This window comes from Helicoverpa armigera, chromosome 3, assembly GCF_030705265.1.
Source record: "Helicoverpa armigera isolate CAAS_96S chromosome 3, ASM3070526v1, whole genome shotgun sequence".
Classification (NCBI taxonomy): Eukaryota; Metazoa; Arthropoda; class Insecta; order Lepidoptera; family Noctuidae; genus Helicoverpa; species Helicoverpa armigera.
In genome coordinates this window covers 2,950,853-3,011,800 of record NC_087122.1, presented here as the reverse complement: position 1 = coordinate 3,011,800, position 60,948 = coordinate 2,950,853, and the positions used below count along the sequence as shown (strand labels likewise).

The following is a 60,948-nucleotide window of genomic DNA, read 5'->3' as shown; positions in this document are numbered from 1 at the left end:
TCGTCACGAAAAAAATTGTCAGTTTACTCGAGAAAAAAATACTCGAGAACTCGTCAAAGTTTTAATGAAATTAGTTTTCAAGTTAGAAAATAGCACAGTTTTATAACTTGCAATGAGACCACCCTTTAAGTTGCGTCGTCAGCGAACGATGTTCATAAGGTTGAATTTTGCATGCTCTAGTCTCCGTGTTCTCTTGTCGTACGTTTTGTGAAAGAAAAATGTGGTAAGCAATTCTGAGCTTAGTGTTTTGCTGTCTGACAAATGTTTGTGCATAATGGTGAGACTTTAGCAATTTTAATTTTCTGAGTTACGCGTTGATGACGTCTTGGCCCATTTTCTAGAGACTACAAGATGGATGCCAACGTATCTACCTAGGTATATATCTTAAAGTTTCGTCAAATGCTTGCAGTACTCTACTTCGTTTACCTGTTCTGCAGACATAAAGGAGATTATCAAGTCACACAGAGCTTTAAAACTTTACCGATGTTTTTTTTTTTACTTTAGTCTAAGACGTTCACCGACAATACAATAAAAATTCATAGTTGTTTTAAGAAAACTGATGTTTACCTTGTCAGTGAAAAGGGCATTAGGCATTTACATTCCCATTTCTGGGCCTTCATTATATTTTTCATAACCCATAAGCGATGAAAGAATCTCATTTCAGCATCAAAAAAACTTAACAAAAATGCTCCCGTTGAAAAGCGTGCCAAATTAACAGGATTGCTGCGAAGTGGTATAAAGAGATAATCGTCGGGTTACAACGCTATCTGGACAATCTCAATTTGCTTAAACAGCTCTATTGCGTATAGCGGTTCGCCAGTTACTACCTATGTTTAAGGATACAATGTGCATTATATTTTTTTTTGACACGATTTTCTTATCTGATATGGTGGTAACAAAGTCTTTAATAGTAGATTTGGTTTAGTAGTAGACTAAAAATGGAGCTGTAATTTTAAAAGGAATGTCAATTAAATAATACTAAAAATAATAAAAACATGAAGTGATTGGATTGATGGAGTTTCTGGCCGGTTCTCCAAAAAAAACCACTATTTGAAACCGTGAACATAGGTATTTGTAATAGGTAGTAGTAATGAATAACAAATAAAAACCTTTGACATTAACATGAATCAAAATTAAGCCTCTAAACTCTGAAATTGTTCTAATCATGAAATACCAAACAGTTTCCTACAAATTCATAGACGTTAAATCAACAGAACAAAAACTAAATTAGCATACATTACGTCGAGAATGCACAGTTTTAACTTTTAAAGAACAATGCAGTCTCCGAAGTAATTTCCTTTTCTTTTAAAACTGCGTTTAAATGTATTAAAAGAAACATTACTTGAGAAAAACGGAACTACTTCTTAGAAATGGTACCATTTTTTTTTAACTAACGTTGTTTTGAAGATTGTTTTAAGGCCACCAAGAAATATTTTTGTTTGCACGAAAAAGTTCTCTGGTTGAAAGACCAAGTTCAAGACCATTTCTTTAGTTCATAGGGTATTTCTTGACCTTCATTCTTCTTGATTTTCTTTTTAATTAAACTTGATAACATCCATCTACAAACATTCGTCCAGGCTCATAAAACAATTTCAAAATAAACCGACTACAATACTTTCCTAAAACCTAGGTGTGACAAATACTATGGCGAAAACTACATCAAAATCGGTTTAGCCTAACATGAGATACTTACATACAAACAACATACATACCTACACATAGTCAAACTAAGAACCTTCTTTTTTGAAGTCGGCTAAAAATACAATTCACGTGTGGTTTAATTAACGACATATATTACATTTAACACTGTCATATGGCTTTGATATTAGATCTATTCACATGCTTTGTTATGAAGTCCTAACAGGCGTTATTAGAATTCCAATAACCAATACATGTATTGGAATTCAACAAACATCAGTATTACATTTACACAGTACCGATATAGGCCTGTAATCGATATTCATTCGAATTATATTTAGTAGTGATGGATTCGATTACGTAAATTGTATCGATTAAAGTCGCATATTTATTTACAATACTGATCATTCCGAAATTTGGATATTTTAATCCGCATGTCACAATTAGTAATACTTTCTAAAGCGTTTCACATAACCCATACATATTATAATAGCTTGCACCCACAAAAAGGACCTTGTTTTCATAATATGCTCGATATGTCGGTATTTTCACAACACTAACCTGTCACATACGATTCGAATTGAGACGTTCTATTTTTAAACTCGCAAACACTTCAAATTCAAATAAAGAACTGAAGCACCTTAGAGGCAATATAACGGTGCTACAAGACAACACAAACGATCATCATATCCAGCCATTAACATAAATGAAAGAGCCAGCGAATAATAAAATTACTTTTGTTTTCTTAATGTTGGCAAACTTTCTACTGGATTTGTTTGAGCGGACTCCGTGAATTGTTATTAAAATTCGTACGAAAACGCCGGTGAAGTTTTTGCGCTAAAAGGATTGGATGTGGATGTAAAAAGGTTTGATGTTATGCTCGTTTTGTTTAGTCTATGGTCTGTTTTGAGTGCATATAATTTTTATAAAGAGGTTGGATATCGTAGGTTGTGTAGTGGGTCGCGTTATGTAGTGCTTGAAAAAAGTAGTTTGGTAGTTTGATATGAGTGTGTGACAAAACTACACAATAAGTAAAACATTTTCCTTTCAAATTGTAGTGACCAGTGGCGACATAATTTACTTTTAAACCATACCTCCTATTCCAGTTTATTGCCGACATTTTCAATGACGTGCCAACTAGAATAAGACCTTTTACACAAAAAATAAAAACTGTCCGTTCTTTGACGTGTCTTAAAAAGGTCGTAATATAATACTTTCTGGAATGCAGATTATGTTAGGATGCTCAAAGTGGGTCACGTTTGACTTTTATTAGTTCACGCCTTGATGTCGAGTTTCTCCTGTATTTTAATGGAAAGCTCGCTAATTAGTTGGCCGGTTCTTGAAGTTTGAAGGATCTTGTCTAGGAAGAGAGTTATTATATTTTTGAGTTCTGATGCTAACCTTTTCTACCGTCTTTTGGATAGCTCGTTAATACCTATGTGAGTTACGGTTGACATTTATGAACTTTGGCAATTTTTGCGGGTAGGAAGCTAGAAATTCGGAACCTTTCCATGAGGAATCGAGTTGCTCAGGTAAATGAGTTGAGGTCAAATAGGCGATCACTTCATGTAAATCATTGATACGCAGCTGCTCGTCTCGTTTAGACTGGAAGCCAACCTCTACATAATTAAGAAAAAATGAAGCAGATGATGATGATGCTCACATTACCAGCCATTCCTCTTCATTCAATTTTACAGAACACATTGACCTTAATCACATCCCTCCTTAACACTACTTAACAAAATACCCTTATCTTCACCATCCAAAATCATAATTACTTCAACATTACATGGACCCCAACCGCCAAGTCGCAAACTTGGCAGCTTAAGCCCAAATCTTGGCACGCTGTCAAACGAAGCTATCTTGCCTGTAATTTGAACAGGATTGAAATGTAAATGTAATGGAATGCAAATGAATACAATTAATTGGGTGTTATAGCCCACCATTGGGGTTTGGGCGAGTCCATTAATTAAATAGTGTTCGATGTTCTAGAGTTCGGACCTAGGGTTCGATTGTGATACCTAGATGGATGGCGGAAAATTTTGCGTAGTTTGAACTGTTTTGAAAATGGAATGTGACAAATTCAAAGAGATTCGGTACTGAATAATATATGTTGATAATAAAGACAAAAGACGGCATTACAGTGTGTTAGTCGGCTTATAATTTTTACCTTCACGTAGACACAGATTACAAAATATTTACTACACCTACATAATACCTACTTACAAATGAATAATTTATCCTTACATGGTTTTCATTTCAATACACATATTCACTAAATATATAATTTTATCTCAGTATATAACATCGTATTTTTATAAAATAACGGAATATCTGTTTGGAGTCACACTGTCATACTATTTTTTAAAGCTTTCACTTCTAAAAATTCTTATACGCCATTACAAAATTTATAAAGTAATAAAACTCATTAATGCATCCCCATTACTTCCATGTAGACGTAATTTGCTGACGCTGAAAGACTCGGTGTGTATCAGCAGTTTTCATGCAAATTTCAGGAGAAAGAGTCAACAGGGGGGAATTGATTGATGTCGTAAACAAACAGTTGTGAAATAACCGTAGACTGCAGTGTATGCGATTGAGTAGTTAAAATTATGTAATTATAACATTTTTATGGCAAAAGCAGAAAATATTTTTTTTTTCTTTATTTAAGAATTGACCAACTCCGAATTCACACTGGTATAACAACTTAAACTAGGTGGTTTTAAGCGTGTCTTCAGAGTCTAGGCTTTGCGTTAACACGTCATTCACACATTTATTCATTCTAAAGTCAGAAAGCCATCGGGCAGTTGTTATGTGAGCCACAATATGAAACCACTTAAACCTAAATGCAATTTAACTACCATTTGTACCAAGCGGGAAAATAACTAGGAAAATAAAATATTAAAATAGTACAACAATATTCTAATACTTACAATTTTATTAAACTTTCAAATAAACTAGTTACTCGATATTATTAGTTACTGAAATCCACAACTCAATTAAACTTTAAACGCTCTTAACAGAACACCTTGCTTGATAGTTTCCTTTAGATTAAGTTACATACGAAATTCGACCCTAACTCCTAATCATTAAGGTATAAATTGGATGAAAATCAAAACGTAGATGGAAAATATTTTTATTCCTACTGGCAATAAAGGTAAAAAGTTTACCGACAAACTTGAAGTTTTTGGAATTAGGAATCGAAATCGGATAGTTTAGTAGATACCTGCTCTTAATACGGCTGAATTAAATTCAAGCGTTTAGCTTACCTTGCTAAATCGGATAGCATATAATTTGAGCTTTGAGATTCAAGAGCGTAAAGAAATTTGAAAATAATTCAAAGGATAAACGACTGCGATCGTAGCATATAGTTTGTGATGTTAAATTAAGATATTAAGTATTTAACTAAGGCTTGTATTATCAATGTGTGATAAGATGTGGATAGGTTTTTATCAAAGTGCGCGGTATTATGACCTTTGGAACGCACGTTTTATTACAAAATTTTAGCCGCTTTCCCGCAGTTTCACTCGCACCTATGCAACTCGGGAAGAGTGTACTCTCCAACAATGCAAGAATTTTTCAATTCGGTTCTGTAGTTTCGGATCCTTTTGGGTATGAAAAAACAAAAGATTTTTCCTTTGTATTATTGGACTAGGTTTTGCTATCACACATTATAATGGCGCTTATTAATAAATAGATTGATATAAATGTACCTACGTTTTAGAATAGAGTTAACAGTCATTAACAGAGCTCGCAAAATGTCGGCATACTTCAAATGTAATTAAATATTCTACATATAAGCTGTTGCCTTGGCAGCGGAACTGCTCTTTAAAATAAGGTTGGGGTGCCAGTGTTAGCGAGAAATCAAATAATTGGATAAACTTGAAAATAATTCTGTCATATGTTTGTTGTAAATAAATAAAACTGAAATTAGAGAAAGGTCTGAATTATTTTGAAAGTTTGTTTGTATATGAATGCAAGAATTATTGCAAGTATAAAAAAATGCGGATTGATAAGAACTGACTGTTTTCTATTTGGAATATCAATGTATCAATAATCAAAAAATCATGAGGTTATCGATATCGAGGTTATAAATATTATAGTACATTCTCTCATTCTGGTTCCTATACTGTACTATTTCAATTTTATATTTTATGTACCTATCATACGTAAAACTAAAATTTACATAAGAATTCTGTTCAACCTGCAAGGGAAGACAAGCGTAATAAATAAGATTTATTGTTTAATACGCACGAAGAGTAAACACGCATCTGAACGCGTCCGTTAGATAAATGTATTGGAAACGAATACAATAAAAAAACATTCTATATGTACAATACGTCCTTATATCCAATACTAGCCTCTGCCAGCCGTTTCACTCGCCTTCCGTGAAAAACATGTCCAAGAAACCGGTAAAAAGCAGCTTACAGCCTTCCTCAATAAGTGGGCTATCTAAGACTGAAATAATTTTTCAAAGCGCAGCAGTAGTTCCTGAGATTTCAGAGTTCAAATAAACAAACTCTTTAGCTTTGTAACATTAGTATATATTTTAATTCATTAAGAAAAATACACATTTGGCCTCTGTTAAATTGGAATCTTAACAACATTATCTCTGAAAGTTCTCATTTTAATGTATACGTTTCACGTTTAAGCAATTACGCCTAGTTATTATTAATTAAGATACCCTCTTTAATTGGTACCCGACCCGAACGTCGTCAAATCCATTTCTAGCAATTCATGTAATTTGTCATTAATTTGCGTCGAATTTAATTATTATGTATTACAGTGAGCACGAAATAGTTGTTTGCGTAAATTATTCACATTTCTCATTAATATTGCGTGGAAATTACGTTGGGGCTCGAATCAAAAGGGCTCTGTTAGTGTGATATTTAGTTCAGTGGTACATTGTAATTTGTAATGGTATTTTGTTACTATTAAGTTCCTTGTGTAAAGGAATAATGTCTTCTTCTCCAGAGAAGAAGGATAAATATACCTATATTGTAACTTATACATGATACATATTTAACATTTAAACTCTTGATTAAATTAATGGTTCAGTTGATTAAATAATTTTATTGTTTTTGAAAAGATTTTATTTATAAAATGTGTTGTTGAATAAAAAGTCATAATTGTCTTAAAAGTATATCTTTAGTTGAATACCTACTTTATTTAAAAAGGCTCACTTAATGTTTTTTTTATATTATAGATAGTTGCATGAACATTACATTATGTTCATTAGGTCAGCAACAGGTTTTCTGAACCTGGTTGAATACCTGAACCCAAAATGATACATGATAATGTTAGGCATTTCCCAAAGTAACTGACACCACCATGTGACGACAACATGATATCCTAACGAACATCAGATATGTAATTGAAAGTAGCTGAACACTGTTAATTTCGCGTCGAGTTCGGTTATAAGTTCCAAGAGTAATCTTCAAAAGTCCTGCATTAAAACCTTCCTATGTTCTTTCTCAAGGTCAACTCTATCTCTGTACCAAATTTTATTAAAATCAGTTCAGTGGTTTAGACGTGAAAGCGTAACAGACAGACGGACAGACTTACAGACAGAGTTACTTTCGCATTCATAATATTAGTAGGGATTCAATAATTCAAGTACTTCCTAACTGTCAATGTGTTATAGACTTTGGTTGAGTCTTACCTAGGGATATTGGTTTGACCAGGGAACCGAGATCAGAGGCAGTCACTCCTTGTGAAACACTGTTACTCAGCTGCATCAGATTAGATGGAAGCCGACCCCAATTTAGTTGGGACACGTTATTCACATAGTATGTATGTGTGGGTAGGTATGTAGACTTTTGTTGCTTACTATACATAATAATGTCGAGTAAAACAATTTTAGTTCTGACATCTTATGTTAGCTTTATTTCAAAGTGAATCTCATTTTGAATTTCCAAGACCACAAAAGTAGCTTATATTATCAAAATATACATACATATATACCACATTTTCCAGTATTTCGAAATTAATCTTCAGAGTAAGTTGATATGTGTCTAGACATTCTAGAAACTGTTTAAGATTACTAAAACATCATATAATTCTAGGCTTTGTCATGTTAAGTCTAGATATGTTTATTGTACTACAAAGAACTGTTCTAGGAATTACATCTTCAAGCCCTAAGTTAAAACATAATGTAACAAAGTTAGCAAGTTTAAGGCTAAGGTCTCAATGAAATTAAATACTAAAGTCTTTACTTCTAGGCTTCAAATACAGATACATTTAAACCTGATTAAAAGTATTGGTAAGTTTATTAAGGTTACAGTACCTATGCTTTCGTCAAATAATTTAGCTGATCTGAAGTAAGCTACTTATATTTCACACATTAAGGCGTCGAATCGACTTTGAAAATAAAACTTATTTAACAAAAAACAATAATCGCTTGTCTGCATGTTTAGCTAATATACTTCGATCAAGAATATACCTATCACATAAAAAAGTAGGTAACTCTGGGGAAAGACACACGGACAGTGTTATCCCAGAGTGAAACAGCAAGAAATATAAACTGTGAAATAACCTAAATAGCTCCCTTAGGACCAATAACACCTTATCCCAACATTTACCTGTTGAACAAACCCAAAACTATTATATTACAAGTTATCCTCGTTACAACCCCATACCGCTCATTGTTAACAATATAATCACATAGGGATTCATTTGCTCGAGTTACGAGCTATAAATAATAACACCCTTGTCAAAGTAACCCGGCTCTAAGCCTTAGATTGAGATGGTTTATACAATGTTGTGTTACGGTAAATAATGTTTGTGGTCCGATGATTTTATCGGTAGTCTATACTAAATAGGAGGAAACACAACACAACACGGTTTTGTTTGTTTGAACACATGGCTTCGAAACTACTGTACCGGTTTGAAAGTTCTTTCACTGTTAGAAAGCTGCACTCTACCCGAGTAACATAGGCTATATTTAATTCCGGTACGGGCAGTAGTTCCCACGGGACGCAAGTGAAACAGTGGCAAATTGGGTCAGTAATTTAGCAAAAGGTTTATATGATGAGGATGATGCAAACCTATCACCACTCATATTAAACCCTAAGTTGAAGAATAAACAAAATACATAGAAGTGAAATAATAGCAGCTGTAAGTGCTTAGAAACACAACTTAGAAACACTAAAGACTTAATTACTTGCTTCGGAGAACAATTTATCTAGACAAAGCTATAGTCTTGTGAAAATTTGAGGCGTTTACTGCGAGCAAGAACAATAGTTTAACCACAGAGATGGCGGATTATTGTCCTGACGAATTCTCCTGCTTGGATTACCAAGAAGAATAACAGAAGAAAGCGTTGAACCCAATAAAATTTGTCCTGATAAGATGGGCACCCATCCACGGATCGACCGTGCCAAGCGTTGCTTAACTTTATAGTTGATCGTACTATCCAAAAAAGCCACATTACCAGGGTAGACGGAAGACGCTGGACGCAGGTCGCCTCCAACAGGTATCTGTGGAGATCTAAAGAGAAGGCCTATGTTCAGCAGTGGACGTCCTATGGCTGAGACGATGATGATGATGATGACACAGGCTATATTTTATTTGAGAGTAGCAAGTAGAATCTCGATCCAATCCAATTAAATATGAATGAAGAAAATATTATCTATTAATAGTCTAGAAACTGTTCTACAATAAAGATGTTTTAGGTTTCTTGACTGTCCATTCATAATGGTCAGATTTAAGATAAAAAAATTGTAAAAGTAAGTAATAAGTAGGCGATATTTATAGTTCATATTAAATTAAAACAGATATAAAATTAAGTTAAAGCGCACATTAGTCGGACATAACATTGGAACTCGTTAGTGTCCCGGCACCAAAGAATAAAGTATAAAATCACAAATCTACCCACCCGTGGTACACAATAAAACCGTTTCGGGAATGAGGGAGAATATTCTCAAAAACACTCGTAATTTATATATAACTAGCTTTCGCCCGCGGTTTCACCCGCGTCCCGTAGACGGATGGTGACAAAAACTTGAAACCTTCTCCCGGGTCTAAGTTCCCTCCCCTCTAATTTTCAGCCAAATCGGTCAAGCCGTTTCCATGGTATGTCGCGACAACGGAAAGCGGCTTTCAGTTTTATAAATATATAACCTATATTTCTTGAAGCCTTATTTTACCTATTATCCTTATTTTTACCTTATTTTACCTTTTTGCATAACTTTCACTTAAGTAAAAAACTGATATCTAGGTACCTACTAACTACATTACTATTACCTACTACTACTGATAAAACAACATTTCACTACATAGACCGTAAATAAATTGAAAAACTAGTAATTGAAATTATTTCAAAACAGACAAAAATAGTAGTAAGTATACAAATAAATGGAAACATTTTGTAAATATTCGGCAAAAATGAACCTTACAAAAAAACTGTTGTTACCAATTAAGTAATACTGTAAAACAAGTTTTCATTTACTGGTATTTAATACGTTTCCATCGTAGCATGTCGATATATTTCAACCGTGCGTTCAATTCCATATTTTATATGCAAAATCTCCGATAAAATTGAAATTTTAGAGGTGTGAAATGTTTGCAGAACGCAATGGTATTTATTTAGGTGATTGCAGGGCAAATGAATTTTTATTTTGAGTTTTATTATCATGCAATTTTCGTTGAATATACAAAAAGTAATAGTGACGTAGTTTGATATCATATTTTTCCAATTAGTTACAGCCTATTTATCGTCCCACTGCTGGGCACAGGCCTCCTCTCACACGGAGAAGGATTGAGCATTAATCAGTAGTCGTGGTGGCAGTGTAGTCGTGGTGGCCTAGTGGGCAAAGAACGACCTCTCGAGTATGAGGGCGCGGGTTCGAAACCAGGTCAGGCAAGTACCAATGCAACTTTTCTAAGTTTGTATGTACTTTCTAAGTATATCTTAGACACCAGTGGCTGATAAAAAGGTGAAGGAAAACATCTTGAGGAAACCTGGACTATATTTTTCCAATTATCAGAGAAAATATATAAACGTCTGTATTTTTTTTGTTTTGGTTTCCATTTGGTTACAAAAATGTTAATTAAAAATGTATGGGTATAAACTTATCATAAATACAAATAAATTATTTTCTGTGTTTATTAAAAGTAATTGTTTCATATCGATGCAGTGAAAACAATAATTCTAGTTTCAATTTAAGTTTTCGAATTCATATCGAATTTTAACATTAAATATTGAGTAGTTTAGAATAAGGACCTACCGCAATCTCCGACTGTATTTCCACTTTTATTTGAGGATAAAAGCAAAATTTGGACAGCCTCCAAATTAACTCTTAAGCCAACGACGCTATTATATGCATCAAAACTAATACCCACTGCATTTAGAGATAACTGAATTTCGTGTTTAGTTTTTGGACTAAAATTACACTTCAAGAATTCTTATGGGACGATATTTACTTGTATGTAAAACATATCATTTACTTAGATTACCAAACCTTCAACCAACTTTTCTAAGTTTGTATGTACTTTCTAAGTATATCTTAGACACCATTGGCTGTGTTTCGGATGGCACGTTAAACTGTAGGTCCCGGCTGTCATTGAACATCCTTGGCAGTCGTTACGGGTAGTCAGAAGCCAGTAAGTCTGACACCAGTCTAACCATGGGGTATCGGGTTGCCCGGGTTACTGGGTTGAGGAGGTCAGATAGGCAGTCGCTTCTTGTAAAGCACGGGTACTCAGCTGAATCCGGTTAGACTGGAAGCCGACCCCAACATGATTGGGAAAAGGCTCGGAGGATGATGACCAAACCTTCAACCACAAGCTACAGTGAGTAAAAGTTTTCCAAACATAGTATGCCTTATGAGACATTTTCCAAATTTTTAATAATACCTAAATATTATTTACCTAATAAATTATAAGCAAGAATTTTCGAGCGGTAATTCCTTTGAGCATTACTTTTATTTTATTTACAAATAAAATAACAAAAAATATTGTCATAGATTAAATAATTTTGGATTTTACAGATGAAGTAATTTTTTTTATAACAGCAATAATATTTTGTTAAATAAAATAGGAAGCTAGGTTTTATTCTGTTTTCTCCGCTGAAGTAAGCTGAGTAAAGTGCCAACCACACACGTTTCACCAGTAAACTTTAGGACCCATTTAGCAAAGACGATACATTTCCCGCCAAGTAAATACATGCACACTCAGTTTTTACAGGCAAAGGTATTTCAGGAATAAAACTGTAGCAAATAAAGCCAAACACAAATGATTTTGATTTTAAATTAAATTAATTCTATAGGTATATAATTATTTTGTTGAAATATGAAACTTGTTAAATACAGTATAGAAACATTTACGAAGTAATTTTCCTATAAAACGGGTTTCCCAAATGAAACGTTCGTTTGATCATAAGCTTGCATGCCATATGGACTAATGAAGCGGTCACATAGACTAGCCGTTAACCCCGATACGAGCAATTTACGACCTATAATTATCTAATACAGTGATTCTCAACATTAACTCTCTTAATTCTTAAAAAAGGCCACGAAAACGAATTACAACTATGGAGAAGGTAAATATTCCTCAGTAGAAAGAGCTTTATTTTTTACCCAACTGCGAGAAATTGAAGGTCTTTTACCTATTAATCAAGCTTTCAGTGAGATTGTATTATATAATAAAATCCATTGTGTTTTCTAGATTAACAAGTAAACGTAGAAAAAAAACGTTTAAAAACGTAAAACGTGAACGATTGGGTTTAATAAATTAAATTGGCCCATATGATTCATGAAATAAGCAAATCTAAGAAAGGTTTCGATACTATATAGCTAACTGTTCGTCCTTCGTGGTTACTCCGTAAATTTACATACATGCATTTACATATTTCTTAAAAATAATATTATAAAGATCCATTAGTCAACATAACAGAACACTTATAAATAAGGGTGACCATAAAATTCGGCACCCCACTCCAACTTTAACACATGCAAATTTTAATACACTCTTAACATAAAACTTTGAGTACCTAATCTAATCGATATGATGAACGTAAAATGATTGATTCGGCTATCGCGTGCGCCGATGATTGGGCTAGCCGATTGATGAAACAATGTTCATTGTCCATCGCTTGCATTGTTGGACAAACATAGTAATAAATCAATCAAACTCGCTTTGGACGCTGTAATTGCGTGCAAGTTGTAAGCTTTCGCGGTTATAAGAAGGCGATGGTTAGGGCGTTTTGTTTGCAGTTAGTAACGTATTTTAATGGGTTAAAGAAGGATCAAAAATTGATATTAATGTCTATAATTAATAACACAGGAATAAATATAATTATGTTGTTACATGAAATTTGAAATACATATTTTCAGGGTATATTTTTGATGTGATAAATAACTGTCCATTTACCTTATGTATGTTCGTTGAAAACTGCGGAATATTTTTAGAACATTATTTTTTCAAGTCATTATCAGTTTTTTACCCCTATTTCGAGACTTCGTTAGACTTATGTAAGAAAGCTAAATATTTTGCTTGTTTGTTTGAACGAAGGAAAGAAGGAAGGTCCCACTACGCGGGATGTTTCCCATGGAGAAACTGCTGGCAGAAGCCATTACTGATAAACGTCCTTAAAATGTCTAATCCTTCATTTCTCATCACTTGCACCACACATTAACATCACGTGTCCAGTAATCCCGGCGTGGTGCGACAACCATTGACAGGATTACGTGCATCGGACCGTACTACAGCGGTATTAGGAGACAAATAAGTATTAGCCCAGTCTAGTCTGCGCCCGTCATTATATCGGGGGTTAATGAGCTTTATTGGTTGAAGTTTATCCAATTTAATTTAAGGGATTTGGAAATTTTCATCGTCAAAGGTCGAGATGAGAACTTCATTACAAAATGTGTCTAAACCTACCAGTCTTCAAAAGTGGTATCGGGTTGCCTGGGTTGAGGAGGTCAGATAGGCAGTTGCTCCAGGTAAAATTCTTTCACTCAGCTGCATCTGCAAAACTGGTAGGTAACCTACATAATAGAGAAAAAGCAAGGCAGATGATGATGACTCCAATATAAATCTGACTCCATTGACGTTACGTGCATCGGACCGTACTACAGCGGTATTAGGAGACAAATAAGTATTAGCTCAGTCTAGTCTGCGCCCGTCATTATATCGGGGGGTTAATGAGCTTTACTAACTGCAAAATTGGTTGAAGATTATGCAATTTAATTTAGGGGATTTGGAAATTTTCAACGTCAAAGGTTGAGATGAGAACTTCATTACAAAATGTGTCTAAACCTACCAGTCTTCAAAACTGTTATCGGGTTGCCTAGGTTCAGGAAGTCAGATAGGCAGTCGTTCCAGGTAAATTCTATTACTCAACTACATATGGAAGTCTGGTAGACAGCCCCTACATAATAGGGAAAAGACCAGGCAGATGATGATGACTCCATTATAAGTCTGACTCCATTGACAGGATTACGTGCATCGGACCGTACTACAGCGGTATTAGGAGACAAATAAGTATTAGCTCAGTCTAGTCTGTGCCCGTCATTATATCGAGGGTTAATGAGCTTTATTAGTTGAAGTTTATCCAATTTAATTTAAGGGATTTGGAAATTTTCAACGTCAAAGGTCGAGATAGAGGCATAGTTTTAATAATTTTGATTCATACTTCATTGCAAAATGTGTCTAAAGTTACCGCTCTTACCAAGGGGTATCGGGTTGCTTGGATTGAGGTGGTAAGATAGGCAGTCGCTCCAGGTAAAATTCTTAATTCTTTCGCTCAGCTGCATCTAGAATATTGGTAGGCAACCCCAGTATAATAGGGAAAAGGCTAGGCAGATGATGATGACTCCATTGACGTTACGTGCATCGGACCGTACTACAGCGGTATTAGGAGACAAATAAGTATTAGCTCAGTCTAGTCTGTGCCCGTCATTATATCGGGGGTTAATGAGCTTTACTCAATGAAAATTGGTTAAATTTAATTTAAGGGATTAGCCTGTTCTTGAGCGTTTTGAGAGGTCATTTGAAAGTTTCAACCTCAAAAGTCGTGACGAAAACAGAGTTTTAATAATTCTGGTTCATACTTAATTGCATTTGTCTTTAGTGACCAGTCTTATCAAAGGGTATCGGGTCGCCTGGCCTGAGGAGGTCAAATAAGAAGTTGCTCCAGGTAAAATCCTTTCACTCAGCTGCATCTGGGAGACTGGTAGGCAACCCCAACAAAGGTAAAGGCTGGAAAGATAATGATGAATTAAACAGTATTTATAGGTACTTTTTATTAGTATAAAAAATATATATGAACTATATTTTTAAGTTTATCCGTATTGACAAAAATAATACACGAACGGTACAATAAATCTAAAGTAACACACAAAATACAAGACATCCAAGTTTCCTGACCTGAGCCATACATTTCATACACGAGTAAACTTTTGCTACGCCGTAGTAGCGGCTTGCGTAGTCAGGTGTCCGTAGCACTTGTAGCGCTACGAATGGTTCCCAAGTACGATAAATATGTATGAAATACCATCCTGGTGTAGCTATATACTGTATGGTTTCTACCTTATCGTAAAAGGGTTTACATTATGTCCTGTAACATGATTCAGTTCATATTCATTTCAGAGCAGATATTTTTCAGTAACCTATTAATATACCAAAGCAAAAGTCAAATTATTTGTTGCAGTTATGAAAGCAAAAGCATTAAACAATGTTGAATTTAATTACTTGAAAAATATATTCTATTCTGTCATTGCATGATCGGATTTCTTTAAGGTCACCAAAATTACCATGGTAAGCTTTATATATAATCTCATCTTAACAATAGCAAACACTCGTACAAAACGGCATTCTTGTAGACAAAACCTAAACCTAAAACCAACCCAATTCAATTCTCAAGTCACTACGACAATTCCCCATAATCTTCCTAAGAAAGTCCGTGGTATATTCCCGCAATATTTCAAAAAGCGAACGAGACTTCCAAATCCCTTCTGTCCAGTGTACTATTGGATTATGAGCATGGAGAACAAAATTACTAGCGGAGGTGCCATAACGGAAAATCGCCTAAAAAACTAGCGCCAAATGCGGATGAGCGGGGCACGAGGAACGTTACTGTTTTCAAAGTCAAAAAGTTTTATTGAAAGTAGTCTAGTTTTATCTCACGTCAAAATTACAAAAAGACAGCACTCTCAAAACGCCCCCTTTTCACCACTTCCAAGTGTTATGGCTGGAAAGTGGTGAAGAACAAGCTTCCCAGGACTACAGCTGCCCTTATATGCCTTCTTTTGGATCCGACCATTTCTTGTACCAAAAAGGTTGTAGGTACCAAAAATTGTTGGCATAATGTCTCAAAAATCCGAACGCTTCGTTAGTTCAATCATATTGTTCATTTTAGTCTTACGAATTTGACCTAGAAGAAGGCGCCTGACCCACCTGCATTTTGCTATCTCCACTCATCTTTCCTTACTCCGTGATTTATGAGGAAGTCAGATTGAATGTGATGACCGCGGACAAGGACGCACATAGCTACACAAAAGAGAAAACACATACGTCGGCTATTAAGCCCCGCAGCGTAAAATTTCACGACACCTACTTTAAAACAAGTATGATGTAAGTTGCAATTATATGATCAACTCAAAATTGAGTTCTATAACTTAGGAATAAGGTTGATTATTGTTTGATGATGATATTAAAAAGGCTTAATTTTGAAGGCGTGCCTAGTTGGTCGTCGCTCGGATTTCGAGATTTGTCGTTCATTTTTTTATTGGTGTTGTGGTATTATTATCGCCGTGAGGCACTTGTAGACAAATAGTTTATTTTTTGCTCTTTTTTTCTAAGGGTGTATAAAGCGATTTGTATGGAGTTCTCCATACTGAGTGTGGAAATGGGTTTTTTGTCTTGCAGTGTATTAATAGCGGTATTGCGTTTTGCTACGTAAACTGCTGCCATTAAAGCTGCTTTTTTCTTGAAAGAATGATTCAATTATACTGTTCAATATTCCTGTATAATTCAATGCTTTAAATTATAATTACTTACATTTTATTTTAGTTAGTTTCTCCAATGACATCTATTGCATAGGTACTCTTGCTTATTTTTACCATAAAATTACACTCACATTCTTTTAATAACTGACCAAATTAGGGCAATGTCTAAACAGAACCAAATAAAATTATGACACCGCAATGTCCAAAGTACCCGCAGCTGATTACCAAGTACCGTAAATGGTCACAATTTCCATAAATAAACATGAACTTGCTTTTGAAATTATAATCAACCAACTTTAGGATTCATATTTCGCAAATTGTTATAAGTTATAAACAAAATTGTGCTGAATAAATCATACGTTTATTTTGAAATGTAAAGTTGATACAAATGGCCAAGTTTTGGTGCTTTATTTTGTGTATAATTGAAATATCCTTCCGTCTTTAATGAAGCCGAGGGTAGGAAATGTTTGGCGAAGTTCCTGAATTGTATTGTTTAAAATCGTTGAAATATGTTTGATAATGTTGAGATGAGAGGTGAATTCAATGGATTTTGATGGCATGTGTTTGTAAGGAAGAACGTTTTAATAAATCTGTCGCTTTTCATAAGTTCGAAGGCTATGAATGGATCAACAATTTGTCGTCGAGTAAGAAAAGGTGACTTGTATTTATTTGAATTTGGAGTTTTAGGTGAACATCAATTGAAAAGTTAATCACAACAACGTGCTACTGTTTGTAGAAGATGCTAGATCTTATAAAATAGGATTATATGTATAAAAAGCCAGTGTGTATACAAGCTAGTGAGAAAATTATTTGAGCCATTTCTGTGTTTACAAAGCCAACTATATACACACTTATTATTTTTACAAGCCCTATCATAACAACACCAGAATTTCAAATTCCTTCCAAAAAAAAACTAGGTACCTACAGCAAAAAAGTTTCGTGTCCAAACCGAACCTCGTCCATCATTTCGTCTCATAGAATTGCATCCTTTTCACGACAGGTACCCGCGTTTTTCAATAGGACCCCAACATAGGGGGGGTTCGAACCCGGGACGTTATTAGCACCCATTGAGAGGGGTGCATAATGTGAACTTAATTTGCTTACGGTATGGTGATGGTATGTACATATTTTAGGGTAGTTATGTGTATGTATGTGGAGGCTTCTAATGTGTGGTGGTTGGAGATAATAGTGGGCTGTAAAAGGTACGGGTTGCTTGCATTGTCTTTAACTAATTAAACAGTTGTCACAGGTAAGTCTCTGTTAAGATTTTTTATTTGCTAGAGATGTAGGCACGTAGAACGGAGTCGCCGCTTCAGACCTTTTTTATGGAAAATCATCAAATTCCTCGTCCCCTCCTGCTGTGGGTTAGCAGCTTGAGAGAGTGTCAAACTCTTACTGACTAAAACACATCATGTTCCTTTTTAAGCCTTTTTCGAAAAATCCCGCAGCCCGCGACGCACAGGACATGACCTTATAAAACGTAAACAACAAGATGTAACATTCATAAAAACATATTTGCAAGCACTTCCCCAATTTCACCCTTATCTCAAACCACTAAAATTGCAATTTCCAATTCTGTTTCAGTACCTATTTCCCACAAATTCTCAGCACCATAAGGCTGCAATAAACTCAATTCCTATCTGATAGTTTTAGTGTCGAAACACATGAATATTTGGCACGTCCGTTGGCATGGTAACCAGTTGTTTTGGCACTTAACATTCGAGCTATTGGCGATTTGGCATCTTCGTTCGATACTGTTATGAGGATGCTGATGCGAACAGACAAACGGACAATGTTTGGGTGTTGCTATGATGTTTAAGTGTAGTTTTATTGTTTGTCGTTACGTGTAATGTGTTTTGTGTGCAAATGGAGAGTAAAAAACTGTATTTTGTGCAGTGTACTGTACCTTATCTGCGCTTTTCTTTTCTTTTCATTATCATCTGTTTTTTCACATTTTCGCTACTCCGTTGGCGTTGGCTTGCAGTCTAATCAGATGCAGCCGTTTACTTACTGAGAGACTTCCTACCTGCCGAGAAGCTTCCTACCTGTTTTAAGAAACTTACACACATAATACATAACTGGATAGTTTCATGACTGTTGCCATTAGAAACCTATTTTGTCTCATTTATCATTAACGTAACTTAAAACATAATATATTCGCGTTTTTTTTTCCAAAAAAAAAATAATTAAACCCCGTTCCATTTTCAAAACACACGTAATGGCATAATTAAGGATGTCACATGCATAAAACATAAAGATTAACGTGGAAGAAAATATTAACGTTACAGGAAAATCTTTTGAACTGAAAAATTAAAACGAGCAAAGTATTTAAATAGCTCGCGTAACTCATTTTATGCGTGGCTTAAGTTTACACATGAGAATTTGAATAAATTGAGGAAATGACCCGGTTTTTATTCTTTTGCTAAAAAAGTTATAGTAGATGGGTGTAATTCTGACAAATTATTTGCTTCTTTATACATATTTCTTTAATATCTCAAGTCTAAGCTAAGTCCTTATTTTTTTCTGGCAAGTAGGATCCATAGAAAAAACAAGACATAAATAGATCGATATACATAGACTCAAACATTACAAATTTGTCTGTATAAACAACTACTGCTATATACTTATATACTTTAAACTTACAATATATCACAGCCGGGATTAATATCACAATATACCTACTAATTTATTTTAATAATAGAGTGATTAATTCTTTTGTCTTTACAAGCAAGATAATTTCACTAACGAGGTATTGAACGTAATTGATGGCTTGTCAAAAATATTGCACACATATTTCATCGAGTCACCACATAGGTCCCATGGTGTAATGGTTAGCACTCTGGACTTTGAATCCAGCGATCCGAGTTCAAATCTCGGTGGGACCTTCGGATATTTTTATATAATTCCTTATTTGTAACTAATTATCGCTTACGAGTTAATGACGTGTTTTGCTCAAGATAATAGAGTGATTAAATAAAAATGTAATTAAAATGATAAAAAATTGACAATCGTTTTATTGATTTGTAGTTTACTTCAATATGGATAGATGGCGGTAGTTTCTAAGTCAAAGTATATTGTTACTTAATTCTGTTTTATTTTTTCGCATTTTGCTTCACAAAATTTTGCAACATCACCACAATTTTTTCAGCTGTTTGAGCAATTGTTTTAAGTAAAAAGGTACGAATTTATACATGCTAATATTATAAAGAAAGAGATTTTTTGCCGGAATACGCTATCTCAAGAATGATCTTGTCGAAGAAGGCAGGCGACTTTTTATCCAAGTGCGTGAAGTGGTTCCCACAGGACGGAGATGAAACCATCTCGCAAAAGCTATGTTAACCAATAAGAATTTTGATTAGGAACCTGATTCTAAGATACATTTTTAATTAATAGCTTCAGTACAGTTGTGTTAAATTTAAAACCCGCTGACTCCTACCCCTTGCACCTACCTCGCAACTAAGTAAAAATCTCACCAGTAAATCTTTATTGTCGTGTTATTTGTGCGTGCGAGCAATATTTCGTTTTTCTTTGACGACATCATTTTCTTTCGCCCGAAGTAATTGTTCGTATATGAGCTTCGGTTACTTAGAGTAATGAACCAACAGGAAACGTTACTCTCCTCTGCCGAAGGTAAGGGACCACCTGTATTTATCACTATCTGACCTCCATAACTCAGTTACTTGGGCAACCCGATACCCCTTGCTAAGACTGGTTGTCAGACTTTCTGACTTCTGACTATTGGTAACGTCTGCCAAAGATATTGAAAATGCCAGCCGGGACCCATCAATTTATCGTGCCTTCCGAAACACGGAACGCTACGTTTATGCTTGTGTTTAATTCGTTCTGTGCGTTCATAACGATGTGATCAAAAATGTATGAATGAGCTATTACCATTTGTCACAGTGCTTCGCCGCCCGTGTATAAATTGGGTGGCTTTCTTGTACATAGATTCTGCGACGGCGAGTCCAGCTGGTTAAATGCTCCAAGTCCGTATGAACTTCGGTAGTAATAAAAACGTGTTTTAACGCTACATTTTTTCGCATGTAACAGTAAAAGGAACAGTAATGAAAATTGACAAGGCGACTTGAAAAGTGCTTGCTTGTATTTTGTAGGAGTCGCGTTTTTGTTGTTATTGAAATGTGAGTAATAGGGCATGTAATAAATAATACGTATTCTTACGTAAAATATGAATTCGTACATTATGTATAAGTACTTTGTGAAAATATATGGTGTTGTAATATCGCACCTGTGTCAACTGTTTCTTTTGTTTTTATTCACACTTGTGCTCATAATTACAATGGGTTTTAAAATGCTATCTCGCACAGCAGTGAAATAAATAAAACAACAATAGCATCAGGTATGTATATCAAAAGAAGAAACTGAAATGAATGATGACTGACCTTAATTTTGAAAATATGTTTACTTGGACGTACTTAGTAGCCGTTAAACCAGACATCCAAGACATTATACAGACTGTACGAACTACTTTTCAACTGTAAATTAATCATGAAAATAAGTCCAGATGCATTAGACTTAAAATTGACTCAAAACAAATGCTTTTTAAAACACCGTAGGCACTCGTATCATGTATGTGTGTATAGTAAGTATCTAATACAAAAAAAGGCACCCAATATTTCATCCAACAGAAAATACATTTTATAATCACGTGCCTTAATGAAAGCAGAGCAAGTGACACGCTTGTAATTAGAAAAGTTGAATCCGGCGAGTGTTTGTAAAAATGCCATCTCCGGCGGCTGGCCGATAGGAAAAATTTTAATTGGATACACAATACTGTGGCAAGTTGTTACCATGTTGTTGCCTGTATTCTGTACGATTGTATCCCCTTTTTTTGTCTCGAAGTGTAAAATACATGTGTGTATTGAATTTGTATGTAGGTATTGATAAATTGTGTAGATTTTAAGCTGTGGGTGAGTTTTCTTTGTTGGAAGATCAAGTCGTATGAGAGATTTCTATTGATGACGTGACTAGATAATTCAGTCTTCTTTATTCAAGTATTGTCATACGTCTATATTCGCATTATTTATACTCTGTAAGCAAACAAGAATAATAAAAAAGGCGGATTGCTGGTGTGATTGCTATTATAAAAAATAGGAGTCTAAATACTTCAAGAAGTATCACAAAATTAAATACCTACAAATCAAAAACTCAACCCATTAACCGTCCAAATCGAAGTTCCAAAGAAATTTCATATAAATCGTTTCTCCGTAAGTAACAGTCCAAAATCTGTTCAAATTGGATAGGTAACAAGTCGGATGTGCTGGCGTAATGAACGGGATTCCTCACATTCCACAACGCGAAGACATTGCAGGTACGAGTCGCCTTTTATTGGATTCCTCCCACGGAGCAAGGAAAGATGACTGGAGATGCTATAATGCAGGTAGGTCAGGCGCCTTCTTCTAGCTAGGACAAACACGTACGGTGGGCTTGACCAAAACGATCATTTACTAGTCAAGTAACGGCGTTCGGGTTCTTTGAGACTTCTATCAACGATTATTGGTTTCACAACAAAATAATGATCAGGCTTAAAGTAGGCGTATAAGGGCGAAGACAGTAACGTTCGTTAACTCGTATTTTGGCGCGGTATTTTCTTAAGAGATTTTCCATAATGGCACCTCCGCTAGTCATTTTGTTCTCCATGATTTCTCCACTTCAACAGCAAAAGCTTTGAAGAACGCTATATTGAGTTTTTCGGAGTCAGTGCGAATAGTTTTCGAAATCTTTTTTCGAGTTTGCGTGGTTCTTTTTTTGAAATACGATTGCTGTAACCGATTCTGGGTTACGTTGTAGCGTGAGGGTAGTTTTGACTTTACGTCGAGGTGTCGATTTTTGTACTGTAGTTTTTCGAGTCTGTATTGCAGTTCAATTGAAGGTTGGTTAGTGTTTCTGCAGGGTGATGTTGTGTGGAGTTCTGTTGTGAAGCACAGCACAAGCTATAATAAAAATAAATTGTATATATGACGCTTTTTAGGAGTAATCTAAAGAATTTTATTATCCCAAAACCCATTTCACATAAAAAGAAGGTTGACATAAGTTGACTGCTATAGGTATGCTTCTTCTGTCTATGTCTGTCTAATGAACCGAATTTGGTGCTGTTATTATTGAAAGGAAATCTGTTGTACCCCAGCAGTGGGTCTTAGACTGAGACCTTTCCTGGAAATCAGCTCTTTGGGACTTTATTTCGACAGTTTTAAAAGCAAACTGTTAAAAAAATCAACTGCCCTACAAACCGAATTAACCTCAAAATGAAGCTACTCTCAGGGCGCTCGTTACTTCGATATCGGAAAGTGGATAAAGATGGTCCGACGGAGTAAGGAAACATGGAGAGGAGGTGCCACAAGCAGGTAAGTCGGGCGCCTTAATCTAGGTCAATTTCGCACGGTGGGCACGACCAAAATGATCAGTTACGAGTGCCCTTAACGAGGCCTTCGGGTTTTTTAAGACATTTGTCAACGATTTTTGGTATTACAAAAATGATCGGGTTCAAATAAGACGTATAGGCGCGAAGACAGTAACGTTCCTCGTCCTCCACTCACTCGCATTTTGGCACGCTACTTTCTTTGTCGATTTTCCGTTATGGTACCTCCGCTAGTCATTATGTTCTCCATGTATGGTCACGACATCAACATGACTGCCTTGAGACGAAATTGTAATTGTACCGATAGTGCTGTATTTGTGAACTTCGCTTAATTTGTGTCAGCTAAAACGGTTTCTGATGAGATAAGGTGCAAAGGAGGTAAAATGTTTTCTGACGACTTGATGGGAAGTCAGTAATAGGAGTTTGGGAGAATTTATTGTCGAATAAGCGGTCGTTGGGTTTTAAGGTCTGGGTTGTCGATAGAAGTGTGACCGTGACTTTTTCTTAAGCTAGGCTAGATAGCTTTCTTGAGCGTGAAGTTTTCGTTTTCATGACCAGGCCGAAAAAAACGTACTGTAACTGTACGGGATTTTGTTGTTTCAGTATGTATGTATAATATTTAAGCAGAGTTTAAGCAACAATAAAGTAATGTCACAGTATTTACGGAATATGAATTTACAAACTTTATGTTATAGGCACTGTCCTATCCGCATCCAATGGAAGCTACTTATTTACCGCATTCGAATAAAAAGTAGCCTATATCCTTTCTCAGACTCTAGCTAGACTATCTATGTACCAATTTTAATCCATTCCTTAGTTTTTGCGACGAACAGAAATAATTTACATTTGAAATATTTATAAAGATTCTAGTACCTACACCACATGAAGTAAATAACATCCACATAATATGAGGGAAATAGGTATCATAAAACACATCCGGAAATGTCAGCATTTGTTCTAAAATGTAATAAACTACAGCGGAACTAACTTGCAAAATGTTTAATGTTGAAGCTTAGTTCCGCGTCGCGTTATTGTTTTACAGGTGTAAAATACTATGTTGCTGGACTTGGTTTTGTTACTGAAATTCACTTGACACTGGATTATACAATTCATTGTGGACAAAAACGAGTATCTACTGAATTAAACAATTCTGTTATATAAACTTCACCCTTTTCAGAAGGATACACTGTTACTTGGATTATTTAGCCATTTACAAAAACTTAATCATCTGTTGAACACTTGTCTAAAAAAAAAGTGTAGCTGCAAACCGGACCTTATGTCAACGTCATCATCTGTCTTTTTTTGACAAGTGTTCAACAGACGTTTAATAGAGTTTTGGGGTACGACGGTAAATGTTCAAAATTCAATCAAGTTTTAAAATAACAGCCAATCATATCGATAATTGTAAATAATATGTAAATTCTTAAGATCCGTTTTAGTGAGAGATGCTATTAATGTTATAAAATACCTTTTTTTGATGACCGAAACTAATGTTCTTTCTATTTTTAATTAAATTGATCTAAATATTTACCTGTAAGTTACTTTCTTATTCTCTACCTTTTACCTGCACTTTTAACTCTGCAATAATCAAGTGAAAAATTAAAACAACAAAACACCTTAGTGTTTGTGACGTAACACCTGCAAGCTATGAGTTAAGGCCAGGTTACATAGTTTCAAAAAAAAGAGTTTAATATATTGGAAGGCAAAAATCAAATATTTTGATTTAAATACAGAAGTATAACCGACTGGTAGATGGGCATTGTAGTAATCACAAAACTAATGTGATTTTCTTTTGTTTTAAATTTCATATTTTAACTTTCCACTGTTTCAATATTGCAGCCTGGCAAAGGATTAAGTTTGAGGTTATTTACTCTTTCTTGAATATGCAAAAGTATGTCGACTTCTCTGCCTTTGCATACCTTCCTTAATCATATCACGCTGTAGTCATATTTAGTGAACAACAAAAAAAAGAATAGATTTTACTCATATTTTAAAGCAACTGTGCATACTATTAATATTTCTATTTCTAAAACCAGCCCGTAACAAAAACTCCATATTTATACCTCAGATAGCACCAATGTACACCGATCTTAAAACGCATTTAATCACAGTTTAATCTAGTAGATTGCGGCCAGACTTGCTTTATTCTTGTTTGAAACATTACACCTGTGAACGAGGATTGATCGAGTATTTTAATACGGTTACATGACTCTGTATTTTGTGAAAATGGGTAGGTACTATTCGAATGTACTGTTAAGTAATGGTACTTGTGTTTTTGTTCTTCTTTTCACAAAATTATGGTTGTATATGAACAATGTCAGGTTTCGGCCCATCCAATCAACTTTTAAAACTAAATTCTCACGGACACAAAGTTCTTTACTAAAACAATTTAAATATAAAATACTAACTTCTTATAAAATATTTAATTGTTATCTAGAACTTTTCAAAAAAAAAAAAATCATTTGAATAAGTAATTGTTTTGTTTATCGATTCAGGTTTTTCGTTTTAATAATTTGGAATAATTTGGTTTAGAGAAGTTCAATGCAAAAGTGGAAAACATAGAAAAGCTTCTGACATTAAACTACAGAAAAAACTGTAAGAATTTTCACTGTACATGAAATACTTTTATTGAGCCTAAGTTACTATGGACGTCTGACATTGTTCCATTAAAGAAGGTAGCTTCCGCCAGCAGCGGTTTTACCGACATCCCGTAGTAACTACTCCATGTACCTGGGCATAAAATAGCCTTTCTCAATAAACTGGCTTTCTAACACTGAAAGATTATTCAAATTGGTTGAGTAGTTCTTGAGAATTTCATTTTCAAGAAAAGTATGAAACCTTTTATAATATTCTTAGATACTGAAGCACTATTATTGTTTATCTCAATTATTATATTTTGATGACATAGCATGTAACAGAAATCCTGTTTCCCTAAAAGTACCTATAACATCTTTATCTACCAACGTATATTAAAGAGAATTCCTGATTTACTGTTGTAATGTCGTAATATCTGTAAGTTTGCTGGGCACGTGTATTGTTTCATAGAGGTTACACGAGTGTGTAAGACCGCAGTTATTAATAGTCTTTGTCTATACATGAAGAATACGTTTGTAATCTGTCTGAACAAATGTAATAATGTGGGTAAAGAGAAGGAAGGTCATAAGATTATTTTTAGATATGATATTAATAACTGAATTAATTTGACAGGTGTCTGTCTGTGTGCTTTTGTATATTATTTTTAACGGCCATTTTTGTTCTGAAGTAAGTAATTAAGAATTCTAACTCACGGCGAAAGTAACAACTTGAATAATTATAATTGATTTGGGGAAGACTCAACAGAGTGAAAGTTGTATGTGATGATATTTAGTGACTGATATTTTTATCAGATTCCTTATTTCAATTATAAATGGGAAAGTAACTCTGTATGTCTGTTTGGTGAGCTTGCACCGAAAAGCTCCTCAATCGACCTTTATACAGAAGTTGAGGATGAGGTCATAATTGTAATTATAGTTTATGTTTATGGCACCTTGAAAATTCGGCTCTAAGTAAGTGACTATCCGTGAAAATTAACACCAAACAGCCTCACTAACATTTTAATAATGTAACAAATGGAGATGTTACTCAGATGACATGCAAATGTATTCAATTAATCCACGCACCGTCTGCATCGGGTGTCACTAAGCCGTGATTGGCGTTAAATCGTTCAGCCGAACGAAAGTGGTTTGACGTTTACAGAATAGGGACCCCGGTCGGTAAATTTGAATATGTTTGCTTATTAGTTCTGGGGCCCTGTTGGTTCAGGGAAAGAAATTTTGGAAGCTGAAGCTTTGGTCTTGGGATATCGGCTCTGATTGGATATTGGTAAATCTTTGACGGTAGTTTTGGGTAGTTGCTGTTTTGGTTGTGTTAATTGGTTGGTTTAGATGTGAATGAACTTAAATGGAAACTAGATGCAAAACTGAAAAATGTGTCTATAAAATTCTTGTCGTACAAATATGTAAGGTTCTTTTTAAGTGTTATTGTAATTTTTTGTATTGCTTAATAAGATACCAAAAATAAATTCTCACATAAAACTCATTTGAAAATAAAACACCCTCAGTTTAAGTCCAAAAAATAAAACACACAAACGCGACTCTATAAATTCATAAACTCGTCCAACTAATAACATAGGAAAACGTTAGATGTAGGCGAGACGAAAGCTGTGGAGTCGACAAGTGCTCATCTTTTCGATGACTATTAAATTACTTTATTCACCTCCACGCTAGCTGCTATGAAACAGATGACTTGGTTTAAGATTAAGGATGTAGCGATATTTTGAACGGATCCTTTAACATAAGAAAACTAACCTTTTTATCCAGGAATCCAGGAACTCTAACTACAATTCAAAAATAAATTCTAGAGATTAAAAACTACTTTGAGAATCGATCCGCAAGAGTCAAATTACCCTTATTATAAACCCAACCAAAATACTTTAACTGTACATATTCTTTACAATTAAGTTCCTACACAAAAGCCATTTTTTTAATTACTTCAAGAAAGTAGATTTATTTATCTTTAAACTGCTTTCAGCTGAATATATTTCTGTATTTTTTTTACCATTTAATATTATTTCAAAACCATCGAGCCCGCTGTCATCTTATGCCTTGCACGTCCCCCCAAACTCAGACGTCTGTGCAATTTATGACGTCTAACTGTGAAACGGACCTGTCCTTTTGTGGTGCGTACACAAGTCTGGAATATTCTAGTCTATGCATTATAACCGCTCTTCACGCGAACTTACCTTCGGTTAGCAGATGTTGCTTTTGATTATAAAGAAAATTGAATTTTCAGTATTATTTCAAGTCTCTACAGTGGCAGTTAACGCGTGTGGATTTAATGGACTCGACACTGTGAGCGTTTGTCAAATAAGGGCGATGTCTTAGATTTTGATACATTCTCAAAAACTTTCAATTTTGTGTTCAAATTAAATCATATACAGACAATGATCTCCGTAAATCCGACGTATACGTTATGATATAAGAACCGCGCCAAGCGTTGCTCAATCTTATTAAATCGATTGATCTATCGACTAGACTGCTCTTCCAATAAATTGAAGTTAAGAACGTCACAGACTTATTTGTGAGTTTCACAAACATAACTGTAGACACAGCAAAGCAAGTCCAGCCAAAACGATTGTCCGAAGTTAAATCTATTTGTTCACCGTTCCTCTTCATAACATCGACAGTCTGGAGTGTTCTGTACTATAACGTGGTATCCGAATGCAAATTCGCGTGCATTGTGCGTTTCGGCCGCGTCAATGGCACGGACTGGGGGACACTGGGGGAGTTGGGTAACAATTGTGTTCCCCGTTAAATTGTGTTGTGTACACTGATGTACTTTGATTCGGACGTTGTGTTTTGAAGGTTTTGTCCCTTTACTGCTGATGGTATGGGATTGTGTGTGTGGTGGTTAAAATGGATGGTGGTTGCTATTGATATATGTATAGATTGCTGTGTATAGGCTATCTACTTACTTCTCAATAAGTTGTCTGTACCTACTTACTCTAAACTAAATAATGGAAAATTACAAATTTTGGACCTTAACTTGTGATATAAACAAAAGAAAGTGAGATACTTACTTGATAAAAAAACTTAATATCAGGTTAAGACACGTACCATCGGTAAACAAAACCAAAAACTTTGCAACAAAATTTATCAAAAAAAAAAAAAACAACACGCCGCAAACATATTTTAAATCCACCATCACCAAGTCCGCGTTAACCGAAATACCGCAAAGCAAACGCCAACGAACCGCCGAAATTTGAAAGCCTCGCAAATTATATTTCATTCGCCAACCGCATACACGACATATAACCTGGCAATTTGGCATTACCAGAGGATTTCCCTCAGTTTCTTACTGTCAAATTACCCTGAATGTAACGAAGCGGATTAGGCTTGGAATATCAGGGAAAGAAAGTGATTTTTTTCCCTCCATATTGTACCGTAATTTGAATATATTATGGCTTGATTGTTAGCTTAGAGACTGAGGTTTGTTCGTCTTTTGTTTCGAAAGTTTGGTTCGTGAAGTCTGGTGGCCCATTTTAAGTCGACTTTGCTTAGGTAAGAAAAATCGTCTAGGTATGTAGGTTTTGAATAAATAAAATTGTTATTGCAGTGTGTGTTATGTTTACTCTGTACCTTGGTTTGACATTTGTTTCATGAATGATTTAGATGCATGTTTTAGATATCACAAAATGGATTCTTATACTTACGTGTGAAACGTCGTTGTCAATTTTTATTTTTGGATATTCGTAACAACAGAGAAAAACATCCCATGGAGATGAAATTCTTAGACCAAGTGCATGAAAGTTATTTATTCTATAATGCAGGTGAAATCCTGAGAAATAACTAGTTCCTCTAAACACATTACGTAATAAGACACAAATTAATCACGATTACAACAATCAGTAGACACGTGACAGCTAGTTATAGCCTGAGGCCCAACGGAGATAGTTATTATGGAAGTCAAAACTATGGTTATTGTGTAAACTCAGTTAACCTAATACTGACAATTACTTACCTAATATTATTTCGGATGTAACATAATTTAGCCTCTGAAGAACATGACCTATATAAGATGAAACATTACGATTCACGATTAACAAGAGTTACGGAAATAATATTAATGATTACTACTCAGATCAGATTTCTTTTTTTGCAATGGATTTGCCCATTTAAGTATTACTGATCTTTAAAACGGCAAAAATAGTCTTATATTATCCCATTTTCACCAACAAAATAAACATTCGCTTTTCCGAAAACAACTGTTTTATTTAAAAATTTAACGTGAAAATTCATAATAAATAGTTTAGAAAAAACTTAATTCAATTCAATTCAATGAATTATTTGTGAGCATAGGTATAGAGAAAGGTCTTAGAATTAAACGTTGATATTTTCAGTGTATTTGACCTTATTATGAGAACATAAAATCAAATCCAGCAGGCACAGATCTGCTCTTTGGGTTTATATATTTAGATTAGACTATATACTGTATCAACTAAGTGAGTTTGCAGCCTTCTCAGAAATAAAGCCTTAGTCTGAGTACTTCGTGACGTAATTTGTTTGTTCGTCTGTTTGTTTGACGTCACGTCTCCGTAACGCTAGAGATGTTTAACGAACTTTCAGAAGCAAGCGTGGCAGCGAATACATTATTAGTTTTAATGCGAAAAGCAAAGCTTCGAGCTTTTGTCACTTCTTGTACCTATCTATATTACTATATTCCATGTGTGTATCTGTGTTTCTGGTGATAAGGAATAATAATATTGCAGTATTGAGTTCAAGAGGTCGCATTGAAAATTGAAATGCCCTTTCAGTCTATGAGCGCCTATTTTATTAACTTCTAAAAACCATAGCCATTTGAAAACGCTGTTTTTCTATTTAAGTGTTCGCTTAAAATAACAAATGGAATAGGTACATTTGCCTGCTTCTAATCTGCAAATGAACACCGGTGTTTAGATTGTCACGAGAGCCTTTTTGTCTACTCCTGTTATTAAGACATCTGGTATTACCTACACACATATATTATAGCTTTATTACAGCAATGCTATTTGTAACACACATATGACAAATTCCTAGAATTCATTCATAAAACAAATGTAACACCATTATAATACTGGATTCCATATCTTCATAATGGCTACCGGAGTAATTTGCAGCTGTTAAAATATAGAGAAACGCAAGAATGGCTGCGTGATTATGAATACCGTAGTTTAATTTTCTAGTTCCCGCAAAACGCTTGAGTTCATAATGCAAAAGTTTACAAAGCCTTTTATTAAAATTCAAATGTACCAGTTAAGTTTTAACGGGCCACTAACTTGGACATAATGAAGTAGAACTTAAAATTTTTGATTCAATTACATTTTTCTCTTTTTAGATATTATGTTTTTCTCTTTAATATGTAAAATGATTTCGCTTTCAATTTTGATGTGGAAAATTTTATTTTCCTTCTATAACTGAAATGAGGAAAGAACATAATTTTGCTCTGAAATTGTTTTTAGGAGTAATTCTATTTTACCAAAACGGTAAACGAAAGTATTTTTTTTTACAAAATAATAATTTTAGTTTTGTATCTCTTACGGCTGAAGCCCGAAATGCGACTACTGGTAAACTTAGTTGTATCACATATATTACGATTACTTAATATTTACCCCACCGTGTTGACAAATGAAACTATTAGCATAATTATTAACAGTCATTTGTTTACCTGTTCCACATACCCAGAAGTTAAAACAAAACAATATCTACGAAGGCAATTAACCTAGAACGCCACAAAACGCATCCACTTAAACATACAAAGCGGCCATTTACAAAGATACTCATCTAAAAGAATACGTTAAATAAAATTGAGTTGGTACAACAAAGAATGGAACATAGCAGAAATAAAACGTCCCAAAGCGTAAGAAAGTGCTCATTAAGAGTTTCAGTATATAAACAAAAGATAAATTACTGCACGGGCGACAAAATATTAAAAAAACCATGCAGATTTATATCGCGACTTGCCTTGTGGCCACAGAAATAGCGGTGGTCCAGAGCAATCATATTTAGGTGTAACAATTAATGAGTGAACTGTGTTTAGATCAAGGAGGCTCAATTTAATGTAGTAAAAGTGGCTGTTATGCCTAACTTGCGTCCATTCAAATTAATAACTCGAATGTTTATTATAAAATAACTACCAACAATAATGAGGAGGATACATAACTAAGCTTAAATATTGAGGCATTGAAAATATCAATGGATACGTACCTACACATAAATCTTTTTTTTTTATTTCAGAAATTAAAGAGGCTCACTGTATTTTTCTCTTGTGAAAATGATGCGATCGTCTCTTAAATAAGACTTTCTTTACATTTTAAATAATAAACGCTGTTTCCATGGCCCCAACTGAGAAACATGGCGCAAGCTACAGTGTCAGTTTCACTGGAAAAAATATTGTCGGGAAAAACTGTGATAAGATACGAAAAGCGAATATTTAAATAAAGCATTTTTAACGTTTCGGGGTTGCAACGGTACTGATAAGGGTTTTGGGTTAAATATTATGGGAACTCTTTTGTATTTATTGAATTTTATTTACTACACTTTATTTGAATGTTTTTCAAATTGAAAGATTTGAAATGTGTGTCAAATGTATCTTGATGGAATTATTAAGGTTCATTCATTTACTTACTTACTATTTATGAATAAGAGTCTTTCAACACAATAAGATATAATTACCTACGTTTACTTACTCCCACTGTTAACTTTCCGAGTTTCAATAGTATCAATATAGAATAGAACATAACGACTACCAATTTCTATTTTCGCTACAATATTTTATACCACATGGTTCCTAGGAGTACACTTTTCTTGAAATATTTTCATCATATCGTCATAACTAGTAGCTTGCCAACTTGATGAAATTGAAAAGAAGTAGGTACATATATTTTCTACTGGCCGCTTTCCCGCGGGTTAACTTACCTCTGTGAGAACTACTGCTCTTATCGGGATAAAATTATAGCCTATGTTACTCGGGGAAACACTAGCTTTCCAATACGGTTTTTTTTTTTAATAGGTTCATTATTTTCGGAGCCTTTACGGTACAAACAAATAAACAAAAAAATAATTCTTCTTCATTATATTAGTATTTTATATTTCTAGATTGTAGTCTTTGTTACCAGTGTACACCTAAAAACAAAAAATAAATACCTACATCATTATTTTAGAACACAATAAGTCGATGTCTAACGAAATCCCGGTGGACATGTATTACAGAGAAACTTGGACATATTGACATGTCCTAATAGTTATTATCCTCAATCTAGGTTCTACGGAGACGGAGTTACGATGTTAGGTAATATGGTGGAAATATAGTTGACCTTTTTTTTCTCTTTCAGTTTTGCTATCCAACTGGACTTAGGTTCTTGGGTTGAGTTATTTTGTAGGTATTCACTTACCTTATACACTAATGTTCAAGTAAGTTTTCCATTCTTTGAAAACAAACTGGCAGATTTTTATATCTTCAAAAATTTGTTTTTCATCGACTTTCCAAAAAGAAAGAAGGTCCTCAATCTGACCACTTATATTAATATTTTTGTACATTTTATACATAAAGTCCTTACACATTAAAATAAAATCTTGACCTAATCAGAACCGAAAAAATCAACCCTCTCTCAACTTCTCACGAAATGCAACATTTTCCCAAAATAAGGAAAAACAAAACCTACTCAGAAACTTCGTATTTATTAAAACATGATTACCTCAGACCCTCTATTAGTGGAGATTTCATTTAGTGGCATATCCCCTAAATCGTTTAAGTTAAACCGGGGGATTTTTCCCCGAGGTAAGGCATTAAAGGTGCATTTGCTATACTAATTGAAAAGAGGGGAAAATATTATTGATTGGCTACTTTTTTTTGCTCGAGAGTGTACGAGGTATTGTTCTTTTCTGCTGTGAGTTAATTGGATATCAATGAGGATTTCGGGTTTGTCTATACAACATTCTTGTTTGTTTGAAGATTTTTAAATTATTTTAAAATATTAATTTACATACCTAATTGTCGTGCAAATATTAAGTAGTTTTTACAATTCATTAAAATCGACGTAAAGGACAATCAAACGTTAGGTTAAGCTCTACTTACACTAACTTGACAAAAATTTCGGGGCTCTATGATCTTTAATTAAAGACGCGACCTTTAATATTATTTTTTTCATCCTGTACATGCAAGTATTAAAAAATAGCTGAATTGTAACTTGGGAAGTGGGTAAGAAATAAATATTTCCGAAACGTGTTTAATTTTAAACAGGACTATCTTGTATATTACTACTATAAACTCACATAGTACATTTTAAACTATCCCTAATCACAGAAATAACACGTAAAACCGATCACAGATTTCACCTGACCCAAAAAGGCCCCAATATAAACACCTCAAGCCTTAATTTAGCTTGTCTGAAAAAACAAATGGCCTTCATCAGGCACTTGGAACAGGGTAGGTGTGACAAAACAAACAAAATTTACATAATTAATCCGGGGATCAGTGGAAAACATGGACTAAGGGGATTACGTTGAGACAAATTGGTCGTGGCCACTCTATTACTTGTCATACAGATTTTGTACCTGAGTTTTTTTTTGTGGGACCCTGAAAGGACAGTAGAAGATACTTACCTATTTGGAGTTTGGCGTGAAAACTGGAGTCATAATTTATTGGAGTAGTTTCTAGTTTAGCTTGGGTTCTTGGATAAATATGAAGTTTGGTCGTCCGTTCTGATAAAAGTAAGTACCAATGTTTTTGAGTCTTCAAAATTATAAGCATCTGCTCTCTTTATACTAAATTAAATAAACTTATCAGGAGTTACACAGCGGATATATTATGTATTGGGTATTTAGCAATTTGCCCCGAAGTTACTTTACAGTAAACATTATGTAGGTAGGTATATAACTGGGCAATCAATCAGATATACATAATATCCTATCTACAGTAGTCAAAATACGAACTCGAAAAAGAATCGAGAACATAAACTACATAGTTTCCGATCCATCCTTGCAAATCGATTTGGCGATTTGATTTTATGCCTTTTATATAGGATTCCTCTTTTATATTTATGCTTGAGCTATCAGTAATTTTGAGAACATATTTTTTATGCATATTTTGTATCAGCTAGCGTTTTCACCGGCGTCCCGGGGCATCAGAGTACTTCCATCATCTGAATAAAATATCCTATGTGTTAAGTTGTATATTATTATTCTTTATGTAGGACGAAATGCAGCTCATTTTTCTTAGCCGTTTATGTAGTAGTAGTAGAATACTTAAAATTGCTCGACCTTTATCTTATTTATTCATTGCATATTTCTCAACAACCAAAAGTGTCTTTACTACTATTGTTTATTTCCTTTACAAATACAATTCGACTTCGCAACTTAACTCTCAAAAAATCCGCCTTCCATTTAACATAATTCCGAACAATAAAGCATCTTCAACGCTCAGTATAAATATAAATAATAACCAGAGGCGAGAGACGACCGTCATAAGCCGATTACAGTGGCATTGGGCGTTCCAATTTGCCAGGGTTTGTCAGGGTTTGCCAGGCAAATCTCTTGGCACCTCGAACTCAATGACAGTCTTACTGTGGCGAAAATTACATAGGATTGACACCGAGTTTGTGAACGGATTTTGTTACCTTTTTTTGGCTGTATGTGTACTTGTATGAGTATATTTAGTTATGATGTTCTGTGTGTATGAAGGGGTGGAAAAAAAAGAAATGGCGGTACATAAGATGGGTTTCTTCTGTTATTTTAGTAATGTGGAGGCCGATTCGTATAGGTAGGTATGCTATTTCCAGCCTACGTAGGATTAGCTAATTGAAAGAAAAAAAAATTGTCTGAAAAAAATCTGTATTTACCACGTAAGGTATAATGTAGTACAAAAGTTGTTATTGCGCCATTTCGTAGGTTCATACTTTACCTCAAGTTTACTTTACTTCAGCAATAAGTGTTCCTAAGTGGAATTTATTATTTTCTCGCCTTTATTTAATCATGGAACGTCTGGCTTGTATCACTCGCAAACATTCAAAATACTTAGGACTTAAAGGTACTTACCTAAAATAATCTTAAGTTAGGTCTTAAAAGACGGCATATTAAATATTTTTTTTCTCAATTGAGTTTTTTTCTTTCTTAGATACTCTTTACCCTTTTCACTTCGCTAATTATCAATTTCCGATACAAATATCTAATTTTAAACTTCTATTTTCATCGTAAATTCCGAACGTCATTCTAAACTTCAGATACGCTTTCGCCAACGTCCATACCATGTTGAAAGCACCGGTTCTCGTCCGATCACCGAAGTTAAGCAACATCGGGCGCGGTTAGTACTTGGATGGGTGACCGCCTGGGAATACCGCGTGACGTTAGCTTTTTTTTTATTTTTGACTCGGTCATCATCATTATCAATAGTCTGCTTATATATCAATTATTACTTGAGGTCGTATTGCAGCATTCCCGTTTATTTACTCTCTGTCTGAGACCATCTCACATATCTATGACTAGCTTCTGCCAGCGGTTTCACCCGCATCCCGTGGGAACTACTTCCCGTACCGGGATAAAAAGTAGCTTATGACCTTTCTCGATAAATGGGCTATCTAACACTGAAAGAAATTTTCAAATCGGACCAGTAGTTCCTGAGATTTGCGCGTTCAAACAAACAAACTCCAGCTTTATAATATAAGTATAGATATTCTTTACAAATATATCTTTAGGCCCCTTTTCTATTATTCATTCATATTCAAGCTAGGAATCCTGTTCATAATTATCAAAATTACGTGTTTAATGTCTAGCCTCAATCGAAAACACTTCTTGCATGTATGTAGGTACCTATTATTTGAATGGAATTCTTCACATTAGTCCAGTCGTTCCCAGTATGGTCAACGACATACAAACATACAACATCATAGAGTTGACTAATTAATCTCAAGAACACTCTTAAGTGTCTCCACTCAGATTAATCTTGTCTCAAGATTAATTGATGCATTCTGAGTCATATCATTTATTACGGAGTGCATTTTAGACTTACTCACTATACGACTCCGTGGCGCAACGGTAGCGCGTCTGACTCCAGATCAGAAGGTTGCGTGTTCAAATCACGTCGGGGTCAAAATGTGATTTTTGTTGCCATTCAACGTGGTAATGTAGTCAGCCTTTTGGGTGCATTGCCGAGTGACAGCGATGAGGACCAATTTTTTGATGCCCTTTATTAGTTTTAAGTTTCTTTGTATGTAAATATAAATTTAGTTTATTTAAAATATTATGTACAGTTTATCTTTTTAAATAAAAAATTTGCGTACTACAAACACTCACTTTTTGTTGAAGCTTGCATTATTATGATACTATACGTTCAAGGGCGTCGCCAAGCAGGAGGCAGCTGCCCCCTAGAGATTCTAAAAATCATTTGCTTTATCTAAATTACACCCCGCGCAAATGCAAACGATGTCAGTCGAAAATCTCACAGAAACTTGTGAAACTATCGCTCAGTTTTATAATTTACCAAACATAAAAATTTAAGTCGAGCTTTGGCAGCAATTCTGGCATAATAAACCAAACCCAACAGACCGAACCTTTGTTGATATGCTAAAAGAGGCAAAAACTTTCTTTCCCGATACAGAAAAAGAGTTGAAAATTTTGATCGCTCTTCCGTGCACAACGTGTACGGTAGAGCGATCACTTAGCTTAGCAGCCTCAGGAGACTAAAAACCTGCTAAGAAGCACTATGGGTGAAAATCGCCTCAATGGTCTGGCCATGATGAGTGTGCACAGAAAACTAATTCATGGAAACTTACAAGATTTTCATAATAAAGTGGTCGAAAAGTTTTCAAAAAACCCTCGAAGATTATGTTTTAATTAACCTAATCAGAAAAAGAATCTTTGTCGACCATTATAATATTAAAATCGGGTAATTACAAAAAATTACACTGTATTATCTAAATTCAAACTCCCAAATTATTTTTATTCTATTTTTCTAATAAATGTAATAACTTATTTAGAAGTTTTATTTACTGTACAGTCAAGAACTCGTGAAGCTTTACACGCTGGACTCTGTACCGTTATTATTACAATTGCTGTAGATGTAAGGCTTGTACTACAAGTGAAAAGCTTCATGTGAACTCGGCTTTACCTACAATTCATACTTTTGTCATTCTCCATATCAACTTGGCCCCCCCTGAACCATCGCCTGGCGACGCCCTTGTATACGTTCCTTTCAATCTTTCAGCAAGTAGGTACGCCAGCTTTTATGTTACATTCGTGACCATCACAGACCCGCACACTGCCGTCCACCAGTAGATTTTTTTAAGCCTTACCAAAATTAAAAAAAAAGCTCATTTTGACCCCGACGTCATTTGAACACGCAACCTTCTGATCTGGAGTCAGACGCGCTACCGTTGCGCCACGGAGTCTTGTGAGATAGATACTAATATCGAGAGATAGCTGAAACAATAATGAACCTTATCAGATAATTATGCACTATGATATCGCTAATTAATCTATTATCAACAAGCCTATTAATTACTTATTATACGCTCACTTATGATTATTATCAAAAGGTATTTCCCAAAATACTTCAAGAAAGAAAACGGGTCTCTGATAAGAAACAATTTTATTGAACTCACCAGGATTACAACGTAAAGGATTGACATAGCAAATGAAAAAATTTAATTGAAAAAATTAATAATTATATAATTTAAATCTCTTCTCTCCCAGACAAATTAATAACAGCGGAGATACAGCACGATTGAATTTTGAGTTACGTCAATTTTGGGTACACATAAATGTGATGTGGCGAGCTCCCTCTCAATCTTTGTTGCGTTAATAAATATTTACAGCCTTTCTACAAAAACTTTTAAACGTCTATTGAACACTTGTCTAAAAAATGACATACTATGACGTTGAAATAAGGTCCGCTTTGCTGTTTTTAGACAAGTATTCAACAGATGTTTAAGTTTTTTAGTAAGGGTGTTAATGTTTTGTTTAAATAAAAAATACGTGTCCAATATTTTTTACCAATTCAGTCTAATTGGAATTAAGTACTATTTTCTATACCTGTCTTCATGCCTGTACCTAAAGACGTCTTCATCAGTACCTACTACCAAATGTCCCCATACAAACAAAAAAGCCTTAATAGCTGAAACAAAGGTAGTAAAACAAACACTGGAACAAAATGCGGTCATTAAGCTCCATTACGGCTGTCTCCATTAACTTATTTAATCTGTTCTTTGGTGGACACGCGATCGAACGTATCTGGTTTATTGACTTACGTTACGGAAAGCTAATTAAAAGTCTTAACTCGAAATAGTCAAACGTTACTTAACTTTAAGTTCAACTTATTATTAATAACAATGTAAGTAGGTCTAGAGCTAAGCTAAACCCCACAAAACCGTTTTAGTGGTGCTTTTTACTTTAAAGTTTATCCATCACAGAAAGTAAATGTTACAGAGATAGAATAATGTTTGATCAGTCCTTAATTGAGTGGGTTTGGCTGTTACTCACACGAAGTTTGATTAGAATTGCAATTGAAAATAGACTGCACCTGTTGTTATTCAATAATGACGTTGAGATTTTGGGACACGACGGCTATTGAAAAGAATTGAAGAAGATTTTAGGAGAAGGGTACATGACTGTGATAATATATTATTATTCTGCACAGTACACACAAACACAGGTGCTTTCTCCTATGCTCTCGCTATTATAGTCCATTGCGTACCTAAGCTACGTAAACTATGGAAATAAGGATCCTATGAAAATTGATCTCAGTGGCGTGCACTTGGAGAGGCCTATGTCCAGCAGTGGACTGCGATAGGCTGATGATGAATGATGAGAAAGGATCCTATGACCTTATTTTAATTCAGGAGTCAGTAATTCAACAGTCGATAGTATTTTCGCATTCCCTATCCAAAAATATAGCTACGTAATCAGTTCTTATGTGTCTCGTTTCAGAGCTTACAGATTTACCACACCACCAAAACGTAACCTAATTTCCCCGAACGAGTAACTGTGTACTAAATTACGTGATAGTATGTAGAACTAGGGGTTTCCGCAGTTATGTTAATTACATAATATTTGGAACTAAATTAACTGAAGCAAACGCGTGGTAGTTAATTAGACATCTCATAGCATATAACTGACTTTAATTATGTGATAACTTTGCATTTGATGCCATGGGATTTTGAACTCTATAGCTGAAACTTCAAGGTTGAAATTGATAGTTTGTTGTACACACAGGTTGGTATTCCGTTATTTAAATTGGTGCACTTGTTTCATACTTCTGTTTGTGATGTTATTGAAAAATATTTTAACATGTACATATTTTGTAGTGGATTCGCTGACGTGGATTATAACTGAATATGGAGTGGTTGGGTTAAGTTGGGATTAAAAATAACAGATTTTAAATGCACAGTTGTACAAGGATGAAAATAGGCTTGCATTTTTTCCCTACTGATTTAGTTATTGATTGGTTAAAAGAACGTTACGAAGCTTGAAGTTTCATACAACGTAAGGATAAAGTAAGGTATAAATTACCAATAATTTTTCAGCTTAAAATATTCTCTCCTTATTTCTGATTCCGTTTAGCATAGAAACTCCTAGCGTAGCCCACTCCTTTGAGCTTCCTCATAAGGCATGGGCCTTAACTATGGAGTTAGCGACCACATCTCTGTGCAGTATGTCATCACTAGAAAGACACATTGGTCGTTGACCTTCGTCTTCTGACACGGTGCACAGGACGAGACGATGTTGAGTAATTCCACGTTCAGCTATATCACTATTCCCATACGTTTTAACCAAATGCATTAGGCACAAAAAGGATACTTAACAAGATCACACACAACTCTAAGTGTGTAACCATCTAAGTTATATTCAAGCTACCGTAACTACCTTAAGTTAACCCTAACGTTCGATCAGACGAACTCTTGAAGCCGAGCAATGTAGACACTACTCCCACCAAATGAAGAGCCTGATCACGCATCGATACATATCCGAGAAGCATCGAGTATCGATCCGAATCGAATATTACCGATAACAGCACTCGAGTTGAGTGGCGAGATGCGATTCGTGGTGATTTCGGGTGATTATTGCAAGAATGTGTGTTTGTTTATTCTTAGTTATAGGGGGTTTTGTGTGCTGGCAAGCTCTTATCTTGTAGAAAAGCTGGTGAGTAGAGGATATACGTAATTCTCTCTTTTAGGTTTCCATGTAATCTCTACCAGATTAGAGTAGGGATTTTCGTAAAGTATGTGTTGAGCAAGGTTCATAGCTGTGTTATTTAACGTAGACAAAAATTTGACAGATAAATTGCAAATTGAAAATGCAGCCTTTCTTTGAAAGCTGAGCTACCGATTTGACATGTCAAATATAAAAATATTTCAATGTACTCCGCAGAATATCTAGCTTAAAGAACAGTTTCAAACAACAACAAATTGCTGTATTCATATTTTCTATGGAATCAATAAAACTTCAGCTTCGGAAGGATCAAGTGTTTCTTTAGAATGGGTTTTATGCAGCTTGCAGTAAGTAAGGTTTTAGATCCCATCATGAATCTTGCTTCTCAAGCTACAATAAATTAGTCTGAAAATATAAATGAAAAATGTATGGGATAGGTAAAAGTCGCGAGCGATCGTGGTGGTGTAATAAAATTGAAATATGTTAACGTAAATCAATAGTGAGATATTTTGCTTGGTAATGTTAGAGCAATTTGCAATTTTGGGTAAATCATTACTTTGGCATGGTTCGTGAATGTTTGGATAAATTGTTTTTTGGTACATAAACATGACGTTTTTCTTTGTTTGTGTATACATATATGTGTATGAGGTAAAACTTGCATTACCCCACCGATTCCGCCCTACTAGTGTAGACATTTTTCTTACTATTCCCTCTGGGCACCGCTGGTGGACAAAGGTGACACCAGTTTTTAATAGGTATGTGAATGTTCGCTTAAAATACTCCATCCTTATATAGGAAAATTCCTTGTATAGGGCAAACGGTAAACTTTTGTTCAATAGGTAAAACTTATTAGATAGATATAAGAATAATAATTTTCTTATCGCTGTTAAAACTACTCAACTTATTTCTACAAATTAAATACTTACAGACTGACTCAAACACCTGAAACCTACATAGGACCTTACCTCACATTTTTCGACCACCTACCTATACCCAAACACACACACTTCTAACTAAATACCTGTTAGATTAATTGTTCAGTAGACCATGAAACGACCGCGGCCGATAAATTAAGGGCCCGTACGATTTAGTGCTGCCCCTGTAAATTAGAGACCTAATGATACATCAGACTGAAATTAGTGATGTTACATGACATGCTAAATGAAATTACTGCCGTTATTTAGTAGTTTGGGTGATTGGTTTGTATGTTTTGGTTAGGTAGTTAGTATGTTTTTAGTATGTGTGTTTTTAATAAATTGTTACAACATAATACTGTAGGTATGATTGGAAAATAATGCTACACGCTCCGTGTAGCAGTCTTTATTTCAACAGGACCTGAGATTTTAAAAGGTAAATCACACAAAAAACGCATTGCTATTCAAAATTGTAAAAAAAGATATATTAGCTTGTATACCTTTAAAAAATATATCAATACGGTATTATTTTCTAAAATTCTTTTATTTACTTTAAAAATAATCTTAATTTTTTTATTAAAAAATCGGTAACACTTTTCAATCAAAAAACACCACGAAAAAAACCACTCCAACCATAACAACTCAATAATTTTACCCGATTCCACCCTTATAGTTGTTACAAGTTACGCTGAGCTGAAACGGCTGAATATTCATGTAGTTGTCAGTCATAACAACGATCTGAATTCCGACTGCGATCGAGTCGAGTCAACAAGAGCTTGAACTGTATTTAACTGGTGTAGGTATATTTGTATGTATTACGGAGCAAGGAAATATAGTGGAGATGCCACGGGGAAGGTAGGTCAGGCACCTTCTTGTAGGTCGCGGTAACGTCGAGTCGAGTCAACAAGAGCTTGAACTGTATTTAACTGGTGTAGGTATATTTGTATGTGTCATGGAGGAAGGAATAATAGCGGAGATGCCAAAAGGCAGGTAGGTCAGGTCCTTCTTGTAGGTCGCGGTAACGTCGAGTCGAGTCAACAAGAGCTTGAACTGTATTTAACTGGTGTACGTATATTTGTATGTGTCATTGAGGAAGGAAATATAGTGGAGATGCCATGAGGCAGGTAGGTCAGGTCCTTCTTGTAGGTCACGGTAACGTTGATTCGAGTCAACAAGAGCTTGAACTGTATTTAACTGATGCACGTATACAACATGTAACTTAATTAACGCACATCCTGAAATTACTTTGTTCAAAAATAATTAAAACTACGGAAATTATTGTCATATTAACCCTGTACAGTCAAAACAAATTCAAATAGACCCGTAACTCAAAGTAATAAGACTTCGTGTATTGTCGGCTTTTTCCGTAGTTTCGTTATGTTGTGTCGAGTCGAGCGGCGCGCGGCGCGATATTTGCGTGCGTAGTAGTATGACCAAAAAGTTCTCCAAGAATTGGTATAACTAATATAGTAAATAACAATGCATATACATGTTAAATTAAAAATTCAGTGTGTGTATCATAATTATAACATAATATTCTAATTAGGGTGTTTGAGGATGTGCGTTAATTACGTTACATGTTGTATATGTATTTACTACGGAAAAGGGAAATATAGTGGAGACGCCAAAAGGAAGGTAGGTCAGGCGCCTTCTTGTAGGCCACGGTAACGTACAGGCGTAATCAGTTATTAGAACTAATGAGGTGTTTGAGTTCCTTTTCAAATAAAAACCAATCTGTCAACATTTATGCTGAGCGCTGCCCCTTTCTCACAAGGTGACACAACTGCAGCGTATTTCTATGTTTGTTTTGTCGTTTAGTTTTATTTGTTTTGTCGCTTTTGCCTCGTTTGTGTTAAATAAATGGGTTTTCTTTCTTTCTGTCACAGATTGGTCTTAATTGATTGGTGATTTTATTTTGAAAATAATGGTCAAATTCCATATAAGGCGAGTAGGCGCGGAGCTAGTAACGTTCTTCGTACCCAAAACACCTGCATATTAGCGCACTACTTTCTTAGGAGATTTCACGGTTTGACATCTCCGCTAGTCATTTTGTTCTCCATGGTATGTATATGTATGTTACGGCTACAGTTCCCCGAATACGGGAGTAACGTACGAATTTTTATTTTCGAGTAAAAGCAGTTTTTATTTGAGAACGAAATTGGTGATGGTTTTTAGTTTGTTTTTGTGAATTGTAGTTCAAATTTTTGTTAGAAATAAAAAATAATTGGTAATAGAATACTCTGTATGGTATCCTTTTTGTGGTGGGAATCATCCGTTGTGGGTGCAGTGGGAGTATCAGACTTTCACTGACTCAAACCTACCTTCGTTTCTTCCGGAGCGTTCTAAGTATCAGAGCTGCGATAACTCTTTTGAATTCTCCCGCAGCTCCGATACCTGAAGTCACACTTAAAACCACAAAATTATGAGCTCATTTTAATTGCGGGACACATAAGATTTTATTTGGTTACAATGCTCCTTTTAAAGAATAATCTGCATAATGTTATTATGCCATTACTATGAGCTCTTACATGAAAACACAAGGTTTCTCTAAAAAAAGAAAAATACGTAGAAAAACAAAGAGAGCTTCGCACACAATTTAATCCTCATACAAACTGTAAAGTAGAAAAAAAAACCTGAGTCATAAGGCCAATAATATTAATACAAACAGCTCTTGGAAGCAATTCAAATCCTTACAAACAGTTGCATAAAACTACAATAGTCTCTTCGGTAGGGTTATCAGAACATACCCTTTCATATTTCTTAAAAAAATATTATACTAAGACTTCAAAATATTTTTTTTGCAAAGTTTTGAAAGAAGAACCGACAAAAGGGGTATGACGATGACTCTTATCTAGAAAAATATTGGTGATTTATGAACAGTTCATCTCGTTCTAATCTTTAGTATGACTATAATAACTGCAGTCAGAATACCGACGAAAGTCATTACAGTGTCGAATTTCATAACCTATTTTCGCATTTACAACTTAGGTACTAACTTATTTCACAAAGTAGCTATTATCGTTTTCTGCAGTTCCTGAAGATGACTAAAGATGAGAAAAGAATATCCAAACAACACACTTAAACAAAAATCAGGTACAAAATTAACACGTCCTGGCAATAAGCGTAACACGCAATATTTTACTGGTACGCAGAAATTCGCAATTTGGAGTGGATCCCCAATAATTCCAGCGATTGTTGCAACGGATAGCGGATTATATCAGGATTTTCTGGGCACCAGCTGCATACAACGATCACCGATCCAATGTTAAGCGTGGTGACTGCGTCAATAATCTATAGGGTTGTAGCAACAGGCCTATGGTGTAGGCTTGGGAAATAATTTTGACAGCATCTATAAAGTAATCAATTTTGTAGAGTCTACAATGTAGACTAACATATCTGCAGAAGTATCCCATGCGTCTGCTTCATACTTTGTACTTTGGCTTTACATATTCTAGGCAAATCCTATGGATGACTTTCAGAAGTTCCTCAATTGCTTGCACGCTGTTCCTTTCGAACGTCCAATAAAAATCAGAAAGACTTGACCTATTTCATTGTAATCATGCTCTCAAATAAAGTAAGTGATTTCTTTCATAATTGTTCCTACAGCATTTCCTCTATCGATGAAACTATTGAGCAATACCTGAAGCTCTTTCGATTGCTGAAGGAGAGTAAGATAAGATAGTTTCATAGGATAACCACACTCTCCTCGCATCTTTCAAAAAGCAGTTTGACTCAAACAAATAACTTGCACCACCAGTGAAAAAAATACGCAGTCAGCCCTACACCATTGCAAGCAAAGCCGGAAATACGCGGCTCACTTTACGATTATGACTTCCTTGCGCTCTCAGTGTGACACTAGTGAGCACTGAACGCTTGTTTTATTGTTTATTATTCTTTTACGAAGAATAAAAGACGATCATGGACAAATAGGGGTGAGAGGCCTCTAGTTGTTTGAGTTCTGATGCTGTTTTATTGGGTGATAATAGTGTTGCTTGTATATTTATGGTACTCAGATGCATGGGGTTAGACTGGGAGCCGATCAAAATATAGTTGTAACTTATATGTAAAAATGTTAAAATTTAATACGAGAATGACTTTCTTGGAGATAAGGATAATAATTGAATATGGATAATTTCATACGATAAATAAATATACTCGAAGATGTTTTGTAGGATAGCTGCAGTGGGAGACTAAAAGATTATGTTCATGTAATTTTAGTTCTTAAATCACTCTGCAATAAGTAAACGTAGGGTTTACATTTACTTATCGTAGTTTAGTGCGTAAAAAAAATATTTCTCTACGCTATTATTGCATAAATGACTTGACTTAACCAATATATTTACAACATTCAATAACACATACACGTAAATACTAATCCACTTACACACACATACATTCACCGCATCTCCAAAAGAAAAAAATCTCCAAGTACCTAAACCGTCGTGTAAAGTTGATCCCGTACCCGGGATCCCGGGATTAGGCCCATACGTGCACGACTCGTAGTAATCACGGACCAAGTGAGACCCACAAACAAGTCAATCTTAAAACGGGTTTGCATAGATTAGCAAAGCACTCGCTTTCAGAACACATTTGGGTGTGGTACAAGGTTGTATTAAGAGCGATCAAAATAAATGACAAAATTATGTAACTGGTAGGTGGCAATTCGGCAGTAAGTCAAGGAAGACATCGTGAGTAATATGCAAACTTTTTTGTGTTCATGATATGGAAGGGTATTAAAATTATTATTTTTATGGTCGCTAACGAGCTTTTTAACATGATTATGGATGCTTAGATATAGTTCTGCGCCACAGTTCCCCATTTCAAATCTCAAAAAATATCCGAGATACTTAATACAATGATGATGATGATGATAATACAATGGCAGCATGTTTATTCTTCAGAAAAAAACGAATTAGCATGCCATTTCTGTTATTAGGTGTAAGAAATTCACACATTATAAACACATTTTTTTGAAATAATAACCTTATTGCATAGCCGTTAAAACGGTTTTTAGCGAACTTTCCTTCTTAACTAGAATACCTTCATGCCAAAACAATCATTCAACGAATAAACTTCCGAATCAATCAAAACTCCAAACGCTCCCCGCTGCCGCTCAACCCTTAGTCCCATATGCACTGCAGTCTTCAGTCGTTGGGCGACGTATGGCAAATGCAGGTTATAACGTACTTTACAAAACCTACCTCGTAAACTAATTCTGCACCAAAAGATATACGTACCCTTGAAATCGGCCACGGCGGGTGTATAAGGACATATTATAGTGCACTAGCATTTTTTTTTTGACAACCAAGAAACATCCTGATACATCAAAACTCTAACCACTCCCCGCTGGCGCTTATCACTAAGCCCGACCATATGCACTGCACTCTTCAGTCGTTGGCCGACGAATGGCAATCTGCATAATACGCAGACACGTCGCTATAAAAATGGTAATGCACTCCGCATTGGCTTTGCAGTTCGGGTAATAGGTCGCTTGTTCGCCCGTTCTGTAGGACGCCTGTAAACTTAATGTGTTTCAGATTTTGTTCAATAAAGTAAAATAAAAAAGTAAAAATACATACTTCATGTTTTTCAGATTTTTTTCGTTTACGTTTTTGTATATACATAGGTACAGTGAAAAAGAAATTCTTTTTTTCGCTGGCATTGTTTGTAAAATATTTTTCATAGGTATTCGCCAAAATGGCATTGAATACTTTATGAAAAAACTATATTATTCGGTACACTTCGTAAATGTGCTGAAATAAAAACAGAGACAAACAGAAAATAATATATAATGAAATAGAGAAAACGTGGACACAAAGATATTAGGTAGGTAGTTACTTATTATCTAAATAAATCTTTCATACCTATTGCTGGCAATTATTTATTTTTAAACTGATAACAGCTTATCGTTATTTTATATCAATGTAAAAAAAAAAACAAAATATAGGTAATTTACGAAGAAATAATTGTTCATCTCACAGTCTCGTCTCCTCCCCAATTAGTCCATACTTAATGACGCCACTAACACCCACATAAGTGGATCCTCATTCAACTAAAGCCAGTCCAACTTGTAAACATAACTTACATTGGAACACCACTAATAAACGACAATGGGACGACTATAAATTCTGGCAAAGCGATAAATAATGGAAAATTGCCCACCCGTGTCAGACACTATCAAATTGGTGCCGATGTCAGCAAGACTTCGCTAATAGAGGATACGACATTGTTGGCCTAACAGTGGGTTTCCTATGCCATCTTCAATCAAAATAAAAATGACTTCCAATCAAAAAATTACACGGCTGAGGAAATAATTTGGCCATTAAATACTATCAAAAAGTTTCAAAAGATTTCACTTTCAAATTGCTAAAATAATATTTTCAAAACCAGTTTTGTTCAGTACATAATGGGACCTTAACAAATTACAAAACTGTTATGATTAAAGTAGCACAATTATGTGAAAATTTCTAATAAAGTTATGATAGCTATGCTGTAGAATACCGTAAAAATTAACAAGTATAACAAAATATATAAAAAATACGTATAACAAAAGTAAAACCACAAATATTTTACATCTATTCCATAATTATAACTCAGCATAAACAGGTCAAAACTCCAAAACACTTGGCTTATACAGCAAAAACAAAAGTTACAATGATTAATGAAGTCCGCAACGCTTAAGATTGTTACGAGTTGATACTGTCGAAACCATTCCACGGTCTCCTTCAATAATGATTAATGTGCCTTCGATATGTTAACTAAATGTTAAGCTTCTGTAAACACGTTAGATAAGTATCCTCTTGTTATAAAACTGTTATTTTAGCTTTCTTTTCCTTTATTTACTTTGAAATTTCAAATCAAGTAGAAGTACTTTATTAACATAGTTAGACACACCAAACACATTTACAAATATTTACAATAAAAATTCAAAAATATCCTTTACTAGCTTCCGCCAGCGGCTTCGCCCGCGTTGTGTGTTGACAAAAAGTAGCCTATGTGTTAATCCAGGGTATCACCTATCTACATACCAAAGTTCAATCAAATCGGTCCAGCCGTTTTTGCGTGATTAAATAACAAACATACATCCATACACTTTCACATTTATAATATAAAGTAGGATTTCGTTTGTAATGGGCTTTCAATCAACAACTGCTCATTTAATTAGATGGTTATGTGAACAAGGCCCCGTTAAGACATCGATTCTGGTCCTGATCTCTCAACTTTCAGTCGTAAATGTGTGATTTCGTCTGCGAATTCGTCAGAGCCCCAACAGAACTTCACGAAACCTACCGAAGAACCTACACCCGTACAAAAACGCATTTAAACAGGTTACAAAACAAAGTCACTTTTGCATTTATACAAGAAGGTATATTATACCTAAGTAATAAAATTAAATATGACCAATCTCCGTTGATATTTCTCTAGGAAACAACATCCCTTATCGTTTCATTTTAAAACAATTTCGCCACAAAACCGAACAATACTGTGAAATAATTTACACCAAACATTTATTCCTGTTTCAACCTTAAACAAATTAGCCCAATTTACATCCTTAAATGCCAATTATCGTACACAAAAGGTACACAATTTATTATTAACGAAACATTTTAATTAAAATTGCTGCAATAATCGAATGTGTTTTGTCATTGAAAATTTATATTTTAATTATTGCCAATTTATTTTACTATTAATTTATTGAAAATACCTATTCGCTTAATATAACTTGACAAGAAATTCAATGGGGTATGGTTTGTCATATAATTAGTTGGTATATCTGTATTTTGTATTCCGATTTCAAGTTTCCGTGGTGTAGCGGTTATCACATCTGCCTAACACGCAGAAGGCCCCCGGTTCGATCCCGGGCGGAAACATAGTTTTTGTGTGTCAATGTAATTTTTTCAATACACTTGTTATCACTTATCTATCTCGGAGATTGACCTATATTGGAATATGTTAATTGATTTATATCTTTCAGATGAATAAGTTAACTGGTCTTGGCTGTCAGGATATTGATCTTGCTGCTCAAAATCGACAAAAATGGAAAAGTCGATGTCCCTGACGAGAGATAAAGGATGTTAATATTATATTAGCATCTTCAGATAAATAGTCATTTGTTTTAGCTTAAGCAAATTAACCTACAATTCAAAATTACCACTCAGAATCACTATTCTCTCTAATAATGACTGTCGTGTTTCATTTGTTTCATCGTTCTTTTAGTTTTCCATAAAATAAAACACTGCATTTTTCATCGCAGTGTACCGTAAGTATTTGTTTTTTTTTTAATTATTTATTCAATATTTCTCATTGTATAGGGAAGTTTAAATATACGCAGATTTAAATATATGTATTAAAAAACAAGGAAATAATGATAAAGAATAAGTTATAAATAGAGCAATATTACTCGCGTTAGAAACTCGTTGCTCTTAACAATTTATAGTAAAGTTGAAGAATGTTTGTAGTACAATGATAATGTTACATTATACCTCCTTAGATCTTACTTAGTAATTCATAAGATGGATTTGTTTGCCCCAGAAAAATGTAAACCTAGTTAATTAAATAAAATAATAAGTGTCAAGAATACAACAGAGATCTTATAAGTACTTAACACGACATTAAACTATAATACCAAAACAACAATAAGCATAAAACGCACCCCTTATCATTTGACACGAACCTCGTCAGACAAGTTCTTTGTCCGACCAGGTTTGACTCAAATGTTAAGGGGTATGTTTTGTGGAAATAGAGCTTTTAACGCTGACTCTAACAGCGGGGTTTGCCTCCTCTAGGGGTCTTCGTCTTCCAAGCACAGCGATCGTAATGGGTGAGCCTACCCACAGTGACTTGAGCTCGGTCCCACGGGCCTAGCTCCTACGAGGCCTAGGCCCCAGGCCCGCAGGACCGAATTCAAGTCACCACGGGTGAGTTCACCCGCTGCGAGCAAAGTGGACTTTATACTAAGCCCCCGCTCGTCGCTGTATATAGCCAGTCCCCTGGCCACAAGACCATGGGGCGCTGCAAGCGCTTAACTTTACCCTGAGGAGATGATATTAACAACATGTGACGACGAACAAATTTCGACCCATTTAAATTTGTTAGTTTCACACCATAGCGCCCGTAGCCCCCATAGTACAAGTACTTGGGACTGGCGACGGCGGTCGGGTCGGTCGATGAAAAAACCCTAAAGGAAGACCAACGGATATGAATATGTTTGTGTATTGGTAAAGCCGATGATGAAAACTTTGCTTGCGCGATGTAGGACTTTTCGAGTTTACTCTGAAACTACTTACATTTTAGAAGCATTATTTACCTCATTTTAAAGAGAATTTAAATCTCTACTTTCCACTTTTATCATCTTTTAAACCTTCATTCAGAATGTAGAAGATTTTTCCACTTGAATTTTAAAAAAGAAAATCTTACGTGTTGTATTGATTTAGCCAATGACAGCGCTGTATTCTGAGGGAAATCCCCGATACTAATACAAACGAAGCCTAGTGGAAAATGAAGTTCCGTGATTTTCGTCTTTAAGGTGCATGATTTAGAGTTGCTATTTGAATGTAGGTTACAAGTAGGTGATCATGCATATGTAATTCGTTTGTCTCTTTCCAGCTCGTTCGATTTATACGTATTATGACTTAGTTGTTACCTTATCGGAACATATTCAATGACCTCACCTTGATTATTCGATCAGCCAATCGATGCGATGTGTTATCGCAGACAAATACGTATGTATTATGATCAAATGTGGTACTAACATTATATTGTTTATTTGCATATTAATATGATAAGAGACTGTTTCTTTTTCAGAATTGAGAATTTGATAGAGATTTGTTAGTAATAAATTATTATATGCGAGAATAATCTAAACTTAATGAAGAGGATCTTTTGTTTGTTTGTTCGCTTAAAGGCTCCGAAGCTACTGAACTACTACTGAACGTCGGGAATCTACACTATCTCAGAGTGCCATAGGCTTTATTTGGATATAAGGAGTGTGTTGCTGGGGAGTTTGTTGTTTTGGGGGCTGTCTTTTGTTTTTGACGTTCGAAAAGTGCTGATTTATCAGCTTAATTTGAATAAACGTTTTTGAGTTTTAGTTTGAGTGCTCTTGGAACGCGGGTGAAACCGTGGGGAATCTCTGGTATTAAATACAGGAACCTAGAGGTACATCTATGATTTGTACGGACAACAAAAAACATATTCTCACTACAGTCTACACTATGACATCGTTAACGAGTATACCTTCAAACTGAATGTACAGTCAGCAAACAAGCTCATATTATCCGCGACACGAATACTCCTTCACCATAAAAACATAACTGCACACAAATTATCCTGACACCCTTTCACACATGAACCTTATTGCTAAGACTTAAGGTGCATTTTTGATTGGCAAAAATAGAATAGGGTGGGCTTTGGATAATGATGTAGACAAAACACTCTCGGTTCATTTTGTTTGGCGTTAACGCAACAGTTCTATTGTATTTTGGTAACAATTAATATACTTACCTGAATATAGTAAACGTACTTTTGTTTAAATCATTAACAAATTTGGCAAAACATTTTGTCAGTGCCCAGCAGGTTCCTTCCACAACATTCTTAGAGATGAAGTACGTATGTCGTAAAAATAATTTAATATTTTTCATCTCAATATTAGTAGTAGTAACTACTTTAGTTTGAATTAATAAGAATTAGGAAAATAACTTGACAGTGTCTATATAAGGCCTTACAATGGTCTTTAAATTTGATATCAACATGTACAATTTACTAAATATGAATACGACAAATTCTTCGCAAAAACTGAATTTATTAATCAAAAAACTTGCAAAAAAATATGACACCTACATTAAATGAATAGCAAATGTATGTAAGCGAGGCTGCGACTAACTATACGTGAAGCTTAACAAAACAATTTATCTAGACACGCACTAACGAAGGCATCGCAGTGCAAACTTGTTACTGGTAGGACAAACAGCCTCCCCGTTTTCAGGGTGCCATACTAATAGTAAGGGTAGAAGGTCCAATTTGTACTGTGCTTTGAAGGAACCTTTGTATTGTGTTATTTATTTACGAATTACTATTGAAAGAAAATAGTAGTTTTTTTGACTTTAGTAGACATGTAGGAACTACACCGCGCATCCGGGTACCTACATCCTTTGACCTTCATCGATAAATGGGCTATCAAACAGTTTTTTTTAAAGAGTTCTAGTAGTTGTTTGACTATTGTATGGAATATTTAAAATTAGAATATTTTTTCGAATAGTTCCAAAATTGTGAAAATGATTCCACTGGCTTCAAACTTGAAAAATTATTTGGCGCGAACTATGTCTTCAATGCCTCAAACATTTCTTCCGATACTTTTAAGGAAACTACTTGGTTCACAAAGAAAACAAATCTTGTTCTAACATAACCTTCTGCCTTTTACCTGTCTAACCCCATCACCCTTCACCTTGTATCCAAAAGGGTGACACGAACCTGATTGTGTTTGCCCCACACATACTTATCCCTCGCATTAGTTAAAAAATTCATCAGCGAAATATGTTTTTCCTGAAAATATGAACACAGATCCTTTTAAATCTCTCAGGCACTGTTGATAAAATGTAAGCAGATTTTAGTATAAATATTTTTGTGTAGATATTTTTGTGTGGGCTTGCTAATCCGTCCTCAAATATTTTTGTGGATTTTTGTATTTTATGTTGAGCGTTTTTTTTTTGCTTCTGAGATAGACGTGAATTAGAAAAATGAGAATATAATAAAACTGCATAGAGTACACAAAATATTAAAATCTTCATTCATCTAGACACACGGCAGTGTGTCCGCCAAGTTCGAGCAAAAAAAGCGACACACCGGCCGTGGGTTATATTACACGAACCATTTCGGGCCTAATTCGACCCCCCTGTAACTCAAAATCTATTTTATTTACGCATATCAAATTTCTAGTATCTGTTGAGACCCCCTCACTTATCTAAAATACAAAATTTCATTAATATACCTATTGTAGGTCTTGAGATATTGACGTCAGAAAATCGCTATTTTTACTATACACTCACTGACTGATTCACTTATTCACTGATTCACTGACTCACTCATCAAAAACCTAGACCACTTCCAATGGTCGTATTGACTTGAAATTTGGCATGGAGGTAGGTCTTTATGTCAAGGTAAAGGGAAAAATCTGAAAATGGCCAAGTGTGAGTCGGTTTCAAAATAATGAAGGTGTTTTATACCCGGTGTAAATTTATACCCCTAAGGAACTAAAACGAACTAAATTTATTTATATTTATATAATATATCTTCGAATGGTACAAAGGTTTGTATTTAGTCAAAGTAAAGTAAAAATCTGAAAACGGCCAAGTGTGAATCACTTTCGAAAATAACGATTGTGTAACTTTGGTCCACGAACATAATATATGATAACATGTCATGTCAGTCAGTTGGTAAATCTAGTCCATTTAGTTAATGTAGTTCATTTCTTTGTAAGAAACATAGTGCATATTAAAAAATCTAAAAAATAGTGTAAATGAGACATTTCTTTAACTAACTTCGTCATAAGAAAAAAATAAAATAAACAACCTTACAAAAATAAATGAAATCCCACCCAAAACAAAAATGTGAAAGACTGCCAAGTTCGATAATATGGGAATGCTTCGCCTATAAAAGAAGTGAGATCTGAATAAGTACCAAGTTCCATACACATACCTCAGTTAAAAATAGTTACTTTTTAATGATGATTACTTGGCAAGTTTTAATAGAAAATTAAATACTTGATTCATTGCGTTTAGTAGGTTTATAACAAGGTGTATGAAAACTTGCCAAGTAACATCATTAAAAAGTAACTATTTTTAACTGAGGTATGTGTATGGAACTTGGTACTTATTCAGATCTCACTTCTTTTATAGGCGAAGCATTCCCATATTATCGAACTTGGCAGTCTTTCACATTTTTGTTTTGGGTGGGATTCAATTTATTTTTTTTATTTCGAGATATTTTTGGCACACAAATAAAACATCATGTTCCTCCACATTGTTCGATACAAAGACTTGCTACAAAGTGAATTACAATTGTATTGCAACTCGCAATAGGAGCAACAGAATGGTAGAAAAGCGATTCTAAAGGTATCCATTGAATTTATTGCAAATGTTAAATGTCGCCTATGATTGCAAATATTTTCGAAGAACTCTAAATCCCAAAAAATCCTATGTTTTCTTCTGTGGGAATAAAAAACTATTTTGGTGATTAATGCAATAAATCCATACTGATAGGTATTATAAAGCAAAAGAGCTGGACCGATTAAATAAAATGTGTCTGATAGCCGATTTTTAGAGGCAGGCTTTGGATCGAGGCTATTTTATGCATTATCCGGATACGCGGAGTTGTTCCTAAAAATCGCTAAAAATGACCAAAGCTAGTTCATTATAATTACCCAAAACCCTTGTCCGTCAAAATCAATCAGTAATACGTAATTCCAATTAAACATACCTACACAAAACTTATCCTATACTACAGCCAATCACTTCATTATTGAAACAGAGAGTGCTCAGAGTCAAAGCTCAATCAATCCGACCAGTGGACCAAACACTTGGTACATACTACCGACCAGTTTACCAAGACCGGTCAGAGGTCTTGCGCTTTCCCTGTTACCTTACGCTTTCCCCTAAAACATTGTAGCGGGGAGACGTCGAGGGGGGCAGAGGAGGTCTTTGAAAGGTGGTGGATGGTCAATCACATTGTAATTGCTTGCAGGAACAAGATACCCATGAAATGACGACTGCCCTGTGACAAGGGTCTCGCATATGCTTCAGGGGATTCGATTTAGCCTTGCACCCTCTTCTCTTTGGTGATAATATCCTTGTTTATTTTTTAAGACGTTCTTTTTTTTTCGTGTGAAGGAAGCTGTGTTGTTCTGGTTTAATTTACCCAAGTCATTATTCAAACAATATTGTGTGTTAAGTTTATTTATGACTGCTATGAATTCCTAAAGTACAGCTGTACAAAATACTATAAGTTCAGTTAGAGTTGATGTTTGATTAGTTAATGGTCTCTGCAAACAGCGGGCGCGGCGCGGCGGGACGGGACGGCGACGCTACACAATGTACTAAATCGTCACGTCACGTCGCGTCGAGCGGGACGGCTCTGTGTGGCGGCCTCCGTAATATCTAGTACAACTGCTCAGTGTCGCGTCGCCGTCCCGTCCCGCCGCGCCGCGCCCGCTGTGTGCAGAGACCTTAAAAACCAGAATATTATCACTTAACCTAAAATCGAATATTATATAACAATCGATGAATCAATCAATGAATTGAACAAATTCCAGAGAAATTCTGAAGCTTCAGCAACAAAAACTAATTGAGATTATTTTCCTAGAAATAGATTCTCTGAAAATTTTAATTACAATCTATTCGTAGGAAACTAACGGTTAGATATTGTAATATAAGAGTATGAATGCAGTTTCCTATCAGGCTGTAAACAAAATTAAACTTTCCTATTTGCAGTCGACGTGAACCTTATCATTTACGAAATAAGGTCGAGAATTCTTTGAAAGTTGTCTCGTTAATGATGCCAATAAAGTTGGCCGTTTAGAACGCATACCATGTGTGTATGACCGCAAAACAAATACTAATATTTGTTATTAGAAGTTCATAATATATTAGTGGCAGTCTGGCTTGGGATATTACAGTTTTATATTATTATCTCCATTTGCTAATGACTCGTTCATTTGTTATGGTAATTATTTGTGGTTTTGTAAGTAGAAAAAGTGGTGTTGGTTATTAAATATTTAATAACTATTGTGGCTCTTTCGTTTTTTTTTTTGATTTCAGAATCCGATTTGTGGTTGACAACTATCATACAAAAAATTGTCTTTAGGGTTATTTGTAGTGCAAATATATAACGTAGACGTCTAAACAAAGCGTAAAAAATACATAGTAAAAGTACTTCCATTCTATATCAAAGCAGGCCACACATTCGCAAAAACTTTCGCCCATACAAATATTCTTATTACCTCAATTGTAAGAACAATAAAACTCGAACGTGTTTCCCGAACATTCATTTTTCTTAAGCATAAATTACACTCGAAACGTTCCCTTTGAACTCCATCCTTTTTTTTATTAAGTTGTCCCATAAAAAGGACGTCTGCCAACCTTTTAATAAAAAGGTTATAAATGAAAAAAAAAAAAGATTGTGCCCGTTGAAACGAGAGTGGGCACTTGTGTAACGAACCTTAAATTAATTAATATTGGGCTAAGCACTCTCAAACTGATTATATCGTTGGATAATTCTTTTGATCCGTACGGGAATAAGGAAATGTTTACGCTAATATTTTAAATGTTCCCTGAAATAGGTCAATGATTTTAACGGGATGATTTTAATGTTAAAGTGGATACTGCGATTGTTGGGTGGTCGCCGCCGCAAAAACGCATAAAGTCAAATTAATCTTGCTCCCGATTGCAATAATTTATTTAAATAAATAAAATAAAAGCAAATAAATTAAACTGAAATGTTCGTAAGCTTTTAACTGAAATAAAATGGTGTCAACATTAAAACTATGGCTTGGGCTTGGAATGTTGACAAAAATGGTGGGATATGAAAAATTACAGTTTGCTGTGGTTATGCCAACATTCCTGAAACAGTATTTTCCCTATAAAAGTTACCATGTAATATATCGCATGTCTTGAAACCATACGATGCTGTAAGATGGATGCGATAAGCAACGCTTAGAGTATCCACACACTGCAAACTAAATAGTCGGCTGATATCTTGGTTTCAATCAGATTTTTCATCCGGTCTGATACCGGTTGAATACCTGATCTTTGTAATGTGCGTACCTACTACCATTCATCTTCGTACTGATGTAAAATTTTTGTAATGGGCGTACTAACATTTATCTTCATACTGATTTATACGCCCAAACAAACTATCGACCGACTAAAAGTTTGCAGATCTAAGCCATGCATGAATGCAAGCCGTTTACATGAAAGGCGCTATACAGTATATTAAGTATGGATTTAAAAAAATATAAAATTAAATATAGTTCGCGTGCAGATTGATTGACCGGCTCAGGTTAAACTGTGCTTACCATGGTTCTCATATGAGTGGATTAGTCAAATGTGTTTACTGCAGTTTTAAACACCTTCAAATGCCTACTTAAAGAAACTGAAATATAGTGGAACGACGTTTTTAATACATTTTCGCTAAAAAGCTAGCAAGTATATCACAATATGTACATTTCAGTACGTCGATTCTATAAAATTCAGACAACAAAAAGAGTAGCGCTAGTGTAGTTTGAGAATGCCAATCACGAAACTCACGGCGGATTCAGATGCGAAGTTTAGAGTGAAATCTTATAGAATCACACTGCTGTACATACATAAAAATAAGAATACGGGCATAGTTAACTAGATAGGTAAATAATGTTTGCACTTTGCACCTTGTAAGATATTCGTACTTAGCCTTTTTAACTAGAAATCACAACACATTTCCCGTGCACTCCAAAACTATTAAACCATTCTCTCTCTTTCTTTCCTGCTATGTAACCGACGGATAACCAAACATATCACTTATATTTATATACAGCATTTAATGAAGGAAGTATACAGATTCAACATCTTGTATGTAATACCTTGTAATACCTACTGAGCTACCAAAACCATTACACCATTAAAAAACAACTAAAGATCCCAAGAGCTTTATTAATTTTGCTTATTGTATAACCCTATAATGAACTTGCACCCCTAATCCCCGGTCCAAAATAAACCAACAATGGTCAATCGAATATCCACAGGTACAACCCTATAATGAAACAGCACCACGGAGGAAGGAAAGATAGCGGAGTTGCCATAAGAAAGGTAGGTCAGGCGCCTTCTTGTAGGTCAAGCAACGCACGGTAGGTGCGTTTAAAAAGATTAGTTACTAGAACTAACGAGGCGTTCAGATGCCTTGTCAAATCAAAACCAATCTGTCAAAGATTAGTCTTGATTGATTAGTGATTTTATTTCGGAAATAATGGACGTGTTTTAAATAAGGCATGCAAGGGTTGAGCTCGTAACGTCATTGATCTCGAAAACACCAGCATTTTGGTGCGCTACTTTCTTAGGAAACTTTGCGTTATGAGATCTCCGCTAATCATTTTGAGCATTTTGGTGCGCAACTTTCTTAGAAGATTGTGCGTTATAACATCTCCGTTACTTGGTAATTTTATTCCCTATGGGTACAGTTCTATAATGAAACAGCACTCAGACATAGCCGTAATGTAGTTAGCCCCCCTTCCTGTCTGTTTAGGCAACAATTAGGTATTATTATACAGCTTAATAGAAGGGCTGGGATACTCCAGTTTAATAACGGTAGCTCTGGTATGTGGTATTGTCCAATATTTCGGTATCGAACTTGATTTATTAGCATTATTTTTTAACGTTTCAGCATTTTTGACTTCGAAAAGTGATTTTGAGTCAAAGATATTTAAAAGGGGCACTAAATTATACGAAAACAATGAAATTGTAATTCTTGATCCTCATTCTTTTGAAACAGTAGAGTACTGAACTTTAAACACCTCTATCAATTCAAAACCACTATGGAATAAACAATTTAGCAAAAAATAAAAATGTATTGTTTTAGGTAACTCCTAGGTTTCTCCTGCCCATGCAGTTACAATAACACTGTTAGATAGAACCCAAAGTCACATAACTTCAAGACCACACATCATAACATACAAAGCCCACAACACACATACACAATCATAAACAAACACAATACAATAACAATAATAAATTGTCACAACGCTCGTCCAATTAGCGCTACAAAACATTAGTGCCCCCACACACGGTACCTACATAAGCAGCGCTGTACGACGCGTCGAAGCGTTAGCCTGTCTTGTGCAGGTGATTGCTAATAGACAAACGGGGAATGTTGGTACAGTGTTATGCTGTAGTGTGGGGTCGTGGATGCCTGCATTTATGTTAATTCTATAGAAAATAATTGTATAAAATTAGTGTAATTTTAGGCTGTATTTAAGCGTATTTTTCTGCTAGTTCTAGATAAATATTAGTAAGGAATTAATTGAGAATGAGGTTTTAGTAACGTGTTAAAGCGTGTTAGCCTGTCTTGTGCAGGTGATTGCTAATAGACAAACGGGGAATGTTGGTACAGTATTATATTGTAGCGATACTACAGTGTGGTGATGTGAGGTTGTGGATGGTGGTGTTTATGTGAATGTTTTTTTCATAGTACTAGTTAGTCTAGAAATAGTTTTATAAAATTAGAAGTGTAATTTTTGGCTGTAATTAAGCGAATTTTTGTTCTAAAAAAATTCTAGATAAATATTATTAAGGAAATAAATACATTTTTTTGTAAGTATAATTTTAACTGAGAATAAGGTTCTTAGTAACTTGTTGAAGCGTGTTAGCCTGTGCAGGTGATTGCTAATAGACAAACGGGGAATGTTGGTTCACTGTTATACTGTAGTGTGGGGTCGTGGATGGCTGCATTTTTTTATATTGTTTAACTAATTAATAGAATTATATTTGATTGAGGAAAGCTTTTTAATAAATCTGCCCTGTTTTTTTGATTTCCTGTATTTAAAAAATTTGAAAGCGTCCTTAAATATTTTTTGTGACACAGTTGTATTTTTTCTATCTCTCCAATTGCAAGCCTTACTTAACCACGTCCTGTAATAACATGATTATTACAAAAAATATATCATAAATTCTTTGTATTGGCGTCGCGAGAAACTTTTCTTATTAAGGACAAAGTTTGCCAAGTAATCCTTCTTAGATGTGAAACAAAACTAATTATAGTTCATACGTCATAGATATTAGATATAGGCTGGGCTTGATAGTTTGTTCGATTTCTTGTCTTGCTATATTTTTTGATAAGAAAAGTTCCGTGAAGTTTTATCGTAATAAATTCATGGAAGATTATTTTTAGGTTTCATAATAGAATTTTGATGTTATTTTTGATCGCTACTCTAATTTGTGTAAATTAAATACATTATGTATTGTACAACTTTTTAGACGTGTAATTAAAGCAAGAGTAATTTTTATGGCAGGCAAAATGAAAACTCGTACCCACTACTTTTCCCCATTTTCTTTCTGATTTAATTATTACTTTTTTAGCCCGAATTGTTCCATGCTGGGCAAAGGCCTCCCTATTGTCTCCACATCACTCGATTTTTTGAGTGTTCCCACCAATCAGGGTCATCGAACAGTAATTAAGTGAAGTTTATTTATTAAAAAAATACTCGTAGGCAATTCTCAAAAGCGCCTTCCTATTAAACAGTCAACATTTACCCAACCAAAAATTACAATATACTCATAGACAGTGCCTTATTTAAAATCAGGAGACTTTCCAATGTTTGCATTGAACGGAGAGGCTTT

The 60,948-nt window shown here is 34.8% G+C and overlaps 5 non-coding genes across 5 annotated transcripts; 4 read left to right on the top strand and 1 right to left on the bottom strand.

Moving 5' to 3' along the window:
- The first annotated feature begins 19,399 nt into the window (after positions 1 to 19,399).
- Trnaq-uug (transfer RNA glutamine (anticodon UUG)) lies at positions 19,400 to 19,471 on the top strand. The gene has a single exon. It is a non-coding gene; the product is annotated as a tRNA-Gln (tRNA).
- A 16,294-nt stretch (positions 19,472 to 35,765) lies between these two features.
- Positions 35,766 to 35,884, top strand: LOC126053789 (5S ribosomal RNA). Its single transcript, XR_007510471.2, has one exon. It is a non-coding gene; the product is annotated as a 5S ribosomal RNA (ribosomal RNA).
- Positions 35,885 to 36,549: 665 nt separating this feature from the next.
- Positions 36,550 to 36,621, top strand: Trnaw-cca (transfer RNA tryptophan (anticodon CCA)). Its single transcript has one exon. It is a non-coding gene; the product is annotated as a tRNA-Trp (tRNA).
- A 1,225-nt stretch (positions 36,622 to 37,846) lies between these two features.
- On the bottom strand, positions 37,847 to 37,918 carry Trnaw-cca (transfer RNA tryptophan (anticodon CCA)). Its single transcript has one exon. It is a non-coding gene; the product is annotated as a tRNA-Trp (tRNA).
- An 11,470-nt stretch (positions 37,919 to 49,388) lies between these two features.
- On the top strand, positions 49,389 to 49,461 carry Trnav-aac (transfer RNA valine (anticodon AAC)). The gene has a single exon. It is a non-coding gene; the product is annotated as a tRNA-Val (tRNA).
- The last annotated feature ends 11,487 nt before the right edge of the window (positions 49,462 to 60,948 follow it).